This window comes from Ambystoma mexicanum, chromosome 3q (assembly GCF_040938575.1).
Source record: "Ambystoma mexicanum isolate Mex_15411 chromosome 3q, UKY_AmexF1_1, whole genome shotgun sequence".
In the NCBI taxonomy this organism is placed as follows: domain Eukaryota; kingdom Metazoa; phylum Chordata; class Amphibia; order Caudata; family Ambystomatidae; genus Ambystoma; species Ambystoma mexicanum.
The window spans coordinates 1,029,797,744-1,029,869,832 of record NC_090926.1 but is presented as its reverse complement, the minus strand read 5'-3'; positions in this window follow the sequence as shown (position 1 = coordinate 1,029,869,832).

The window sequence follows — 72,089 nt, the reverse complement described above, 5'->3', positions numbered from 1 at the left end:
GGCAAGAACAGTTGGAGGCAAACATCTGGGGGGACGTATTTGGGAGGAGCAGGGGGAGGTCTCAATTCCCCCCTTAACAGGAAGAAACTGGAACAATTCACGAAACAAGGAAAACCAGACTTCCTGGGGTTGCAGGAAACACACCTGCTGCATATGGACCAGTGCCGGCTTAAACTAAGGGGTTTTCGACCAAATATTCCAGGCATCGGGCCTATCGAAGACAGCAGGGGTCGCGCTAGCAGTGAGGAGCTCAGTTAACTTTCAAATTGAAGACACACTTAGGGATAAAGAGGGCAGATTTATAAAGGTGATGGGTAAAATCGCAGAGGAGACTTATACAATTCAGGACAAGACCCCTTCATCCGTGGGGTTCTAGGAAAAATAGGTGAATGGGCAAGGGGTCAGGTAATTATAATGGGCGATCTAAACATAGCTTGGGACAAGGCCAAAGATAGATTGGGGGCGATCAGGTGTTCAGTAGGGAGGGGGGGCAGTGGCCTCACCGGGGCTGAGGGATAGAATGGTGGACCTGGGCCTGAGGGACGTTTGGAGGGAACTAAAAGGGAACGCGGAGGGCTTCAGCTTCCTCTCTGAAGTACACGGGTCTCAATCCAGAATTGTTTACTTCTGGGTCTCAGCCGTCCTGGTGGGAAAAGTCAAGGAGATAGAGGTTGGCCCTGTGGGGATAGCTGACCATAAAATACTATCTATGGAGCTGGAATTAGCGGGTAAGAGAAGGGGGGTGTGGGGTTGGAGATACCCGGAGAATCTGTTGAGGGACCCCGTCATAAGGGAAGAAATGGAGGGAAAGCTGAGGGAGTTCTTCATTAACAATAGAAGAGGCGACACAGGAGAAGACACAAGATGGGATGCCTTTAAGGCTACTATGAAGGCGGAATTGATATCAGACAAGGCGCAGAGGGACAAACAGCTGCAGGCCCTGGAGATCCAGTTAGAGGCAGAGGTTGAGAGGGCTAAAACAAGGTAGCTGAGCTTCCCAGCAGACAAAACCAGAGGGAGTACATGCGGGTGGTAGGTCAACTTAGTATTCTACGCACAAAGAAAGCGGAAGGGGCTTTGCTCCTGGTTAGGCAAAAATTCGACATGAAAGGGAACAAAGCAGACGCCCTGCTGGCGCGCCTGCTTAGGGGAGTGTCCTCCCGAAACTCAATCACGGCTTTAAACTCAGACACGGGGACAGGCTTACACGGGCGGAAGACATCCAAGAATCCATGGCCCAATTTTATGAGAGTCTTTACACATCTCAAAACCCCTATCCACAGACCCAGGAGGACTTCCTGGACAATATAAGCCTTCAATCTATCGATGAGGACACCCAGATGGATCTGCAGCAAGAGATAACGGAGGAGGAAGTGAGGGGGTGATTAGGAATATGCCGGCAGGCAAAGCTCCTGGTCCAGATGGGTACTCTGCTTCCTTTTACAAGACTTTTGCCGGGGTGCTGGTACCACATTTGACTTGTCTCTTCAACTATTTTAGAAGCAGTGGGCACATAACACCCTCCATGAAGGAGGCCAAAATCTCTCTCATCCTGAAACCGGGCAAAGATCCCCTAGAGAGATCTTCGTATAGGCCCATTGTGCTTATTAATGTGGACGCTAAAATATATACTAAAGTACTGGCTAATAGACTCGAGGGGCTTCTACCAAGTCTGATACACCAAGACCAGGTGGGATTTATAAAGGGAAGGCAGACTGCGGATAATATTAGGAGGGTGGCACACCTGGTTGAGAAGGCGGAAAAGACACACACCCTGGCAGTACTTCTATCTCTTGACGCTGAAAAAGCGCTCGATCGGGTGGAGTGGTCTTTCCTCTTAAAAACTATGGAAAGGATGGGTCTAGGGGTGCATATTTACAAATGGTTAAGGCTAATTATGAGGGTCCTAGTGCACGGGTGGTGGTTAATGGTACGCCCTCGAGGTTGTTCTTACTCCAGAGAGGCACAAAGCAGGGTTGTCCCCTATCGCCCCTACTCTACGCGATCTACCTGGAGCCTCTGCTGCAAGCTATCCGGGAATCGGAAGGAATACAAGGAATCCCTTTCGGGGGTAGACAGCATAGGGTGGCGGCCTTTGCGGATGATATGCTGATATGCTGCTCGCCCTTACCGACCCATTGGAATCGAGCAGACACTGCAGGTTATTGCTAGAGAAATTTGTCAAAGCGTCGGGGCTACGCATAAATATGAATAAGTCCGAGCTGATGGACCTGTCCCTGGGGAGAGAGAGGAGAGAGAAGCATTAAAAGAGTCAACGCCCTTTGCATGGCGCCCGGGGGGTATCACGTATCTGGGGGTCAGAATTACTCCAAATCTCTCAGGGTGGTATGCGGCTAACTACCCCCCTCTCATGGAAAAAATCAAAAAAGATCTTAACAGATGGAGGAACCTACGGGTGTCCTGGCTTGGGAGGATGGCGGCAATAAAAATGGTCACCCTGCTGAGGTTACTCTACCTGTTCCAAGCGATCCCTCAGGCTGTTCCGGATGGCTTCTTTAGGGTGCTCCAGGCTATCACAAGCAAATTTATTTGGGAGGGGAAGAGAGCAAGGATATGCCGACAGCAACTCATGGCCCCAAGGAATGAAGGGGGATTAGGCCTGCCCAACTTCCGGCAGTATTACGAGGCGGTCCAGCTACGGGTAATCAGAGAGTGGATTCGGGAGTGGGAAGGAAAACACTGGGTCAAAATGGATTGGGCGGTAACGCAGCATGACCTGGGGGAGGTCCTGTGGCTGCCTAAACAACATCGGCCAAGGCATATGTATAAGAGCTCCATTACAAAACTGATGGCGGATAACTGGGACAGGCTAGTCAAACACAAGGCGATCACAACCTACCCGTCCCCTTTCACGCCATTATTCAACAACAGGGAATTTACTCCTGGGCTTGAGAGGGGGACATTTAAGTCATGGCAAGAAAAGGGGTGCCAGAGAATGCGAGACATGTTTATAGGGAGTGAAATTTGCTCCTTTTCGGATTGTAAAAGGGATTTCGCAGTTGGGGATGGGGGTAGACTGCGATACGCCCAGCTACGCCACTGGCTTTTATACCCCACGAACAGGGAGGCGGCCACTAGATCACCGACCACCATCGAGAAATTCCTCCTGAACAATAATGGCTCGAAAGGCCTAATCTCTCAGCTGTATAGGATACTGGACGAAGCAACTTTGAGGCCACAGTGGGCATATATGGGTCCATGGGAGCGTATTCTGGGCAGAGAGATGGAGAGGAGGGAATGGGAAAAACCTTGGAGGAAAATCCCTAAATTGGCAAGAGCCTCACAACTCAGGGAACTATGGTATAAAATACTGTTTGGGTGGTATTACACCCCGGCACGCCTACACAAGGTTTATCCAGACACTTCGGCTTTATGTTGGAGGGGTTGTGGACAAGAGGGCACAGCAGAGCATGTCTGGTGGAAATGCTCAAAAATAGTCCCTTTCTGGACGGACATTTCCCAGGCACTTGAACAGGCATTTGGGTGCAAAAGAAGTTTGCCCCGGGAATGGGTCTTGTTGGGAATGCGACCAAAAGACACGACAGGTGAACCTAAGGGCAGGGAAAGAGCGCAGGTGATGCTCGTACTAGCTGGTATGTCGCTTATTGCCCAGAGATGGAAGAGCCCAACCATTCCGTCGTTTCAGGACTGGCTGTTTCAGGACTGGCTGTTTCAGGACTGGCTGCGCAAAGTGTGGGAGTTGGTCGCAATGGAATGGGCCACATACACAATGAATAAGGCATTACATGCATTTGCGGGCGAGTGGGGCGTGGTTCTCACCTTCTTAAGAGACGATTTCAGAATCGGGTGGCGCCCTCAACGTTTGAGGCTCCTTGACCTGGAATGACTTCACAGAGACGCTATGCAGAGGCAGGGAACAATAGAAGAACAAAGGCAGTACCGAGGGAGGGCGGGAGGAGAGGGGGGATTGTTGGGGATTGTTTTGATTGTTGGAAAATTCAATAAAAAGAGTTTAAAAAAAAGAAGATACACGTTTACTTCTTCAAATCAGTCAAACGCAGTAAGCAGTAGTATCCCGACGCTTGGCGATCCCGCTGTGGGCCTCCCCACACATGGGAACGTGGACTATCTGCGCGTGGTTGTAAATGGGTATGACTGGGTTGGGGATGCTCAGTTGTTGGCAGAAGATTTCTCTCAGGGCTTTCAACTCTCGGTGAGGGGGTTTAACCCCCTCCGGTTATAGGGAATAAAAAATCAACAGGAAGGCAATCTGGAGCATTGATGAGTAAAATGGAAAAGGAAGTCAGGTTGGGAAGGGTCGTGGGACCGTTCTCGTGCCCCCCTTGGAAGGGTGGGTCTGTTCCCCACTGGGCATTGTCCCCAAGGAGGAACCAGGGAAGTGCTGTATGATCCATAATGTATTATTCCCCAAAGGATCCTCAGTGAATGGCGCAATCAATGAGGACTTGTGTTCTGTGCGTACTTCGATGGGGCACTGACACAGTTGAGAAAGCTGGGCAAGGGGAGTTCCTGGCAAAATCAGACATTGAGGCAGCATTTTGATTGCTCCCGGTGCACCCCGACGATTACCATTTGCTGGATTTCCAGGTGGGCGGGTGAGCACTATTACGACAAATGTATGCCTATGGGTTGTTCAATATCCTGTGAATACTTCAGCACATTATTAGAATGGTCAACAAAGAAGGAGTGTAAGGGAGTACAATTACTGCATTACCCGGATGACTTCCTGTTTCTTGCAAAAAAGGGCACTGATCAGTGTGGAAGAGCATTAAGAGCATTCCAGAAAGTGACAGACACCTTGGGGGTGTCCCTTGCGGGCGAAAAGACAGAGCGGCCCACAACATCACTGTGTTTCCTGGGGATTGAGATTGATTGTGAGATGGGGGAGTGCTGCCTTCCTGAGGGCAAAGTTTGGGAATTTAGGGAGGTAGTGGCCACCTGTCTTAATGTTAAGGAAGAACTTTGGGACAGCTTCAGAGCTTGGTTGGACAATTGAATTTTGCATTGAGGATTATCCCAATGGGGAGACCATTCTCTAGGGCTATTGCGGGAGCTATGTCAGGACCTGGGGCGACTAAGTATGGAGGGATTGTCTGGGGCGGTGGCCAGAGACAAGATAGCCGCCTTTGGGTTATTTTCAGGGTTACAGGGTAGATGACCACCCTCGGCTGACTTTGCAGTAAAAAAGCCATTGACAGGTTGGAAGAGGAAATCAGCTAGTCCAGGGGATAGAAGGTGCCTGCTGGAGCCAGAAAGATTGTCTGTGATCATTGGGGGACTAAAAGTGATCTGTATAGACGTGTGGGAGGTATCTCCATTTTGTGGCAGCATTATCTGCCGCATTTTGTGGGGCCTTCAGGATAGGGGAGTTAGTGGGGTCCTCCACTTCGGATCAGGTGGGGGGATTTTTCCGGGAAGACCTGTCATTCGGGGGGGATTCTATTGTTCGATTTTGGATAAAGAAGTTAAAAACAGATTAGGAGTGTAAGGAGGCCCGTGTTTCAGTATTAGTGCACGCAGGAGCAGAAATCCTGCCCGGTGAGCCTGTTGAGGGCATTCCTGGCACAAAGGGGGTGCAGGGGTGGGGGCGGCTGGTTGTACAGGCATAGGGATGGTTGCTCACTATCCAGGTTTCAGTTCAGGAAGATCTTTCAGAGGTCTTTGGAGGATGCAGGGGTCGGGGGGGGGTTGAGGTTTGCCCCACACTCGTTTCGAATAGGGGAAGCTACCACAGCAGCAGCATAAAGATGCATAGCAAGAGCGATCAAGGAGATCGGGCGATGGAAGTTCTGTGCAGATATAAAAGCTATATCAGACCGCACCTTCTATGCTGGAAGAGCTCAGCCAGGGACTGGAGGGGTGCAGGCGCACATAGGGACAATGTCATTGATAGCATGCATGGTGCAGACAGACCTATTGTGATGTCCCTTAAACATGATGTCTTTGTCATTTTGCACAGATAGAAGATGGCCAGACCGGTGGTATGGGCCTTGGGCCATTAATTTGTTTTGGAGAATGGAGCGCAGGGTCCTAGACCGCTTAGGCTTGTTATCCGACGTGGCAGGCTTCGACATACAATGGATTTGTGCAGCGGGTGTGCAAGTAGCACACACTGGTGGAGTCGCAAAAAAGGAAGAGAGGGTTGCCGGACCCCGAGTTGGTGATTTTACACGTGGGCGTCAATGACTTGGTAAAATGAGGGAGAAGGGACCTGATGGAATGTTTGCTATCCCTCTTCTCGTGGTTCGGACGGTGTTGCCCGGGGAAGATTCACGGCTGGTCTCAAATCATCCCAAGGTTGGCCTGGAGGTGTCCAGGATCGGCACGTCCATAGACCATTTCGGCTCGAAAACTGAACAATGAACTCGCCTGGCTGGCTGCGTGCCGCTGGTGGCTACGGATTGTGAGGATGGGGTTGCTGTGGGTCCCTGGGACTCAAGATGGGGTGCATTTATTCCAACAAGGAACCGAACTTTTGTTGCAGAATTTTTGGGCCATAATAAGGACAATGGTACAGGTGGGGGGTGTCACAGATCTGTGGGTCCGTGCCCCTGTGACAGGTGGCGTAGGAGCATGTGAATACTGAGATCCCCTTCCGGGGGACTCTAGAGCTGGAATAGTTTTAAGGGGAGGGCACGTAAGGGGTGTAGAGCCACTGTAGGGTCCCGGCGGAAGATGTGGAGGGGTCGGATCAGTGGGCAGCTATGGCCAGTAACGAAGCGGCTGCCTCCTGGTATCAACCCCCAAGGGCCTGGTGTGGAGACGATCGGGCCTCACCACCATGCGCCCCCTTGCGGGGTGGGAACCATGGTCCACCTGGACCACGTGATAGGATAGGAACTGTAAACATTTTGTTGTGGAATATGTTTGATGAGGAATGTCACATTTGTTTGGTTGCTTGATTTTACCTTATGATAAAAATGGGTCCAAGATAGCATGCAAAGATGGTCTGCACACGCCTCCCCTGGTACTGCCCTCTGCGCAGCCCATTGATTGTTGCTTCATTTTCTACATTTTTTATAGAAAACTATACAGTGCAGAATGCAAATGTGAGCCTGAATCCCACGCCACACAAACTTGTATTTTGCAAGATGCATGTAATTGAGAAAATCAAAACGTCCCCAAAAAAGGAAATCCTTTTTGGTGTGTCAAATTAGCATGAATATAAACCTGACAGTTTAAGAAGACTTTTATTTTGTGAGTCATGCTAATTGAATAAAGCACACATCTGGCAAGTGCCTGGAGCTGTTTGTGGGCTTTCAGACGTAATTGTGTCCATCACAGCTCTAATCACCCAATCGTTCACACGCATTAAGCACACTTGTCATAAACAAAGGACGTCCACTTGAGTGATCAATTCTCCACTTACTACTACGCCCGCCACCATCGACAGCCCACCAAGAGCTGCGCATGTTAACTGCGATGCTTACAATTTGCGTTGCTGCTAACAAAAAGGGGATTTAAAAAGAGTACTTTCCTCACCCTTCTTAAGTTCTCCGCTGGGGTAGCACTGCCACAGACACTGCCAATCAGCGCTATCCCTCTCCTCCACGACATCTCTACAGATGGTTGAGGAGCTTTGAGAGCTTGCTAGAATTTCAGCGGGTAGGGGTGGGGTGTAAGTCAAATTGCCCAATCATGTTTCACACCTGCCAAAAAGTTATAGTTCCTCATAAGACAGCAACATCGCAGAGTCAGGGGCGTTTAGGAATTGATCAATACATACATGGTATCAATTTAACATAACGAGGAACCACCTGCTGAACTGAAGCATGGGCTGCTTAACATCAGCGACTGATGAACTATGGGACTGCTCGCCCTATTTCACTTCAACCTCTATGCAAGCTTGGATCTTCTTTTGCTTTTCTAGAGGCAGACAAGTTCACTCATTCATATTTTTTTGTCATCACAACTTTTGTTATATTAGTACCCTGGGTGGTTGTGTCATCCAATCAGGTTGCTCCAAACCCAGGCTGAATCTCACGTTCAGAGCAACCTGTGCAGTGGACGCGCCTGCCAGCCTTTTCCCCTCACATTCCCAACCTGTTCCCTGCTCCCACTGTGTTTCCCCGTCCCACCCTGCCTACATTAATCGAGGTTGTGGCGCCGACCACGCCGTGCAGTTCCTCACCACCCAAACCTCTATGAAAATGCAGGTTGGTCTTGTGGTGCTAATAGCAAAAAACACCCGCTCTTGGTGCTGCACCGGGTGGTAACTGGGCCAGGTCCAAGTATTAAGGCCCTCGTGTCACTTGAGCCTATAACGTAAGCCCTGGACCATTACCACTGGGGGGCAGAACAGGTGTTTATGGCTTACATGGTTAAGTGGGAGAGGTAGTGGGATGTTCAAGGTGAGTTTCCTTTGAACTGTTTTGCATTAGAGAATGCAAAGGCAGGCCACAGGATATTCTGCAGGGTCCCTCATCAGAAGTCTGACTGCTGCTCCACTTTAGTTAGGCTCAGCAAATGAGGTTGCGGGCGGCTGCTTTGTTGGAACATGTCCACAGCATTGGCTGCATTTCCAGTGAGAGCATAAAATGGCTGTGTCCATTCAAGGTCAGACCTGGCCTTGGTTTTGCAGATTGTTTGTTGTTAACAGAAATGTGTCAGTTTCTTTTTGACATTGGGCAGCTGGCGGGTGTTTGGCTAGCCTTCGGTCCCTTTTTTTTATACGAACAATAGGGGTGCCCCTTTGTGCCAGCGTGAGAGAGGGCAACATATACTTATAAAGCAGAACCAACCAAGGTACCCACGCTCAGGACAGTCCTGATTTCTGTCAATTATTTCAACTATATCTCCAGAGTAATGCGAAAGGAATGTGCTTAAAAAAGTCACATGAAAGAAACCAAAGACGAAGTCATAGAGTACAGCATTTTAATCAACTAAATGCATTTTTGAGTCAGATCACTTTTAATAAAAGTTACATAAAGATATTGAAAAAAATGAAAAAGAATTGAAAAGAAGGGAGAACCGCATTCAACGAAGCATTCACAATATATACATAAATACACAAAACAAAGTATATTTATTAAAAGCAGTTAGGGTAAATTTCAACAACTTAATTGAGAAAAGGTGCTCGTAGGAAACAAATTGTTCCTACAGAGTCAGGAATACCAGGGTGTTTGAAAAATTACCCTGATAGGTACAGAAGGTCCCTGCATCCTGCAGTCAGGCATCTAGATTTGCGTACATTGGCCCTCATTACGACCCTGGCGGAGGTCCATGGTGCAATTTGCACCATGGACCATGGCGCAGAGCTGCCAACTCCGCCATGGGGGTTGGCGGACTTACCGCCCCATTCCGACCTTGGCGGAGCGGTTAGTCCCCAATCCCCATTTACCCTTCCCCATTCCCATTTTTGCCCCATAGGGTATAATGGGAGTGGGGAAGGCGTTAATTACGCCACCGTAGATTACGGTGGCGTAATTAACAAGAGGTCCCGTAGCGCCATGGATTTTTCCGCCCGGAAAATCCGGGCGGAAAAATCACCATGGCGCTACGGAAAGTCTTAATCTGGCGGAGAGGTACGCCATGCATTACGCTGGCGTATACCCCTCTCCGCCAGGGTCGTAATGAGGGCCATTGTCTTGTTTAAGGCTTCGCTCCTTTTTTTGGGGGCTTCAAGAGAATAATGGGAGCTGTAGCACTTGCCCCAAAGGAGCACTTTGAATAGGCTTAACCTGTATTGCATTTGCTCAGATTTTTCTTACAGGCACTTCTCCCTTCTTCAGCCAGAAAAATGTTATATGAGGAGAATGTTGGTTACAATGAAATTACATTGCATCAGAATGTCATTTTAGAATACTGGCAGTTTCAGATCATGGGGGGGCAACAAGCAGTCGCTTTAGCTCTGCTCGTGGGTGAAATCTCACAGATGATCAACGGGGCAGAGTTACAGCTCACGCCCTCCCCCACGACCCGTTACCCACAAGGTAAAGAGCGGCTGAACGGTGCATGACGCAGCCCATGGTGACGGTATAGTTACCATTCATGAGACGTTTATTGTGCGAGAACGAGCGGCTCAGCCGCGAGTTCGGGGATGCAGGCACCGTGGCTGGTGATTTTTCTTCGCTCTAATGGGACGTTAATGTTTCCCAGGAATGTGCGTGAGTGATCAAGCATAGCGAGGGCGATCCGAGCAGCCAGCAGGGGTTCAGGACAGGCTCGTTTTAAAAAAAAAAAAATAGTGCTTTGAAATTGTGCACTTTACACTCTACAGCACACTTTTCTTTGAATAATTAGATTTAAAAAATGTAATTACTGTCATTTTTGTAGTTTCCACAAGCAAAATCCGATAGTGCCATGGGCCAGATTCTCAAAACTTTTTGGGCGCAAGTGAGCTCATTTAGATTCCCTTATTCCCCCTTTGTGCATTTGTGCATATAAGGTGCTCTTTAGGGCATTTAAAAATGCATCCCGAATTTACAATTGGTATGCGCTTTTAAATGCCCTGAAACATAGCTCTCAACTCACCCGCTTTTGGCGGGTGTTACCCGCCAAAGCATCTACACACCCGCCCACCCGCCAGCTCATCTGTTTCACCCGCCTTGGCAAAGGTGGGAGCTACGATTCATATTTTTGCCGGGACCCGATTTCGAGATCCCGAAATCGGGTCCCGGCGCGACTCTTCCTGCGCGAATGGAGGCGTGAAAAGCAAGTGTCATGCTTTTCACGCCCCCATTTCCTCCCCCTTCCCCTCCCGGGCGCTCTCCTCCAATGAGAGGATTGTGCCTGGGAGCATTCCTCCCCACCCCCCTCCCGTAAGAGGTCAACGACATAGAAGTAGGACTGCGTTTCATGTTTTTACGGCAGTCCTACTTTTATGTTTAGGGCCTTTCTGGGTTTTCACCCGCCTTGGTATCAAAAAAGGTTGAGAGGTATGCCTGAAATGAGGGTCACCCGCATGCGCCATTTGAAACAGGTGTACGTTACAATAACGAGTCCACTAGCCCGCATTTTGTAATTAGGTCTTTTGGGATTTTGCCCGTTTGTCCCCTGCACTGCCTATATGCAGGGGACAGCCCCGCAGCCCCTGCAGTCCTTAATACCGAACTGGAGGTGCGGCGGACAGCCCCGCAACCCCATCACTCCTGTTCGGTGTTATGGGTTTAGATCTTATCTACTATGCCGAATGTGTACCAAACGTAAATTCGGCATTTTAGATACGATCTTTTCGTCCAAACCCATTTGAAACAGGTGCAAATCATCCCAGGGTCATTTCCGATCCTGATGTGATTTTATTTTGAAGTGTGGCAGCCACGGTTTAAAGCGCGGATGTCACACTTTTAATACCCCAAATAGGCATGCAAGTGCTTTTTTCAGGAATTTCACCTAGATGGGCCCTTTCACGGGCCATTTTGGTGAAATGCACTCCCAGCAATCACACGGTTGCTGGGAGTATATCATCCAATAGTGCACTGCTGCCCTAATGTATGCAAGGGGGTTGGCCAACACAGCTACTGTCCAGACTCAACTCAAAAAATGCTCAGGTCCCTTTTCAGAATAAGGTGACCTCAGCATTTCTGAAAGCAGCGCAAATGAAACAAGCGCATTCTCTATGCTCTTTCTATTTGTGCTGCCTTTTGAGAATCTGGCCCCATGTCACCCACAGTACACAGGAGCATTTTCCAACACATTTTCATGATGCCTCTGCCCAGAATATGTGGTCATCACTGTCAATAAAAAATAAATTTCACAATGTCTATGGCCACAATATATGACATTACTCTGCCAGGTTACAAGACATATTCATGCTAGCTGTGACAATTTATTTAATATATTGGAAAGTGGTCTTGCAGAGGACACTGGTGTTGTTTTGGCTGAATCGCTGCATGTGCCCTTGCAAGAAAAGGGGGCAGAGATTAGTTGTTACAGGGCCATGTAATTTGTCTTAAATACTGTATGCATACAGGAATAGTCAGGTGGGAATCCTGAGGTGCCTGCAGGATGGAAGTACCTGAGTCCTAGGTGTTGGCAGGAGGCAATGTAGTTAGTGCTGCAGACACTTGGGTGTGTGTTCTATCCAGGGAGGAGGGCCCAAAATCAATGAATTTGGAAGTCAGTGCTGCAAGACCCATCAAGCTGCTGGTATGTGGGGGTGGGGGTATGATGATAATGGGGGATTGAGCAGTGGTGCTGCTCCATTATTGTGGAATGAGTGTAGGCATCTAGGTACAAAGTGGGAGGGTTGATTGTATGTGTAGTGTAAGTTATTAAGAGAAGGAGTTGTGAGTGGGTTAGTGTGGGAAATGCAGAGGGATTGAGCTCCCAACAATTAACCTCTTGCTTTGAGATCACTGGTCATAATGCACAAAAAATGTTGAGCTGTTGACTCAGTGAATAGTTCTTACCAGCAGTATGCCATTATTGTGACTGTAAGAATAGACTCATGTTGGCTGTGCGAAATAAGGCCATTATTGCCACTGTAAGAACACACTCATGTTTACTATGCTCAATAATGGCAGTATTGTACACACTCATGTGGGTTGTGCCCAATAATTACAATATTGCCACTATCGGAACACAGTTACTTTGCTGTGTACAATAATGCTAGTATTTCTACTATAAGAAGACATTATTATACTGGCTGTGTCTTTACGGGCTAGGGTTGCCACAATAAGGACATGCCCATGTTGTCTGTGCCCAATAATGAAGTATTGTTGCACAAATGGCACAAGAATCACTATCAGTATCACAGGCAGTTCAAAAGATATTATTAAGTTCTTGTGGGCCCTAGGGCGTCCATTCTCTCCATCATCGTGTACCACACCTCAACCTTAACCCAGGAATCCCTGACCCCAGGTTAGTAGATATAGAAGAATGGCCCCTACTTTCTCATTCCTATTTTCTGCTGGTGGGGAAGACCTAAAGGCGGAACCTGTATCTTGGTAAACTCCCTCAGGGACTTCCTAACTTTCCCTACACCATCCAGTGGTTAGTGTTCTACTGGGAATTTGGGGATTGTGGCTTACAAATACCATTTTGGATTTAGGCATCCGTCTAACACACACACTTTCACCTTTCCATTTTCTACTCTTTCCTCTTATCCTTTATCTGCTTCGCCTCACTCCTCCCACCAATCATCTGGCCCTTTGATGTCTCTCACCCCTACTAGGTTTTGAGTCCACCCTTTGATTTCACTCTGCGCTACTACTCCTTCCTCCTCCTCTCTACTACTACTCTCTCCCCCAAATTAATGCTACTCCCTCCTCCACACTACAGCTACTCTGTCCTCCACCCTAGTACTCATACGCCCTCCTTTCACTCAGTATCATTCGCATTCCAGTCTCTCTTTACACTAATCTTTCTAAACACTGACAAACACTCACACAGCAGTACTACTTCCACTGTGCAAGCAATACCTCAACTTCTCTAGAAAACACCTCCACACTCCGCTGCATCTTCCTCCCGCTAGCTGGTCTCATGATCATTGTCCACCTCCACGTCTGACCTCACCCAAATAATACATACCTCCTACTTCCTGCTATATTCCCCTTTCTCTACTGAGATTGAAAGGCTCTCCTTGGCCAATCTGGCCCTGTTTTTCTCCCACCTGGGTTGAGTGTGTAAATCAAAAAGTCATAAGTAGCGGGCAGAAAAGTGTTCTTGTTCTGGGACCCTGTTTCGGATCACCCCAAACTAAATTCTCTGGGGAAGGGTGGATACCTCCACCATTTTTGGCCCTGATGGTCTAGAGGGCTTGTGGGCCGTAGCCCACACTTGCCAGTGGCGTTCAGCAGCTCTGCCAGGTACACTTGATTGCGATGTATGGAGGTGGCCTCTCCATGAATCTTTCTCTCTCTGCATCGCATTGTTTAGGCGTGTCCGGTGTGCGTCGCAGCTTCCCTGCTTCTTAGTAGTTTCTTGGCAGCGCTCTCTCTCTCCGCAGCCGTTCACTGCTGCAGGCTGCCAGTAACTCCATTCTTATTTCTGGGTTTTTGCTCAGATGGGTCTTCCTCGTTTCTGGCTTGGGTGGTGGGTTTCTGGAAGCATCAGAAAGACAGCAAGCATCTGATATTGGAAGCAAGGCTTGAAATGTACTGCACAGAAACATACTGGCACAACGTGTAAGAACAGGAATTGGGATCTTCTCAACAGATCCTGCTGTAACGGTGGGGGATGGCTGTGGCTTTCTTCCTGTACCCCCCACATCCTTTAGATAGGGGCTCTTGCTACTCCTTGACATGGCTAACGTATTGGCCTTGTCACAATTGCCCAGGTAAGAAGACATTGTCATGCTGGCTGTGACAATATGTGTCAGTAATGCCCCTTTTAGTACATATCCATATTGGCTGTCCATAATAATGCCAGTGTTGCAAGTGTAAGAACACACACATGTTGATGTGTCCAATTATTTCAATGTTGCTTGTGTAAGAAGAAATTGTCATGTATGTTCTGCCTATATATAACAGTATTCTCAATGTAAGAATATACAAACGCTGCCGTGCCCAATAATTCTAGTATTTCCACTGTAAGAAGACATTCTCGTGATTATTATGCCAACACGACAGTTTTGTCACTGTAAGAACACACTCATGTTGGCTGTTCCTAATAATGCCATTTTCCACGCTACTCTCCAGGCTCCATCAGCCTCATGCATTTCCATCACTCTGAGGAAGGACTCAGCAACAGCCTTGATTAATTGCACATCCGAGGCTAGATGCATACAGCGACCTGGGCTAGGGTGTTTGGGACCACAATGCCAAGGCCTCAGGAACAGTGCCAAGTCAAATCATTCAGGCAGAGGGAGCGGCCCTCTAAAGATCACACAGGGAGAAAGCCCAGTGGGCACGGCCTAAGATGCTTACGTAATGGCACTGTCAGAAGACATTTTTTTTATGCTGGCTGTGCCAAAGTAAGGCAGGTTTAACATCAAAAATTCCCGATGGCACCTCCCCTCCAATCACCTCACCCCTGGAAACAGCAGCCCGCTCCCCTGGCATGCACTCACATACACACTGCCTTCACATGCATGCCCAAATAAATACCCCCCCCACACACACACACACATACACACCCACCCCTCAACATACACCACCACGCCCCCCCACACACAGACACTCCTTTACATGCACACATACACAAATAGGTTGTCTGGCTTTTTTAATGATCTGTTCAGACAGCCACCGCAGGCCTCCACATTCCCATTGCCACCAGCTCTCCAGGATGAGCCTCACACTCTGCAGGCGGGGGAGGTGTGAAGCAGCACCTCTCGCTGAGTTTTTCTTTCTACGTGTGACCCTTACATTAAATACATACAGTTCCGCAGCCAGCATGCCCAAAAGGGCCTTGCATTTCTGGGGAAGCAAAATGCCCACAGCCTCGAACGAACAATTAGGCATACACACCTGGGTTACTAATTGCAATGGGGAAGCCAGGCATTCTCTGTTGAATTGGACCTGTGATTGATTGGAGATATTTTCTGGCTAGTGATTGGTTCCACGCGTCATGAATGATCGTGGTGTGGGCACGGTCCGCCACCACCACACTACGATTCAATCTTCTTTATGTCTACGTCCGGTAGATCACTCACCACTATCAGGCGTTAGCGTCCTCTTGAAAATGTAGATGTAGATGTGTATTGTCAGCATGCACATGGTGGTAGCCAGCTGTATAGGATTCATTGGTGGTAAGCAGTGCGGTTTGAGCCGATCCTTTAAGTACTCCGCAGGTGGTATTTGTTGTCTCCAAGAGAAAGATACTTAGCTCTGCCTTTTTGTCCCTCCACTTTAATTGGTACGTTCAACCACTATGCAAACTTGTGCATACCTCGGGAGTAGCATCTTCCACAACCTCTGAAGATGCAGAGAGTCTACTGGGTATCCACAGAGACAGTGAAAAAACAAGTCTCTTTTATCTCATACATAACAGCGGCAAACATAGAGGTTTAAATGTAAGTTGAATGCGGGCAGAACCAGAGATCCTGTTTTGTGGAGTGACTGCAACCCCAATAAGTCAAAACTAAAGGCCAAGTATCCAAGGCCTTAGTCCCACATCAGCTCACAAGGTAGTAACAGGGGGGTACTGATAACAGATCACTTCACTTTAACTCCTCACATTAAGAAGGTTCCTAGACTTGCAAGATTGTCTTCCTATTTTTAAATATTCGTACCAGGTAACATTGACGAATGTGTTCATGCCCCCACAGACCAGACTACTCCCTACCCTGAAAACCCTCAATATTCCATTAAAAACAGCAGAGAATCCAAGAGTTCCACCTCCAGAATTCTCTTAACATTTTCGTTGAGATCAGACCTCTCATCAGCTCTACCTCAACTCCCAGTCTGAAGTCCCATTATTTTTAAATCATCCCATATGCTGCACATAAAATATTATATAGGACCAGAACCAAGGCGACAAAAACCCTGGGTTAATTCTAATCCCTTGCAGCTAATGCTGCGATATTATTGCCAGTTGTAAACATGTGATCAAAATAGTGTATACCAGCAATACTCTGTATTTGTAAAAATACAATTCTTAGTTAGGAGACGAAATGCGAAGTGTCCAATGCATTTTGGACCAAACAAAGTCCTTCTTCAGGGACCACATCCTTCTCCTTTCTAACAACCTCAAATTCAAAAGAAGGACAGTACCTCCAACTCTGCAGGAAAACGCTACTCATAGGTCAATTGTTTCTACCGTGAGGGTGTAGAATCTGGCGGCTTCCAGAAGGGTATGTAATGTGCTGATTCAGCATCAGGTCAGTGCAACCTCTCTCAGAGGATCCTACACTTCAGGTCGTTCTGAAATCTTCACTCAGCCGATCTGCTCCTCTGCTCTCCTTTCTGACACTCCAAATGGTGTGGCGTCTCATTTTCTACCCATGCATCTGGCATCGAGAATATTTTCCAACCTGCCTTCAAGGAAAGAGTCCAATTGCTTTTGGTTTAGAAAGATACAGAAAACCTTTACTTGAATTCAAAAAAGGTTCAAACCTTGTAGTCCTTGGTATGTAAAATGTGGACACAAGTGAAACGGCTTCAAACTGTACTGGCATTGTAGCATACGGGGCACATCACGGAGCATTGGCCTCATGGCAGATATTGTCTTTGTAAATGTATGTAAAAACTCTATTTTTAGCAAAAACAATAACAAATGGAAGTTACCAATGCAGATACATTTTAAAATCAAAAATATGATTCACGTGATTTTATGCCCTTTCAACAAGGCTTATGCTGTCTTAACAACAAGGCAAGTACATTTTAGAATTACAGATCATTACTCTAGTGCATAAAACAAGTGCCCAAATAACCTTCTTGTTGAAAACTTTGCAAGTGAATCTCTCGGTCTAGAAGATTTTTACAGGGTTGCTCTTGAAAATGTCTACAAGTGTGCCAGTGGTGGTTCAATAGGCTGCACCACCTACCAGCACTTAAAAATGTCTAATCTTATTTGCCCTTAATCTATGTAGGTCCACCCATGTATTGTCCCCAGTGACTGTTCCATTTACTCCCCTCCACATTCTGGTCAGAATGTCCCTCAAACTCTCCCGAAGAAAGAAAGAAAATATGATTTCATATCTATTGTGCATTGTTCTGTGATCAAAAGAGCATTGTTCCTTCTTGTATATAAATATAATAAATGAACATACCATAAAATTGCACAAAGAGAGCAGGTTGGGATTTACAATGTATGCACATATGAAGAAGGGCTCAACGATCAGGTAGAGTGGCAGAAACTGGTTAGTGGCTAGGCGTCATGACTAAACCTCTGCTTTATTAACAATATGACAAGGATAATAACATAATACCATAGTCCTCATTGCTAGAAGGGTTATGGCTTTAGACATGCTGCGTGTAGTATGACCCTCATTTAGTATGGCAGCTTCTATTGTAGTGGATGGTCAAGATGACTTACTTTAGCCCATCAACAGAAAGGAGAGCAGGATTAGACATCATTTGTAACTTTACACCTGTGTGCAATCCTTTCTTTACCAAATATGACCATGTGTATTGCAATCAGAGGAGTAGATTTTTAGCTCTTCCCCCGTGTCAAAATACTGGGTTGTTGTTGCTTTCAGTCTCTGGTTTTAGTCCTCGGAATTTCTTCTGCTTGATATGACCGCTTGCCCATGAAGTTAAAGGAAGCATGCTATTCTTCTTTTTAACCACAATAGATTTCAGTGCTGATTTATTGTATATTTGTGCAAAAGGTAACAGGTGGTTTTCTCACTTTTTAAGAATAATGAAGCCACCACATTAAGCATAATCTAACATATGAAACACAATGGGGATCGGAAATGCTCCCCATTGCCACACCTTTTAGTGGAACAGCCGTACAGGTAAATGATAGAAAGCAAATGTACAAAGAAGCCCATTCTCCAATTAGAGGCAATGAGATAATATATTTTTGCTTTGCCAATTTATTTATTTGGAATTCTTTGAATAGACCAATTCTCAAGTCCAAATTGATGCTGACATTTTGGTCTTTGCCATCATCTATTCTCTTACCATGCAAGAACATCTTTAAAGGCTATGTCGTTAGTAGAGGAACATTAGAGCATGGTCATAGTTACCCAGCCAATCAGCTAAATTGAAATGCAGGCTCTGACCACCAGTAGAAGCCCATATCTCAAGCTGCTCACTTCATTTTGTTCCTGCTCACCTCTTATGATATGATATGATATGGCATTTGTAACACGCCTATACACAAGTGTTTCAAGTGTCACAAGTGTTTACAGTCAATGCCAGTGAAGAGCAGATGCACCAATGCTTTCCTTTCTTCAGTCGGGCAGTAGGTGAGGAGAGTGGATTCCGACACAGTGGCATGGGCACTGGCCTTAAACACACCTGATTCTATTCACTGTGGGGCGTTCTTCGTACCCCAGCTTAGCTTTCCTAGCATTGGCAATTCAAAGGTTGCGCATGTTGAGTGACTTTCATCCCACACTCTTACCATAATTGAGGCTGCATTCCTTAGATAACCTTTTTGTTTGTCAGCCTCATTTGCACATCTCTCGCTGAATTTAGTGTGCCGAGCCTGCTAGGTGCTCAAAGTGTTGTCCTGTGCTGGGTGAAGCAAGCAGCTCTTTGTCCATTCTAATTGCTGTGAAGGTAAATCACACTAGGTTTGCCATTGGCACTCCCGTCTTGCCCCTTCTCTTTATCTTTGGCAAGTTTTATCCTTGTCAATGTAACTCCTGTAGACGCGCCAGCTCATTAGCTCAGATAGTGTTAGATCCCTTATCCGCTCTAATGTGGTATGTGACTTGTGTCCTCTTTATAGTCCCTCGTCACGCAGGACTACTAACTTGGGAAGGTAGGTCAGCTACCACTTGTTTAGAGCCCTCTTGTCTGCGCTCCAACACTCTAGTGCTTCATAGGTGTTCATTCAAAGAGGGACTGTAATGTACTTTCAATCATGTTTTTTCTGGTATTATTAGTAACCATCTGGTATCAACCGAGAATACATTTCACATGATAACTATAAGTTTATGAAATTAAACTACCAAGTAAGTACATTGATTGTAAGTGTAAATAATGCTGTTGTCAAATTAAATTATTCTCTTTAATATTTTCAGTGTAGCACATTATTAGCCCTGATGATGACAAGGCCATACATCAACCCACTCTTTGTCTAAAGTCCCCACAATAAGTAATATGTAATATGTAAATTAATGATCTATTTCTATGTATGTACTATTTGTATTGTAATGTCTATACAACTTTTCGTGCAGGTTTTTTTTAATATAATGCTTATTATATAAGTGTTGTGCGTTAGATTCAGAAAGATTTGCACTGGAGTAAATCCAGAGCGGCCCTGAGCATCTCAGATTTGCTGCTGCTATCTGATCCCTAAATCACAAAGCCTAAAGTGCATCAGACCTGGAGCTGCCTGCAGCATCTCTGATGTGCTCTTGAGAAAATCTTAGTAAATCCCATTTGCACGTGAGCATCTCAAAGATGCTCAAGCAAGCATAATTATTTTCTCCAGTTTGAGGCTTTGTGAATAAGGCATAAGGAAGCAGCAGCAAATCTGAGATGCTTGCAGTTATCTCCTGATTTGCTGAAGTGAAGTTGCTCCCATATTCTTTTTTAATGTATGTTCTAACTTAAAGTGCATGTGTTAAATGCATTCCTATGAATTTAATATATTCTTTGTATCTACTCCTCAGGTGGAAATCAGTGATTAAGTTGTCTTGTTAATTCTTGATGATTCCTCCTCATTCAAAAAGTCAATTTTTGAAGTCCCTTTTCTGTTTTAAGTGACTTTGACGCCCAGTAGTACTTTGTAGGATTCCAGATTAGTAGTGATCTTGGTTGCATTGAGAATTCCCAATATTGGGTCATTATTAACGTTTATCGACCTGCATCGAGGACTGTACCGGAACGTGTAGGCTCTGAAGACCGAGTCAAAGGCCTGAACATGTCAAGTGCCATTGTCGAGGTATGAAACACAACCATAACCCACACCTCACATCCACCCACCATGATGGCCTTGTTGTATCGGTATGCAGTGTTAATAACAAAAAATAAATAACAACACACTTTTTCAGTGACACCTGAATAACAACAATAACTATAACTACTTTGTAGTAAAAGTATATATGGGTGGAGGGGTAAGGGATTAAAAGAGGTAGGGGTGTAGGGGGAGGGGCTAAATAGCTATAAAACAGAGGGTTTGGGGGGAACACCCCTACTGAAAAAAATCTACTTTTTTCGTTATTTAAGTGTCACTGAAAAAGTATGTCGTTATTTTTGTTGTCGTTATAAACACATGGAACCGTTGTATCCAGGCTGGGAAGCAGGCCCCAGTTCTCAATGCTGGCATGAAAATTGAGATGCACCACACCACCTAAAACCACCCTTCATTCAGGGCAAACATTATGATCCTGACCACAGGGGGGGCAATGCTGGATATTAATAATAATTTCGGCCTAGTAGGACAAGTGTGGGTTCATATAAAACTTCACCCAAAAAGTAAATAAGTGAACAAATCCCTGCGTCGACTGGTACTTCCAAATTAACATTCCACCTATATTTTCCAGCTGCCTCGATGACTATTTGCCAGAAATCAGGAGATGCCTTACTTTGGCAGGTTTCCTGATAAAATCTCCCATTTGAGTTTTCAAAATACCTGCTTCTAATGGATAATTCTTCCCACAAAGAAGTAGAAATATCCCTATCACTAACTACCAAACACATTTTTTTAGCAATACCCCAACCAGCCACCAGTCGCAGCCACACAGGAGGCCATCTAGAAGTTATGCTATGTCTCCGGTATTTTGTGGCATATTCTCCCACAAAGAACTCAAGAGTGCAAGCACAAAAAACAAGGAAGTCTTTACATGCCAGTATCAGAACCCCCACCCATAAGAGTGTATGACTGCTCCTGCAAATGTTGCCTTAGCATGCATAGCAGAAGCATCAAGCAGTGGAACCTGAAGTTATTCATCAGTGCCAGAAGGAGAGAAGGCAATTCTGTTTGCGCCATCAGATATGGATGAAGAAATGGCATGGAACAGCCAGGGAGGGAAGCAGAGGAAGAAAGGAGATGCCACAGAGTGCCAAGGAAGGGAATTCCTCTCCTGGGTTGGGAGAAAAATGCCAGAATTCAAGGAGGGTTTAACCATCAGGAGACATTGAGGAGTGAGGAGTTTTTGATCCCGGAACATAGGTTCCTCAAAATATGGATGGGTAGTAAATCTCAGAGGGTGATGAGCAGCCAGATTCGGAGTCCCAATCTCCAAAATAGTAGGCTCTGTACTATCCTTGGCTGTTTTAAAACTAGATTGAAGCAATATTGTATGACCTTGGATATCTTAAGTGAGACTTCCTCTTGTTTAGATATCTCTCAATATATTTGACTGGTTTTTGAGTTTTTATTTATTTGTTAATTTAATTTACTTTATGTATTTTATTTATGTTCATTATGTCTGTTACAGCACTCTGAAACTATTTATTTCTGGTAAAATGTGTGCTTAATAAAACCTTTCAGTCCTACTAGAAGCATATCGTTTAATTTTGGTATTTGTATTTTATTTTTATTAATGTAGTGGCTTACACCTAAGTGCTGGTACTGTAGCTTCCCAGATGCATTGGCGTGCTGGAGAACGAATGCAGCCTCATAAGCAGCAGTCACTTACAGGGAATGCCTCACTCCATAGGTGTGATCCTGCAGAAATCCTGCCGAGTCCCAATCTGGAATGGATCCTGACATGGCATGTGGACATAAGTTTCCACTTGTCTGTTGGCCACAGTTGTGTTCTCTTTTTCACGTGTGATTCCGAAAATACTCCAGCTTGCATTCCCCTGGGGGATAAGTTGGTAGGCGGGGTCAGGATCTATAAATACTCCAGTTTCTGCACTTCCTTGAATGCATGCAAAATAGGGCAGCCCTTCCCTGGCACCACAACGTTCCTCCTGGTCATCATACAGAACTTAACCAAGCACTCAAGTGGAAGAGCCACCACTGAGTGATGGGAAAGGAGGACGGATGGCAGGTCCCCACTGCTCCACGGGGAGGATCAGTAGCATTATTAAGGTTCCAGGCTTGGATGTAGGAAGTCTCAGGAAGTGTGACGACATAAGAACTGGAGTGACAATGTCCTCTTAAACATCAACCAATTAAAGAAGAGAAGGGCTAAATGAATTTTGACCCTTCCTTCAATCTAGGAATGGGGTGAATTAAATGGAAGAAAGTCTTGTCTACCTCTCTCTCCCTAAATACCTCCCTACTAGAGCTCTTCGCTCGTCTAGCTCTAACTCTCTGCAAATCAGACGTTTTTCTAAGCAGAGACTGGGGGGTAGATCTTAGTCTTCCGCAGGTGCCACCCTCTGGAATGGCCTCCCTGCCCCTCTCAGACTTGAGCCAGATCTCCTTAAATTCCAGAAGCTCCTCAAGACCTTTTCTCTTCTTCTTCTCCCTCCCCCTCCCCTGCTAATGTTCCCCATTGCCTGAGACTGGTGGCCTGGTTCCATCAGTCATACATGCCACCAGCCCTCCCCCAGTTTACCTCTGCACATCTCCCTTGACCCCACCCCTCCAAGCCCTCTTCCTGCACTTGCCCTCACAGTGCGCCCTGCCTACACTGGCTGGCTGGTCTTCACCCGTTGGAGCCTCTTCAGCTCCTTAACTTGCACTTACTTGTGGATCCCCTTCACTCTCTGCTCCCCCTGGCCCTGTCCCTCTGGCCTCCCTGGCACTCTCCTTCTCTTGGGCCCTCCCACCAAATTCCAGAACCTTACCACCTCCCCATCCCTTGCACTTCTCGCTACAGCACTTGCACAATCTGAATGTTGCATGGCCTATTAGGATCGCAACTTTCATTCTACTTATTCCCCCCACCCTCCTCCTGCCTTTCTGCACCTTGAAAGACTTGCGTATAGGCGCATTACAAATGACCAATACATAAATAAATGTTCCGCTCTCTTGTGGCCATCAGCACATCTGATCTGAAGTAGACCCGCATTCCTCACTCCAAGCCAACCTGCATTTCTTTTTTTTGTATTTTATTGTGCATTTGTAAGGCGCTTATACAACAAGTAAAATGTCTTTCAAAGCGCCCACAGAGCAACAGGGAGGGAACATGGGGGTACAATTAGATATAACACTGTAAGATAGAAGCGGACCTACTAGGCCTTGTGAGCATTCAGAACATGCAAGTGCAGAGAGAGAGTGAGAGAAGGGGTGGGGGAGTAGGGGGTAAGTGCTAGGTGTATAAAGTACCAAGTGCTAGGGAGTGAGCAGCTAAAAGAGGCTAGGTGGAATGGTATACCACCAATAGATATGTGAGTGCAAAGCTGTGGTGGCACATGCCATTGGGTACTAAGGCAAAGTGCTGGGATGGGCAGAGGCTGTAGGCGACTGGGTGTGGGAAGCCAGGACACAGTAGGACACAACAGGGACCTGGTCACCAATCTCAGCAGTTGTGAGGTTTAGCAGAAGAGGGAGGAGGAGAAGGAGGACGTGAAAAGGAAAGTCTTGAGGAGCTTCTGGAATTTGAGGAGGTCTGGCTCAAGACGAAGAGGGAGGCTGCTACATAGAAGAGAGCCTGCTGGGGCTGTCAGATTGCTCTTTAGCGAAGTGTTTAACAAAGAGAGAGAGTTGGCGCCAGAGGAATGTAAAGTTCTGGAGGGAGTATTTAGTGAGAGCAAGTTGCAGATAGCATGGTCCCCGGCCCCAGACAGCCTTGTGGATGATGCAAAGGGATTTGAATTAGATTCTTGCATCAACCGGGAGCCTGTGAAGAGTTTTTAGCGCTGGAGAGATGTGGTCCCTGGGATTGAGGCCAAGGATAAATCTTGCAGCCCTATTCTCGATTAGCTGGAGGGGTTGTAGAGAGGAAGAGGTTAGATTAAAGAATAGACTATTGCAGTAGTCTAGCCCAGGGAGAACCAGAGCTCTGGAGACATTGAGCTTCTGGGGGAAGGTGAAAAAAGGATGAATTCCATTGATGAAGTGGAGTTGAAACAGGGACTTCTTGGCAAGGTCCGGAATATGAGGGATGGAGGAGAGAGAAGAGTCAAAGATGACTCCAAGGTTTCTGGTTTTAGGTGAAGGAGAAGAGAGAGAGCCCATAGAGGATGGCCAGAGTGGGGGAAAGAAAGAGGGAGCAGGAGTCCCGATAGGAAGGATCTCAGTCTTGCTGGCTTTGAGGCAGAGATCATTTGAAGTAAACCAGTACTGGATGACAGATAGACAGTCAGGAATGATAGATGAAGTGAGAAGAGGATCAGAAGGCAGTTTGAAGAAGAGTTGAGTGTCATCTGCATACCACTGGAAGTGTGGGGAGAAGGAGGAAATGATGTGTGCAAGCTGGGCAAGATAGTTGTTAAAGAGCCAAGGAGAAAGGTTGGAGCCCTGGGAGATGCTGCAGGTGGAGATATAGGTGGGGAGGAGAAAGATCTCAGAATTACCTGGGATGGATGATCACTGAGGAAGGAGGTTAGCCAATCCAGTGCCCACTCCGAGATACCTAGGGTATTGTGGAGGTGTTTCATGAGAATGGAGTGGTTGACCGTGTGGGGTGCATTTAAAGGACCAAAACAGAAGTCCCTTTCACCTGAACAGCAGCATTTAAACACTGCAACCAAAAACGACCCTGCTTTGCTTTCCCTTTCACATGAACAGAAGAATTTTAACACTGCAACTAAAAACGGCCCTGCTTTGCTTTCCCTTTCACATGAACAGAAGAATTTTAACACAGCAACTAAAAACGGCCCTGCTTTTCTTTCCCTTTCATATGAACAGCAGCCCTTTAAACACTGCAACCAAAAATGGCTTGGCTTTTTCTTTTGTGCTCATGTAAACTTAAAGAACCATGGAGAAAATAGCCTACCCATCATTATCAATGGACAAGCAGCAATGTAAATTTACCCAATAAGGAGAGATCATAGACTCCTGTGACAAGCAAAACAGGATTTTTAAACATTAAAAGCAAAAACGGCCTGCACCGTGTATTTGCAAGTAAAAACGGCTTTAAAAAGCAACAATGAAAAAAGATAGCACTGCTCAAAGGAAATGTCAGAAAGCAAAACCTGATGTGGGTGGAGTGACCAAAGCAAATGTATATTATGTTTACCACACAAGACTCCAGTGACAGTTGGGGAGACACTTCAGGAAAAACCTGTTCTGGCTGGGGGCAGGAAACTTCAGAATTAAAAGCTCCACTTCCAGCTGGATGTAGCATGTACCAGTGAATAACCCTGCAATAAAATGTGATGCTGCGGGAGGCGTCATAATTCCCTGTTCTGCAGACATGATGGCCGGAATGCCGGGATTTCAAAGAAGGCAATCCGTGGCTAAAACATGCAAAAAAAGGTGCCAGTTCTTGTTGCACCCACTTCAAAGAGCAAACTGTCAATTACAAAGAGACTTATAAAAACCCTCTGGTCACAGGTTGATCCAGGAAGACAGATCGCTGTGGGGGATGAAGTGGCCCTCCTACATGTGGAACAGACACTCCCAATTGATATTAAAAGACTGATTTCATTTTAGGCACTTTGTGCAGCCATCAAACTGAGGATTAATTTCGATTTTATGCAATTTTTCTTGTAATTTCCCGGTGGCTTTGGGGCTATAAATTGCATTTACCTGGGACTCTGGGAACTGTAATGGACAGTTAAACTAGTTTTCTGGCTGATCTGAACATTTTACAAATGTGAGGGTTAGTGAAAAGGTGGAAAATGAAATTAGGAATATGCGTAATGACTTACATATTCCTAACTGTTGTACATTTGATGAAAATGAAAAAAACGGCCACAGGGCCATGCTACTTCGTACGGATTTGGCGATTGGCTTATATCATTCCCATGATTAACGAAAAACGAATATATATTCCATATGGCAGTGGCTAGCACGATTATGAAGTTATGATCCATAACTAGTTTTTGCCAAAAAAGGAGGATGACAAATGTAAAATGACAGATGGTGCTCTCCTCCCCATAACCAACCTTGGCTGGGGGCGGAGAGATGGATGGTAACTGTCCAATCCGAGCAGCAGGGATAATTTCATGGTACTCCCCCTAGATTGTAAAATTAGTGATGTCATTTCTGCTATATAAGGGGGACTGTACTAGGACTCAGGATAGACAGACAAACAAAATTCGGGGAGACAGGAGAAGGAGGACGGAGAGAAGTCAGCTGAACCTTACCATCTTTGAGAGTGTAGTGACCAGACCCTTGCCCTTTCTTTCCAGAGTGTCCTGAGACCCATCTGGCTTTTCCGAATCCTAAACCAAGGCTTGCTTTGTAAGTAAAATATAACCCCAGTCCTAAATTGCATAAGCCCTTCATTTATGTAGTAGTACATCCAATATTTCCCATTAAAACCCCCAATTGCCCATGTAGCCCAGTCAACTCCCCATAGAAGAATCTCTTGTTTGCCTGTGTAGGATAGCACATCTCCTTTGAAAAACCTCTCAGTTGTCTGTGTAAATCTTTAGTATTTTTGTAAGTAAATTAATGAATTCCCCCATTGAAATTCACGGTACAATTCAAAATCAACCATCTTGTTCCCGGTGTTTTTAATTAATTATTATAGTCATTAAAGTGTTGCCTCAAAAGAATTATTCTCCATGTAACTAAAAACACCTTCCCTGAGCTGCCTATCACTGTAAACCTCAGTATAAATGAATGTCTATTTGCCGCCGTATTTTCCCTTTGCATTTGAATTTTCTCAAAACCGATTTTCCTACTTTATTTCTTTTGCCCTGGTGTGCTGATTAGTATTCTCAAAAACCTTGCCTATCTCCTAAGGGTAAGCAATACACATTTTCTTCTATTCTGTCCCCTTGCAGTTGTGAGTAATAATCAAAATCGCATTCTGCTATTTTGCTCCAAAAATGGGTTTTCCTTTTCTTTTCTGGCTTCCCATCTTGTGATGGTGGGCTTTACCCCAAATCCGATTTTCACCCTACATTCCTACTGCTTGCCACTGCCTTCCATTCAAACTAATCAAGTTTAATACACGTTTTGGGGGTGAGTGCTGCAGGGGGAAGTGCTAAACTGTGGTGCTATCACTTTGTGTGGAATTGTTTAATTTTGGTGGCTGCTGTATTTTGATTATTTTCCTTTTTCATTAAATAATAAATTAATAAATATCTTATTGATCCACACTGGCCTAGTTCCTAGTCCATTGTGACACGGGGTGTTTGTGGAGGTTGGGTGCGAGACGGGTTGGAGGCCTACTGAAAAAGAATCCGTAGTATATTAAAGATAAAAAGCGTGTTGCTGTGCGCCATTGTAGGGGAAGGAGTTCCCTAGCTGGCGTGTGCCGTCCAATATACAGTGACAAAGTGGGGGATTGTGCCATGATTGAGAAAAGTGTTTTAACCCGTGTCACTATTGCACAGCAGACTAGCCCACTGAAGTATTTTTACATTTAGTGGATGGTAAGCTATGTTACACTGTAAAGGTGCCATCCTAAAACTTGTTCCCTAGGTATCAGGGCTGTGTCTCAAAATAAAATATTGTAAGCACAAACTAGGCAGGAACAGGGTGGAGATTTTGCTCTTGCATAGATAACCCACCAGCAGTAGAACACATTTCATAATAAGCACCTGCAGAAATTAATATGGCTAAACAGCACCTTCTGTGCAAATTGTTCATTAAAGGGGAATGGAAAGAACAGGGACATGATGCCTGGCTATCTAGTATGATGCAACAGGTGACCTCTATAAATATGGATGTGTGGCAGGACAGTGGCCTGTTACATCAAGCCCTGACTGACTTCTACATGACGCAGACCACTGAAGATGAGCAAATTAAGATGGTCCAACTCACTGCATACATGTACTTCCACATGATATTCATGGAAGAAAGGTACCAGGAGAGTGTAACCTCTGGGCAGAATCAATCTGAGTTATTATTTTATTTATTTATTTATTTGTTTATTTATTTATTATTTTGGCTTAAAAAAGAAACAAATCTTTTTACAGCCTTTCAACAATTTGCATATCAAAAAAAAATGTACATATCATAACAAGATAAAACATCATGTGACTACTCATTTGTCAGATAAAGATAAAACTAGTTTATCATTAAAGGTATAAAATTGTAAGAATATAAATCATTATTGAGTGATTTCAATAGCACCTGCATCAAGCTTTTCATAATCTTGTAACTTAAGCAAATTCAAGAAGTTGATAGTTGCATAATTAAGTGATTTTCTGTTTGTATAAAATAGAGTATGCCATAATTGATCATGGGTAACATTCACATGATCCTCGAAAAAGGGTTTAAAATAGTTACATCTTAATGATAACAATTCAACAAAATCAACCAGTAGATGCCTTAAAGTATCTTTTTCTGTGTGACAGAAACAACAAAGTATTCTGATCTTGGGTAATAAGTTACGTCTACACAAGACTACACAAGACTTCAGCTGTCAAATAATTGTGTAGTCTGAAGCGCAGAAATGCCAGCCGGTATAATGGACTTGGAAATACTAATAGATAGCGTGCTGTTTTCCCATGTCTCTTTAACTCGAATGGGTTTTCCTGAAACTTTTTGTACCGTAAACACTGAACGCGTGTTAAATTCCAGTCATGGTCCTACATTTTTTGCTTGGCCTTCTCAGGATTCTCAACTAACAGTTTTAGTGATATATCCGCATCGTGTAGCAACTTCTGCGCTCGCAGTCTCCATGATTTGATAAAATTGTCATTCAGATTTTGACACATATGTAAAGACAATAAGCATAACAGGCCATTCTTGTTGTCACCAATCATCAATTTGTGATAAAGTGCACACCATTTCCACTTGCATAGAAATAAGTCCCAATTTGTAACAAATCATGGGTAAGGGCTCCGATGTAGGTAATTGTAGCATTTTCCTCCAATAAGCGCCTTCTATTTTAGACCAATATGTATATGCGCGCCATCTTTTGGTCTCAGTACCATACAATATAATGGGCATTCATTTTTGCCTATAGAATATTATCAAGGGTTGGATTGAAAATTTGCAGAATCTGGCTTTGATTATCCTAGCTTGAGAAATAAGCATATGTTGCTTAGTTTGTTTGTTCTCTTCAAAAGGAATATCCATCGGGTGATTGCTTATTATCACACCCAAATTGACATAGCTTGTGACCACGGTCAGATTACTGTTCTGTAGAATCCAAGAGTGTGTACGGCATCTTTGCTTGGGGAGGCCGAACTGCATAACCTGTGCCTTGTTCACATTAATTGAGATGCAGTTTTTACCCGCATATTCATGTAGGGCCTTTAGCATGATTTTGAGACCTTGAGGTGTTTTTGATAGGAGGACCATATCATATGCATATAATAGCCACTTAATAGGAACACCCATGATTCTAGGCGCATCTGTAATTAAATCTTTGAAGCCACATCCAAAATCCGAAATAAAAAAGTTAAAGACGGCTGAGGCAAGCAAACAGCCCTGTTTTAGACCACGCTCTGTTTTTATGTCAGATTTATAATAACCCATCTCTTCCTAATCAGATCTGGATTGCGGTATTTGAATGAAACTGTATTATCCATTTTAGAAGTGGCCAGGGGCAACCTCGCTTCAACAGTTTCAAATATAGTAGCTCACGGGGCACAGCATCAAATGCCGTGCGAAAGTCCACAAAGGCCACATAGATTGCTTGTATTTTTTGTTTACTTGCTTGAATGACACCGTTAAGGGTGAGCAAATTAATTGCTGTACCTATGCCCGGAATAAATCCTGTTTGGAACTCATCCCTTAAGTTTTTTTCTGATAGCCAGGTGTTAAAGGCCATTAATATCATCCTTGCAAAAATCTTCCCCTGGCAGTCTAATAGGGCAATGGGCCTATAAGATATAGGGTCCGTCCTGTCTCCCTTTTTATAAATAGGACTAGAATCGATTTTGTCCAGGATTTAGGAATTTTACCTGTCTGGATTGAGATATTAAAGAGTTTAAGAAGGATAGCAGCCCAAGCTGACGGATTCTCTTTGAGCGTGACATTACAAAGACCATCTGGACCACATGCCCTAGATCGACTGAGTTTCGATATACAATACTCTATGTCCTCTTTATCGAAGGGAATGTCATGATTCATTTTTAACATTGACCAATCGAATTTTATTCCTGGAAAGGGGGATGAGTAAGCACCAGCATAAAAAAAAATCCACTTGTCTTGTGGAACTGGGTTGGTTTGTAAACCTATTTGACTCAATGAGTTATTTTCCTTTAGTAAGGACCAAATGCCACCTGATGATTTTGCTATCAGTTGATCCATCATTCTTTCTCCATCGAGTTGTTATTGTATAGATTTGTGACCTCTTTGCCAATTCTTGTAGATCATTTTCAGATGTTTTTTTAATGCAATGTTGTTAAAACATAGATTTTTGACTAGGAGGCGGATGTCTTTCCTCAATTGTACTTTCCTAAGTTTTAAATCCAAGCCAAACGCATGGGTGTGTTTGATTTTATGCTATTGATTACTTCTCCCGCTCTCTTTAAAAATGTGCATAGATTGCCCATAGCATGCTCCCTCCTTGAAGCTAGATCCACCCAAGTCAAGATCCAGAACATGTCCAAAACGCATTAGCTTTGCTTATTCCATCTTATGCGAGTTCCCGCTTGGTTTATTTCAATGAGGGCTAATTCTATCTGCATAGGTAAGACCTTGGAGTTACTCGGCCATTTCCACAGCATGCATAATTGGTCATGGTCACTCATAGTTGTTTCTTTCACCACTAATGAAACAATCATATTTAAGAGTGACCTATCGACATAAATATAGTCCAGGCAAGCAGATAAAATATTGCGATGCCAAGTTGTTTTCGGCGGAATATCGCCCTCAACGGAACTGTTTAGCATAACAAAATTCCTCTCTCTCATTAGCTCGGACCACCGGAATTCATCAGGCGAGAGTTCCATGGTCTTACGCAATAACATGTGCAGATTTAGATCACCCATAACAAGGGTGTGATCGACTGTTTTATCCAGTACCAAGGAATTAAGACCTCATTCATTTGCAAATTATTTTTTTAGACGTTAACTGCTATTTAGCCCAGTATATATTAATAATTGCAATCGAAAGGGAGGCTCTGAAGATTTTCACTACTTGAATATATGCTGAGGAAGAGAAAATCAAAGTTGTCTTACAGTTCAATGATTTTCTAACTGCTATGAGTAGACCCGCCATTGGCCGACCAAACAAGTTCTTGATTGCTGGGACTGTTACGATATAATGAGAGTCCCAAATCGGTTCATTCATGAGCCACGTTTCCTGGAGTACAATTATGTCCTAGGCAACTAAACCATCATTCAGTGCATTTATGAAGTGCCTATGACCTTCAGTATTCCATGAAAGGAGCCTCACATTGTCCTCACACTGCAGTTGTTATGAGTTATTTGAGTTTGGCTGCCAGTTCAATTGGAGATCTTTAGATGAGTGAGTATCATATTGAGCCTCTTTCATGTTTTGATAGATTCGGGGCTGGTTCTCTAGCGGGGCTGGGCTTTTATTCAGTGTTAAATCTTGGGTAATTAGAAAACCCAAATCAAAAAAGTCTGACCTTGCCTGCCAAAGAGCATTCAGAGTGATACCCGATCTCATGAACAATCTTACTTGCGATAGGTCAGTGTGGTCTATAAATTCAACCAGATCGATGTCAGAGCTAGATAGATCTTGTAGGGATGACATTTCTCCACATATGTTCAAGATGCTCATGCGATTCAAATCATATTTTGGAAAAGGATGCTCGCGGCACGTCATTAATAGACGATGGCATTGTCTGAATTCTCCATCAGTACAAACCTTTCCTTCAGGACCCAAAATATCTTTAGAGTTTATTATGTTTGTCACATGGGGAATCAAAGATGATTGAGAATGTCTATTGGTAATTCCCAAAGGGCCCTTCAATAATAGGGTTATGTTTGGAATTGATATGGGGATGTCTGAGACGTCCCAACATCTTTACTTTGTTCTTGGAACTGACCCATGTATTGAGCGATAGACTCCCTCATCTCATCACGAAGTTCCTGCACAGTCGGGCATAATTGATTCGCCATCTGGAGTTGCTCGTTCATTACCATTGGCAACTGAGGCTCTTTTTCCTCTGGGGTGATTGATGTTTTCACCATAGCGAAGCCTTGGGCAATAGAGCCCCTGATTTCATTTCGGATTTCATTTATGATAGGGTGAGTTAATTTATCATGTTGAATTTGGTCGGATGTTAGTTGTTTGGACTGCAGCCCTTTTTCCAGCACCTCTGTGGAGGTATTCGGTGGTGAGATCATAGCTATCAAGTTATTGAGGGGATCATGTTCCTGTGAGGGGGTGATTTCCAGCACCTGAGTCTTGTTTACTTGTTTTAAGTGGGTTTTATCCTTTTCTAGCTTCCTCGCCCTAGCTGCAAGAGTGTTAGAAGTTGTTAATTTTCTAACAGCTATTTTTTTTGTCTGGGTATTTTGACATTCTTCAACTTTGGGATACCAATCTGCTTATTGCTAGAAAGCGATTGGTCTGTTATCACCTTCCCCATAAACGAGAAAGGATTTGTCTTGGAGAATTGAAAAGATAAAGTAGGCCCAGCATCATTGTTAGTTCCAGCAGATTGACTCACCACATTTTTTGTTGCTGGGACGATTTCAGAAACTATATCTGCATTGACAATATTTGTATGGGCCTTATTTGGGGTTGAAGGGTGTGTTAATTCTGTGTTAACCCCACACTAAACTACAATAATGGCTTCATTTTTGCTAGTAGTAGGGATGAGGCGGGAGTCGAGCTCCAGCGACAGCTCAACAACAGCGACTTTAGGAGAAGTTACAGATGACATGGCCTGTTTGTCTGAGTGTTGACTGTTTTTTATCAATTGTATCAACATTTCAGATTGAGCATTTATCTTGCATTCAAGCACTTCATATAATTTGGCTATTGACATTAGTGTGGTGTTCATGGCACTCAAGTTATTATTTAGAGCCGGGGCTTCAGGGAAGGATGGTCGACCAGGGCGTTGACCATTTATAAAAAAATTATGCTCTTGTACCAGTTCCCTAAAGCGACTGCCTCTTGGAGTCGGGGCAATGAAGGAGACAGAATGGTTCAATAATTGCTCCTGGGATTTATCAAACAGTATAGTGGATTTGGAAAGATTATGACTAACAGTTTTCACCTCGTTATCTACAGACTTATGCCTAGGTTGAATGGTTTTTTCCATTGGAGAAGTCACACTTTCACACAATGATTGATTTAGGTCTCCAGTATTTGAGCATATATACATCACATCTGCAATATCGGTTCCCGTGTTGTTACTTACATTCATAAAAATTATCATATCTAAAAGATCATGAGCAGCTCTAAGTCTCTGTTGTGCCAAAACTGAACAAAGGGGAGGGGGAACCTCTGATGATGGGGACACATGGATTCTAAATGAATCAACCAGAATTGAAGTTGATTGCGTTCCCTGCAATTCGCCGCTATGAAATGCACTCAGGATTGTCAAATCAAAAGCTTCCGGCATCCGTATCATAGCCCTATTCATTTCAGAATGCCTTTCACCACCCCGACTCGGCCCAAGGGCCGTCGCACCTGTGGTGACCTTTCTCGGTGATGACTCAAGGAGCCTACTGGATAAGTCCGCCTGAGTTTGCTCCACATCAGACTGTATCTCCTTTGATGGCTCTATGTGTTTGGTGGACAAAACCTCGTTACTAACTGGGGTCACGAGGCTTTGAATCACCTGCGGGGCGCATTCAGAGGCATTTCCTTGTGTTATAGTTTGTTCGGCTGCCACCCCCCTCCCGGTTAAGGCATGTATCACAATGACTTCATCACATGGCTCAGCCACATTTGTATCATTGGTGCAAAATTGGCGTATGTCAGAAGCCAATGACACTGAATGTGGAATTTTGTTTTCAGGAGGGAGGACCCATTCTTACTAGTTTTGGGAGTTGCTGGCTTCTTCGTTAAAATAGGGGCCATCGGATTAGAGTCCACTGTGGCTAAATTACCGGGCATACCTGTTTTCAATGTGTACATAAACCTAAGAAAAGCTCACAAGAAACAAAAATATAAAGAAGAAATGAAACGTTTAATTCACCGCTGCCTGCTACACAATTAGACAGCAAGACAGCCCACTCAGCGATCACTCTCTCGAAGCAACACCCAGGCGGTGCTGGGCCGAGTGCACCGTAAGAACGGCATGTACCAGCTTAATATGTGTGACTAAATAAGCGACTGGGATCAAAGGGACTAGCCCCGCAGTCTCCCGCCGCTCGATATTGATAAGCACACCCAGATCTCTAGTAAAAATGTTATGAATTGCAAAGATGCTTCGTTTATGTTCTGATTCTCAATAGCGGTCTTTGCAAGAATGTGTGATCATACTCATAAACCAAGTTAAGTGCCCCTTGCCAATTGTATTTACGGGGATGACTTCACCTCTTGTGCCTTACCGCCTTCAAGATGGGCGCCTTCAGCGCCAAACAGCCGCACAACAGCCAGTGGCCTTGACCCCGATGGGCTTAACGCCGCGAGGGTGGATGGCTCGGCGTTTTAAAGATGTGGCAACTCACGTGATACGTCACGTGTACGGCACAAGCCCCGCCTCCTCCAGGAAGCGCACAGGCACCAGCAAGAGCCCCTTCACGGCTCGCAATGCTGGTTGGCAGGGTCAAACAACTTTCGTTTGGCAGCACAACAAGGATCAAATAATGCAGTTAACGCTGCAACGTTGGCCCCTCGGGCGGATGGCTCAGCGTTTTAAAGATGTGGCAACTCACGTGATATGTCACGTGTACGGCACAAGCCCCGCCTCCTCCAGGAAGCGCACAGGCACCAGCAAGAGCCCCTTCATGGCTCGCAATGCTGGTTCGCAGGGTCAAACAACGTTTGTTTGGCAGCACAACAAGGATCAAATAATGCAGTTAACGCTGCAACGTTCGCCCCTCGGGCGGATGGCTCGGCATTTTAAAGATGTGGCAACTCACGTGATACGTCACGTGTACGGGACAAGCCCCGCCTCCTCCAGGAAGCGCACAGGCACCAGCAAGAGCCCCTTCACGGCTCGCAATGCTGGTTGGCAGGGTCAAACAACGTTCGTTTGGCAGCACAACAAGGATCAAATAATGCAGTTAACGCTAAGTTATTGGAGCAAGTAAAAGGGGAGTTAAGGCAGGTAGAGGAGAAAGTGCGCGAGAGCCAAAACTCTCAGTTAGAATTAGGAAATACCATTCAGCATCTAAAGTGTCAGTTGGCAGTACAGCAACAAACCAATTCAGAGCGAGAATCCCAATTATCTGCACTAAAAGCGGAGTGCCAAGAAAGGGTTGATTCCCTGAAAGGGTTTCAACTCAAATTGAGCCAACACGTGAAATACAATAGTGTGCTTAGAGGACATGTGTGCATATGAAAAGCAGATTAAGAAATTGGAAGAAGAGATTAATCAGTGGGTTATAAAAGAGGCCCATTACCAAGCAAAGTTTGACCAGGAACACCAGAAGTTGGGCGCTATGAAACAGCAGAGAGATCACCTCAGTGAACAGATTAGTAGGCTGTGTCAGGAAAAAGATGCCCTGTGCCAGGAAGTGTGCTAGTTGAAGGCAGACCTGAAGAAAGAAGAGTCATGTCTTCAGGAACTGACTGAGATAAAAGTAGAGTATGAAAAATTAATGGGACATATGAGGCGAATAGAATTTGACCTAGAGCAGACAACACAGACCAAAACTGCACAGAGTGAGGAGATTAAACTCCTGCAAAAGAAGAGGTCTGAGTGTTCCGAGATCCTACAAGAGTTACAGAAAGAAAGTGAGGCCCTGAATGAAGAAAACAAGGGGCTCCAGAGCGAAGTAGTAGCACAAGGAAAGTTCATAGAAGTCAGTCAAGCCCTGATAGCAGAGCACAAGGCTCAGGTCTCTGCATACTATCAAGAAATAGGGGCTGAGAAAGAGAAATTCGAGAGGTTAGAAGAAGAATGGGCTAGTTTAATCAGGGCTTGAGGAACCCCGAACAATTAGAGAGTGGCATGGAAACCCCTGATCACAGTGTGACGCCCTCTGTACCAAGGGCCTCAAGCCAATTCACCACCTGGCATGCACAAAGCGCTGCTAACTTCATGTCTACCAGTTCACAAGAATCCAGGAACCATGAGGGAGCCAGACTCAATTAGGCCTAGCATGAATGAGCCGGCAGGCCAGCATCCATCAGAGATTGATGGACATCTTTCACTGCTTAGGCTCAAAAATATTTTGGCAAATGTATCTGACCAGGAGGACTCCTATGAAGAGAAGATCAGGGAGTTAGACTGGTGAAACCATCAGCTACAAAGGAACCACCTGGTCCACTTTGCAGATAAAATAGAGTCAAAAGAGCATCCTGAAAACCTCCAACCAATCAGAGAGGTGGGGGGAGTTCTCCAGCAACCCCTGAAGAAGAAGAGAGGACTCAGATGAGTTCTGTCGTAAAACGGCAGCATGCTAGACCAAAGAGGGGACAAACTGTGGCCAGTACTGTTATGGCGGCATATTTATCCAGCAGATGCCACCTCTGTCCCTCCTGTAGGATCATCAGGTGGGGGAAGTTGGCATTGCCTGGAAGGAAACCTGCATTCAAGCAACTAGAGGCCAGAGACTACATTGCACAGCATCCTGAGCGTCTCCAGCAGTCTCCGCGCTCCCAGAACAAGAGGATCAGGCACACAGAGACTGTAAACTTGCTTGGGAACACGGGGAGTTTGTTCGCGCTCAGATGTTCCTCCAGGCGGACGCACTTCCCAAGGCTCCAGTTGGGCAGAAAATCTATGCGGGGCCGCTCCTCGCCTAAAGACACCTTCCCAGGCCCCGCGATCAAAAAGATAAGTGAATCTTGTGTGAAAGCTGATCCGATGCGAGAGAAGCGTGCTTATGTTGACAGTATACTTGCAGCTGGGCCGTGAGATATCACGGGGGCATTGTTGTGAAAGTGCTCTGGAACCTAAACTCTCACAAAGAAGCTCACGACTTTAACCTTTTGTGGAGACTAATAACGTATGGCAGCGGTGATGCACTGCATGCAGGATAGACTAATCCCAGTGTATTAACCCTTCAGAACACGTTACGCTTTGAACGCGTACTAATTGTGTCTTCTCCTGACAGACGCTGTGTGCCTTCTTTTTCCCCCCGGACACTGCTGAAACCGGATTTGGGCACCGGACTTCAAAGCAACAACCAGAGCTAAGTGTTGCTTGTTTATTTAGCACGCAAGTGCATTTCATGGTGTGGGAATCACAAAAGGGGGTCTGTTAAAGGGCAAAAGTGTGTGTACAGTAGCTGGGGATCCAGCCCCACTCACTGTACTTGTAATTCTGAGTGTCATCCTGCTGGGTTCTTGTGAAGACATATGGTTATGCTTTGTGATTGGTTGGTAATCCTCCTTCTATTCCACCCACTTGTGTGACACCTTAGTAAGGTGCCTACTTGATAAGTGCTCTAGCTCCTGAATCAGTGTCAGTGGGCCAGAGCAATTCAAAACAGACTGAAAGCAACTCAGTGCATGCTAACTGAGTGCAAAGACTTCCAGGTGATGGATTCATAGTGCATAAGTGTAACTAGCGAGTACAAAGACATTGGGCCTCATTCCGAGGCTGGAGCTATCCATGGAGTAAAGAGCACCATGGTAAGCAACCATGGAGCTATTTACTCCATGGATATCCGGCATGGTGAATGGAGTAATTACCGGTCCATTCCAAGGTTGGAGGGACCGGTAAGTCCCCATTCACCATACCGGTTCCCCATCCCCATTCCTGCCCCCATAGGGCTCAATGGGAATGGGGAAGGAGTAAATTACGGCCCCGTAAATTACGGTGCCGTAATTTACTCCAAGGTCCCTTTGCGGGTTGGATTTTTAACGCCTGCTAAAAGCAGGCATTAAATGCCAACCCGCAAAAGGGAACTCGGAATATGGTGGTAAGTGTTAACGGTCACCGTTGCCATTAACGGTGACCGTTAACCTTTACCTCCAGCCTCGGAATGAGGCCCATTCAGTGAAAGTGTAACTGAACAAAGGTTCTAGGGATCAATCTCAAAGCAAAGGTGTGTTAAGAAGCTCCAAGGACAATGCAGCAAGAGCCAAGGAGCATGTTTCCCAGATTTCCCCTTCCCTGCCCATGACCTCTTCCTAACCCTCTTTCCGGTCTACCTTCAACCTTCTACCCATCCAATCCATAGACCCCAACCCTCTTTCCCCGTGGTGGTTGCGGAGGTCTGTGCACATTTGGTTCCAGACACCAACACCATTAAGGGGAGGTAGGAGTTTGTGCTGCTTCTGCGCTGGACCTGAGATCTACACGACAAGTACTCCCCTGTGCAAAAGAGGGAGTCCAAGGGAAGTGATCCAGAGACCCTACAATACAACATGAGAGAAGCGACTAGACCCCATCATTCTGGAAGAGACTCCCAATCGCAAAGAATCAGGGAGCGCCTAGAGGACAGGGACAGGACCTCAAATAGGAGCAGCTCTGAGTGTGAGGGCGGCAGAAAAAGAAGGCTGCCAAACAAAAGAGAGCTCTGGTAAAAGACCCCATTAGACAGATAAAAGCCATTAGAAACTTCATGATCCTTTACCACAAAATGGCAAGGATTCAGTCTCGGGGCATCTGGAGCTGTATGACCTGATGATGGCATCATTTGGCATCAAAAATGATCAGAATTCTATGGAGTTTGCCAAATGGACATTCTCCCCAGAATACTCCAGCTTCGTTGCTGGGCTGGAGGATCAGAATCATTCAATGTGGTCTACCTACAAGGTGGCCATCTTGAAGCACTTCTCTTTGCCCCGGAACCCCCAGTAGGCTCACAAGGCGGCCTACAACTGGCAGTGTGGAGAGGATCAGCCATGAGAGAGTTTGTCCAAGAGTTGAAAATTGCATTTGCCCAAACCACTCGACGGGTGCGCACCAACAGTAGGGAGTTCATTAACACCTATTTCCATGCCCTCCCTAAGTACATAATGACGCAACTGGTTAGGGACTTCCACCAAGAAAGGACCCTGGACTGGGTAATAGAGCAAGCTACCCTGATCTATGAGGTTCAAAAGCCTGTAGAAAATAAGAAATCGCCCAGAAATCCCAAACCAACCAACACCCCTGCTGCTGCCAAGGTGGCGAAGGTGAAGATTACGCCCATTTTGGACCTCAAAATGGGTGGGGGGCCCTAAAAATGCACCTCCCGCTAACCAACCAGACCAAGCAGGTGGTAGCCAGACAGGGTACCCCACAAATATGTCACCTGACTCTGCCACCTACATCATCCCGAGGTACAAGGGGAACAGACCGACCCATCTTGGGGTACGTATGGACTACCTCGGCTCAAGGGGGGGATCCAACCAGGTAACCCGGGAGGATAGCTCAGCGGCAGCGTGTGAGTCTTGGAAGCAAGACGACACAAAGCAACAACAGGTTCGATCCCCGGGTCCGCGCTTAGAAACCTCTGGGTGTTTAAGCGCGTTATAAATACGTAACTAAGACAACAAAAAAAACCAAAAAAACAAACACAATTATGCAACTAAGAAAAACAAACAATTCCTGTAACAGCGCCTCGATGCCTGCGGGCTGTGTGAGCGCTTTATAAATGTAAAATTAAATTAAAAAATTAAATTAAAAGTATGGCCCCAGGAAATTTTCCTCCCAACTTCCCTCCAAATTTCCCAAAAAACTACCCTCAGGAGGGCAGTAATGATCCACCCTCCAATAAAAGCTTCTTCCCTAAGTATCCTCCAAATCCCAACTTCCAGAATAACCCTTCTTGATCTCCCTGCTTTCATGAGTCTAGACCCCCAAATCACGGAGTAGGGAGGCCAAGGATGGAGGGCTACTAGGGAAACCCTCCATTCACAAGCTACTCTGGGAGAAGGGACAGTTACCCTTCCCGAGAGCAGCAACGATTTGACCCGAGACCCCCTTATCAGCCGGAGAGGGTATCACAACTGGAGCAGCAGGTCCAGAGCTTGACCCAAGATCTAAGTCGCATGTCGAGGGCTCAGCAGGGTCCTCAAATGAGCATAGCTGCCCAGAATAGCTCAAACCCAGGGTCTGGCACCACCGGACAATGACAGGGGGAGAACCCCGACAACCAACAGGTTCCAGAGGAGGAGGCTCGGGAGGAAGGGGGATGCAAAGCCCTAAAGGAAGCTTCCTTCCTCACCTGTGAAAAGCCCCTAGAAACCTCTCAACCTGAACCCAAATCTCCTACCCCCGAAAAACTGCAACCTAGGGAACAGAGGGTAAGTAGGAGAAACCAAGGGACAAAGAAGACCCATTTTGTGGAGGAAGTCAGCGTCCTCCAGTTTGAATGGGAAGAATCCCTGGAGAATTCTGGGAAGAAAGTTTTCCTTTCAAGGATGGGAGGATTCCTCCCAAATAAAAATGGATCCCAAAAGACCCTAACTTAGATAGGCTAAGTATGGGGACTGACCAAGAACCGCCTATCCCTGAACCCCAAAAATGTAACCCAGACGACTCTGAAATCGATGACCCAAAAGACCATAACTTAGACTGGGTCAGTATGGGGACTGAACCAGAACCACAAACCCCTGAACCCCAAAAATGTCACCCCGATGACTCTGAAATCCATGACCCAAAGAACCCTAACTTAGGCTGGTTAAGTATGGGGACTGACCCAGAACCACAAATCCCTGTACCTCAAAAATGTCATTGCAACGACTCAATAAATGAAAGATCCCCCCCAAACCGGTTTAAGTGACTGTCTCCAGGAAAAGGGGGACAGCACAGGATCAGGGGAAAAGGGAGATTCTCAAACACCCCAAATCTCAGAATGCCAAATTTTGGTTACAGATTCTCGAACTCCGACACAGAAAACTGCCCAAGATCCCACGGTGTCAGAGTCCAAAATAAAGAAATTAATTGCCCAGCTAGCCCAAAATGCGCATTTCCTTTGTTCCCTGGAGGAGAAAGAAGGCAGGTTTTATGCCTCCATCAAGGTACAAGGCCAGTGTGCATTTTCAGCACTGGTGGATATATGATCCCAAGCCACCCTTCTATCCAAAAAGACATTTGAGCAATTCAATTCAGGAAGGGGGGAGAGTCACCAAATTCCTCTCAAACCTCTTCCTGGACAACCCCAGAACATCGACGGGAATGGCATTCCTGTCGACGGGACTGCGGATCTGCAGATCAAAATTGGGTGACACAAGGTGAAACACCCGGTTATAGTTGTCACTCCAGAGGGAACTCCCTATCTCCTAGAGAATGACCTCCTTCAGAGGTTGTCACCTCTAACAGACTGTGTGAACAAGGTCCTCTGGACACAGACTAACCGGCCAATAAAATTAAAACAGAGCAATAACTATACAAGGTTAAATGGCACATGCCATATGGTTGAGCAGCGGTCTGAAGAAATTGAGTTCCACTTTAGGAACAATCAAGTCCCTGACATAACTGTAATTGCTGTAGGAGAACAATCTGGTGATTGTAACTCTTCTCCATACTTGCAAATCAACCTTCCTCACAGTTTTAAGTGGCATGCCACACTGGAAGGAAACACCCTGAAATGTTATACTGATCCACAATTTGAGGAAAACCCAAATCCCATGATGAAAAGTGATCATCAGCGAAGCGTTATTCAGGAAACTCCCAAAAGATCAGACCATTCCCATAATTGAGTTGATTTATAAGTGGGAAAGGGGCCTGCAAACTCCCAATTCCCAACATCGAAGGTGCATGCTGAAAAATGTCATTGGTGATAAAAGCATGGAGCATAATTGTTGGATCGTGCGAGGTGTACCCTCTGCCTTCTACTTAGGCAGTGACATTCTCAATCAATTCGCAATAAGTTGGGACCTCATTAATTACAAAGCCTGGTCCCAACTGGAGGGGTTACCCCATGGGCTTTGACAATCCTGAAAAGGCATTTTGGTGTTATCTGAATTGCTACCGTATGCAGTTCAAATTCAAACTGGAGAGGAAGTCACCATCCCAGGCCAGGCCCGACAATTCACCATCCCCCCAAAAATTAAGAGAGAAGGACTTGTGGCTGATTAAACCCATTGAGGGTAGAGGCCAGGAATTCTCTGAGGAGTACATGTAAGGAACTGTAAGAAGAAAATCATACATATATTACAGGGAGTAATTTACTTGGTGTTATTGTACAAATGGAAAAAAGAAAACAAAAGATACAAAATTGTTTATGAAGCTAGAAGGTATTGTAAATGTAGGTTATTATTGTGTACATTCTTTGTAAATCCTCCAGAAAAAATGTGTGTAAAAAGTGCTAAAACTTGTTTTTTTTATCTTCTATTAGAGAACTAACCTCCTTAAATTCCAGCCTGGTGAGGAGAAACCCGGGGACCTGTAAGGGAAGGAAGAAAGGGGGTGCTGAGCGCACCCTCCAACCCAAAGATGGAAGGGGAGGCTGGAGTGCCCACTCCCAAAAGAGGGAAGAAAAGGGCGTGCCATGCCATACCCCCCCAACCCAGAGACGGAAGGAGATCCTGGAGTGCCCACTCCCTGATGAAGGAAAATTTTGCCAAAGGAAACCCCACTCTGCCCTACTCTTCCCCAACAAAGTCATGGAAGAGAAGGGGGGATTTGTGGGGTGCATTTTAAGGCCCCAAACAGAAGTCCCTTTCACCTGAAAAGCAGCATTTAAACACTGCAACCAAAAATGGCCCTAATTTGCTTTGCCTTTCACATGAACAGAAGCATTTGAACACTGCAACCAAAGACGGCCCTGCTTTGCTTTCCTTTCACATGAACATCAGCCCTTTAAACACTGCAACCAAAAACGGCTTGGATTTTTCTTTTGTGCTCATGTAAAATTAAAGAACCATGGAGAAAAGAGCATACCCATCATTATCAATGGACAAGCAGCAATGTAAATGTAACCCAAGAAGGAGAGATCAAAGAATCTAGTGACAGGCAAAACAGGATATTTAAACATTAAAACCAAAAATGGCCTGCATATGCATTTTCAAGTAAAAATGGTGTCAAAAAGCCACAAAGGAAAAAGATAGCTATACTCACAGGAAATGTCAGAAAGCAAAACCTGATGTGGATGGGGTGACCAAAGCAAATGTATATTATGTTTCCCCCACAAGACTCCAGTGACAGTTGGAGAGACACTTCAGGAAAAACCTGTTCTGGATGGGGCAGGAAAATTCACAAAAGCTCCACTTCCATCTGGATATCGCTCCTACCAGCGAACAACCCCGCAATAAAATGTGGTGCTGCAGGAGGCGACATAATTCCCTGTTCTGCAGACATGATGGCAGGAATGCAGGGATTTCAAAGAAGGCAATCCTTGGCTAAAACATAATGAAAAGGTGGGAGTTCTTGTTGCACCCACTTCAAATAGCAAACTGTAAATTTCAAAGAGACTTATAAAAACCCTCTGGTCACAGGCTGACCCAGGAAGACTGATGGCTGTGGGGGATGAAGTGGCCCTCCCACATGTGAAACAGACACTCCCAATTGATAATAAAAGACTGATTTCATTTTAGGCACTTTACGCAGCCATCAAACTGAGGATTCATTTCCATTCTATGCCATTTGTCTTGTCATTTCCAGGCAGTTTTGGGGCTATAAATTGCATTTACCTGTGACTTTGGGAACTGTAATGTCCAGTTAGACTAGTTTTCTGGCTGATCTGAACATATTACAAATGTGAGGGTTAGTGAAAAGGTGGAAAATGAAATTAGAAATATGCATGATGTCTTACATATTCCTAAATGTTGTACATTTTATGAAAATGACGGAAATGTGCCACAGAGCCATGCTACTTCGTACGGATTTGGCGATTGGCTTTTATAATTCCCCATGATTAACGAAAACCGAATATATGTTTCATATGGCAGGGACTAGTACGATTAGGAATTTTTGATCCATAAATAGTTTATGCCAAAATGTTGTAAGGGGAACAAATGGAGGATGACAAATGTAAAACAACAGGTGGTGCGCTCCACCCCTGAACCAATCTAGGCTGGGGGCAGAGGGAGGGATGGTAACTGTCCAATCCGAGTGGCAGGGATAATTACAGGGTACTCCCCCTAGATAGTAAAATTAGTGATGTAATTTCTGCTATATAAGGGGGACTGTACTAGGACTCAGGATGGACAGACACACAAAAAACGCAGGAAGACATAGAGAAGGCTTCTGAACCTTACCATCGTTGAGAGTGCAGTGACCAGACCCCTGGCCTTTCTTTCCAGAGTGTCCCGAGACCCAGCTGGCTTTCCTGAATCCTAAACCAAGGCTTGCTTTGTAAGTAGCATATAAACCCAGTCGTAAATTGCATAAGCCCTTCATTGTTGTAGTAGTACATCCCATACTTCCCACTGAAAACCCCAATTGCCCATGTAGCCCAGTCACCTCCCCATAGAAGAATCTCTTGTTTGCCTGTGTAGGTTAGCACATCTCCTTTGAAAAACCTCTCAGTTTTCTGTGTAAATCCTTAGTATTTTTGTAAGTAAATTAATTAATTCCCCCATTGAAATTCACTGTACAAGATTGTTGAAATTCGAAATCAACCATCTTGTTCCTGGTGTTTTTATTTAATTATTATACTCATTAAAGTATTGCCTCAAAAGAATTATTCTCCCTGTAACTAAAAACCGAATTTGTCAGTGTATTGTGTGCATTACCAAACAAATTCCTATTTGCATCTGTCTGTTTAAACCCCAACTGGGTTCATTTGTGTGAGCAATCCCTTTGCCTAGAAGTCTACCTGTTATGTGCCTCTGTCCTTGTCACTGAAAACCGATTTTCTTATTGTAAGCTAAATCCATTCCCTAAGCTGCCTGTCATTGTAAACCTCAGTATAAATGAATGTCCATTTGCCACCGTATTTTACCTTTACATTTGAATTTTCTCAAAACCGATTTTCCTACTTTATTTCTTTTGCCCTGGTGTGTGGATTAGAATTCTCAAAACTTTGCCTATCTTCTAAGTGTAAGCAATACGATTTTTCTTCTATTCTATCCCCTAGCAGGTGTGAGTAATAATAAAATACCAATTCTGCCATTTTGCTCCAAAAACGGGTTTTCCTTTTCTTTTCTGGCTTCCCATCTAGTGGTGGTGGGCTTCACCCCAAATCCGATTTTCCCCCTATAATCCTACCCCTTACCACTGCCTTCCATTCAAAGGATTCAAGTTTAGTTGAGGTTTGGGGTTGAGTGTTGCAGGGGAAAGTGCTAAACTGTTGTGCTATCACTTTGTGTGGAATTGTTATGTTCCTGTTTTGTCATTAAAACAAAAGCAAGTGTACAGTCTATTTCAACTTGATTGTATCGTCCTGTTTGGCATTATAACAAAAACAAGTGTAACAGCCCATTTCCACTTGGTCGCTCTAGATAGGATATTGCATTTGTGTTGCCACAATTTTGGTGGCTGCTGTATTTTGATTATTTTCCTTTTTCATTAAATAATAAATTAATAAATATCTTATTGATCCACACCGACCTGGTTCCTAGTCCATTGTGACACGGGGTGTTTGTGGAGGTTGGGTGCGAGACGGCTTGGAGGCATTCTCAAAAACAATCAGTAGTATATTAAAGATAAAAAGGTGTTATTGTGCGCCACCTTCATTGTAGGGGAAGGAGTTCCCAAGCTGGTGTGTGCCGTGCAATATACCTTGACAACTTTATCAAATACAGAGGAGAGATCAAGAAGAATGAGAACAGCTCGAGAGTTTGAGTCAAGAGATGCGAGCAGTTCCTCACGGGGATCTGAAGAGCAGCTTCCGTGCTTCTGGAGACTCGGAATCCAGATTGATGGTCGTGGGTGCAACCAACGAGTTCAGTGTGCTGGGTAAGTTAGGGGAAGACCAGTTTTTCCAAGAGTTTCCCAAAGAAGGGAGTGATATATATGGGCGGTAATTTGCTGGACAAGATGGGTCTGCATAATGTTTTTCAAGGTGGGGGAGCGCACAAGGGAGTGCTTGAGGGAGGAGGTGGAAATCCAGTAGCAAAAGAGTGGTTGCAGAAATCAGCAAGTGCAAGGGCAAGAGAGCCAATGTTGTCCTTAATGTGTCTGGAGGAGCAGGGGGAGATGTGTTTGGAGTAATTACTGACCCAGGCACACCTGCATGGACATGCACAGTGCTCCGTTGCTTTCTAGCGTGGTGTGTGCTGTATAAAACCCTAAATACAACACTGTACATACAATGCATGGATTGCGTGGTCCCTTTGATCCAAGTGCTACGCTCACCCAAAAACATTTCCTGTTCAGTCTTGCTGACTACTTCCAATCAGTACAGACCACGTGAGGGGGAGCTTCTTACTTCACCACTGTAAGGGGAAGGCTTAAGATTTAGGGCCCGATTCTTGGAGTTTGTTGCACGGTTCAAAGTGACTTTGCAATGCTGAAAAGTGACTTTGCACTGCCAACACAAACCCTGATTCATGGAACTGCGCAAAGTGTATTTTTGCAGTGCAGTCATTTTGTACTGCAAAAATGACTTCATACTGATTTTGCACTGCAAAAATACACTTTACACAGTTCCATGAATCAGGCTTTGTGTCGGCAGTGCAAAGTCACTTTTCAGCAGTGCAAAGTGACCCGATTCATGGAATTTTTTGCATGGTTCAAAGTGACTTTGCACTGCTGAAAAGTGATTTTGCATTGCCGACCCAAACTTGATTCATGGAACTGTGCAAAGTGTATTTTTGCAGTGCAAAGTCAGTGCAAAGTGATTTTGTACTACTTCATACTGACTTTGCACTGACTTTGCACTACGCAAATACACTGTGCACAGTTCCATGAATCAGGGTTTGTGTCGGCAGTGCAAAGTCACTTTTCAGCAGTGCAAAGCCACTTTGAACTGTGCAAAGAATTCCATGAATCGGGCCCCAAATGTTCTATGCTCATAATAAAGAACCAGGGAAATGATTCTTTTATTAAGAATGTGGGAGATACTTCTCACAGGGGTTGCCTTCCTTAAAGGGATATTCTTTAATTCTTACAAAAGCTGTCCCGTGCACGCTACTCTAACAATACCTATATAGTGCTTTCATTTGCAGTTGTTTTATCAGGAGCCCTCTGTGAAACACAGTCACTTTGTGGCCTCGCAAGTGAATGGGGGAAGGGAGAAACAGAAACTGGTCTTGGCAGCATTGTCATATTCGGGACAGGCGCGTGCAAAGGGATTAAGGGAAGGGAGGTGGAAAAAGGCAGGACACACCCGTGTTATAGACAGAAACCAGTGCAAAAATACACACAGGTACTGCAAATAGCAGGGAACAAATGCAATCCATAGCCTCCCGGGAATGAGGTCATGCTGAGGGTGAGCGAAGTAGACAGTTAAGAACCAAAACACAGCACACATGCACCCAAGCAGTGCTGGGTGCATAGGCATGTACATAAGAGGAACACCCACCCCCATGAGAAACAAATGCAAGGTGGCAGGACTGCAGTGGCCATCATGGGGGCAGGAGGCGGTGCTACAGGTCTACGGGTCAGTCAAGGGGCTCTTTCAGGAGGGTAGCCTTCCGTCGCATCCTGTGGCAGGGATAGCTTTCTTCTTCACTCCGTTCATGGGAAGAGAATTCCAGAGATGGGCCCTCCGCTGCATCTCGGGCCTTGCCACCAAATGTTTTTCTCTCAGGCAACCAGACAACGAGGGTTCGAAAGAAGGTACATCTCAAGGCTCTTGCAGTGTTTCATCACCTTTCCCTGGTGGGAAACCTACCCTGACCTCAGTGCGCCGGGCGAATGAGGAAAAGGTCCTTGAGGGATGTCCTGTCATCCACTGGAAGCCATGGGACAGAGTTTAGGTCGTGGGGGATGTGGGGGGGAGTGTGGTCACTAGTGTCGTGCCTGGCGATGAGCCTGGATGACCTGCAGCATGTAAAGTCCGGTTTGAGGATGCCCAGATAGGGCCTATTGCAGTAATCCAGCCTTGAGAGGATGGCAGCCCTAGCCCCCTCAGCTTACCAGAGGAACTGAGGAAAGACAGCACCCGCCGCAAATGATGCTTCTTAGAAGGTTCAAGAGCCTGAGGAGCGAATGAGAGCTGTCTAAGATAATATGCAAGTTCCTTGCAGGGTAACTCAGGGGATGGGGGAGGCCCATAGAAGCAGGAAATGGAAAAGGCAGGGATGGAGGAATGGCAGGCCACATGCAAACGATTCCCGTCTTTGTGGCACAGGTTGTTTCATTCATGAGTAAGGGAGAAGCTGGACACAATCAGGCCAAGAGCTGAAGATGAGTTACTCCCCAACCTGAAAGCGAAAGGATAGAGCCTTGGGGTAACCCAGGGTTGGATGATTTAGTTTGAGCGAGGAATACTCTGTCCAAGAGGACGGGAGACAGCCCCCTGAGCCTCATGTCTGATACCAAAGCAGTTTTCTAGGCATTTGACCAGATTAGCGTGGTCGACAGTGTCTGAAGCAGAGGACAGGCCAAGGATGACAGGCTGCTATAGTTGAGACCAGCAGACTCAGTTTCTCTCAAGGTCCTTGAATTAGGCTCCTGATCATGCAACAGCCCCTCTTGATCAATAAAGCCAGGAGGTGTGCGAGAGCATTTCTTCTAGGTTCTTGCCAATATAAAGTATGATGGAAATGGACCAGTAGTTTGCCAGACTTAATGGGCCATCAGGCGGCTTCTTGAAAAGGGGGAGGACATGGCACTATTTAAGTTGATGTGGGAAGATCCTAGAGTTGAAGGAGCTGTTTGTCATGCATGCGCCATGGGCACATCCATTTTTGCTCCATTTGGACTTTGCTAATTAATGATTATTGTCATCTAACTACGCATACCATAATGCCGTTCCTATTGGATTTCTATGGAACTACACCCCCCAGAAGCCTTAGAGTCTGGTCCTGCTTCCACCAGCCCAGGAACAGAAAGGGAGGTGGCCGATTGCCTGCAGGTGTGATTCGCCAGGTGAAACCAATTGGCCTGCCTCTGTGCTGGGCTAGGCAGTATATAAGGCTGCTGTCTGCAGTGGCTCAGCCTCTTGCATTGAGAGTCCTTCCTCCACCTTTCGCGAGTGTCTTCGGATCCTTGTATGCTGTTTATCCTCACTCCTGCTTGGACCCTGCCTTACAGCTTGTTACACCCTGCTGCCTACAGCCCTAGCCTTTTGGGCTCCCTGCCTTGTTGCTTGCTCCACCCTGCTGCCTCCAGTCATTGCCTTCCAGGCTCCCTGCCTCTCAGCCCTGCTCCTCTGGGCTCTCCACACGGCAGCTGATCACGCTCTGCTACCTTCCAGTCTCCGCCCTTGCCCTGCCGGGCTCCCCACATTGCAGCGGATCACGCTCTGCTGCCTTCCAGTCTCCGCCCTTGCCCTGCCGGGCTCTCCACATTGCAGCGGATCACGCTCTGCTGCCTTCCAGTCTCCGCCCTTGCCCTGCCGGGCTCTCCACATTGCAGCGGATCACTCTCTGCTGTCTTCCAGTCTTCGCCCTTGCCCTGCCGGGCTCTCCACATTGCAGCGTATCACGCTCTGCTGCTTTCCAGCTCTGCAGCCCTCCTCTCTCCGGCTGCCTTTGCCCTTGTCCTCTGGGCTCCCAGCTCTGCAGCCTTCCTCTCTCCGGCTGCCTTTGCCCTTGTCCTCTGGGCTCCCTGCTTGCAGCCTATCTCACACCGGCTGCCTTAGCCCTTGTCCTCAGGGCTCCCTGCTCTGCAGCCTGCCTCTCTCCGGCTGCCTTAGCCCTTGTCCTCTGGGCTCCCTGCTTGCAGCCTATCTCACACCGGCTGCCTTAGCCCTTGTCCTCTGGGCTCCCTGCTCTGCAGCCTATCCCACACCGGCTGCCTTAGCCCTTGTCCTCAGGGCTCCCTGCTCTGCAGCCTGCCTCTCTCCGGCTGCCTTAGCCCTTGTCCTCTGGGCTCCCTGCTTGCTCTTTTCCTCTGATATTTCTACCTTACCGTCCCACTCTTGTGGGCTTACTCCTTGCCTTCCTGCTCCTCTGAGCGCTCCACCTACCTTTCTGTCCTCTGCTATCATATCCTGTTACTCGACTTTCCCTTCCTATCCTTCTGCTAGTTTGCTATCATCTCCTTTCCTGGATTTGTCTGTTGTATCTTCTCTTGTACTGTTTGTAGACCCTTTGTACAGAGCTTGTCTGCTGGTTCCCATCAGTCAACCTCTGCCCCTTCCCTTGTCTCGTTTCTATATCACAGACACCCATAGCTGCTGTTCCAAGTTATGAGCAAACAGCGTGGGACTCTGTTATAGCAAACTGTGCAGAAGGCTAGAGTATTTCCAAGGTTCGTGGAATACTCTTTTCCTATTCTGCATACACCCCAAGAGGGTATTCACTCTATACCTTTTCCCTTGCTACTCTTCCCTACTCTTCACTCCCTTTCCTTTCCGCGGTGTGTGTTCCTATCTGTCCACTTTATTTCAACACCCAAACTCGTCTGGGTGTCTTGTGCCACTCGTATTAGAGTGCCATCCTTGACACTGTTGCATAGGGCAGCCAGAGAAGGGGGTCATTGTGACTTTGTCATCTTTGACGGTTCTAGCTGGGCAGTGGAAAACCTGTTCAGGGAATCATCTGTGGTTTTCTGTTTTCTTGTATATTCTGGATGGCTCTTTACTAGATCTGGTGCATGTGTGCTTCAATATATATGTCTAAATGTTCCCTGTGCTGTGTTCCACCCCTTTGTACAGTTCCGTGCTCCCTTACATGTTTTGGAAGAATCTCACACATGTCTACTCCACCCCATCCTGCTACCTTACCTTCCCGACTATTCTAGAATAATCAGAGAACCTGTGGAATGTTTACCTCACCAGGAGGGAGATCACTTTTATGAGGATACGCTACTTTGCTGCTCCCTGATTTCCTGCTCCTCCCAGAGGGTACGCCACGTTGCTGCTCCCTGATTTCCTGCACCTCCCAGAGGATACGCTAGTTTGCTGCTCCCTGATTTCCTGCACTTCCCAGAGGGTACGCTACTTTGCTGATCCTTGATTTCGTGCACCTCCAAGACGGTACGCTACTTTGCTGCTCACTGACTTCTTGCACATCCAAGAGGGTACGCTACTTTGCTGCTCCCTGATTTCCTGCACCTCCCAAAGGGTACGCTACTTTTCTGCTCCCTGATTTCCTAAACCTCCCAGAGGGTACGCTACTTTTCTGCTTCCTGGTTTCCTGCACATCCCAGAGGGTACGCTACTTTGCTGATCCTTGATTTCCTGCACCTCCCAGAGGGTATGCTACTTTGTGCTACTTTGCTGCTCACTGACTTCTTGCACATCCAAGAGGGTACGCTACTTTTCTGCTCCCTGATTTCCTGCACCTCCCAGAGGGTACGCTAGTTTTCTGCTTCCTGATTTCCTGCACCTCCCTAAGGTTACGCTACTTTGCTGCTCCCTGATTTCCTGCACCTCCCAGAGGGTACGCTACTTTGCCTCTCCCTGATTTCCTATACCTCCCAGAGGGTACGCTACTTTGCTGCTTCTCTGCACCTCTTGCAGGCTTATCTGCAGCCCCCAGCAGAGGGTCTCGTCCATGGGCACATGTCCTGTAGTCACTATTACTGGCCATGTGGGGCTACCAACAGCCCATGTCAAAAGGATGAAGTCTTCAATTTAGCTTGGGTGAACGATGCCACGGCGCTGCATTTTAGTTGTCTTTTGGTCATGCAGCTATTTCATTTTCAATTGTGTGCTATAGCTGTAGTATAGCTGTCCAGGAGCTATAGTGTGTCCATCAAACCCAGCAAATATGCATATTTGAAGTCTATTTTATAGCTAAAAGACATCAGTCATATGCAAATGAGCAACAGCTTACTGACAGCCTCCAGCACCTAACCCCTACAGCTTTGGGACAGCTTTAATCGCTGCCTCCCACATTTCCTAAACATCAGCTACCCATACAGATCAACTGACAGCCTCTAGCATACCCTATAGAAAGTTTATTGCATAGCCTTGGTCTTTAAAAGAGACTTAACAGGTGTATAAATGGAGCACACGGTCACCCCACTGGGGCATCTTGGCAACAATAACTTTTTTGCTTTGTTAACCAACATCAATGGCACTCATTTTACAATCGAGAGGAGGATGAAGGACTGGGAGGATCTGCAGGGCTTTGACCCAGTGACAAGGGGTTCAAACATAGATGCCCGGACGTGGCTTTTGCAACAACACCTGACCAAGGACTAATCCCAATGGATGCACAGACAGATGCACAGACCGTAAACCACAGTACTATGATATGATATGATATTTTATTTATATCGCGCTCGTACGCAAGTGTTTCGCGACTGCGCTACTGTTGAAAGATACCCGCCCGTTTGCTGCCAGCGCACACCCTGTACGGTGCTCCGCTGCTCTCTAGCTAGGTCTGCGCTTTCAACAATAAAATAAAATTACAAAAAATGCAAAGGCCTGAAGAAGGTGCATTAGTCTACTGGGCTACAGACTCCCCCCACATAAACCAGGAATTCTATTATGTCCCCAAAGTGGCTCCCTGTATTGAATAGTATAAAGTGCATCATATAACAAAATATTCCTTTGTAAAAAGTGCATTTTAAAACTTTAAACCTATTGTACATTACAAAGATTAGTTTCCATTTGTGAAGTGCTGCTGTCTAAGCATTTTCTTCTGCAGAGTGTTTCGTTCAATGCAGAGACATACTTTGGTGGCCTAATACATATAGCAACATGTTTCTTTAAAATGGTGTTTGTCTAAAGACATAAATACTTTCACTTTTGTCATTTTAAGCACCCAAGCGCCTAATGGCTGCCTTCTTAAATCAAAGTCTTCTAAAGTCCATGTAAAAAAATCGAACCTCAACAGTTCTAGCGATGAAACTCTGAGAGTCTCCATACAAATCCATCGGGCCTTCACGCAAAATATTTCATGCTGACGCAAATGCCATAATTTCTCCGGCATTTTCCAGCAACAGTAAGAACATACAATTCTATCTAGCATAATCCTACCTTATCTGTATATGTGATATCCGGAAAAGCTGGTATTGCTGGGCTCGCCAACCTAAAAGAAAACTTAGCCTTTTTCTAGAGTTAAGAGCTTTGACGAGAAAGGAAAATAGGGTTTCCTGAGAAGTCATGGCTTTTAATTAAAGCTTGGAAAATATTCTACAGAGCAGAACCATCTCCTGGCTCAGACAGGACCACACAAGCCTCAGACACGACCTCTCCCCCATCAGCTGGTGACATACTTTCCCATTCCCCAGAGCATGGGAAGGCCCCTCTGGACCCATCACAGGCTCTCCCCGGCACACTGGCCCATATCCATACATACACACATCCATTCACACATACCACAGGCCCTCACTGCACACACGTGTTGCCAATATGTTTCCAGATGCCTTTGGGCCAGGTATATAAATAAATACAAATAAATAAATAAACGACAAATCATTGCACAGTCTAATGTTCACACAATGGTCCTCATTACGACATTGGAGGTAGCCATGCCGCTATTTGCGGCATGGCTACCCCCATTCCGGGTACCGGGTCCGGGCTCCATGAATGGGGAAATACCGGGCAAATCCGACCTTGGAGGGCCCGATATTTCCCCATTCGAGGAACCCGGACCCAGTCCATCCCCATTCTCATTTCAGCCCCCATAGGGCTCAATGGGAATGGGGAGGATGCAAACAACGGCCCGATAATACCAGGCCCGTTGTTTGCATCCTGGTCAGCTCACGGGACCCGCCAAGGACGCTTGGTTTTACCAGGCGTCCTTACTGGATCCCGCGAGCAGACCTCGTAATGAGGCGGTGGGGGTTTAACGGGGCCGGCAGCTCTTCCGGCCCGTTAACCCCCTACCGCCTTCCTCATAATGAGGCCCAATAGCTCAAAACGCTTTACAATGGTTTTGTGGTGACAACTGGAGCACGATGTATGGCCACTAAACATAGGCCAGGTAGTCAAGTACATGTGAGTAGTCGCTGCGTACTTCACAGAAATGGCCACTGACCTGCACTGACTTTGAGTCTGTGACGACTGAGGACGTGGCGTGAACATAGACAACACCCCCCACAGCACTTTATATTTGTTTTTCAGCCGGCAAAATCACATATTCTGTGGTCCACAAATCAGTGCTAACAGATCCTATATCCAGTTAGACAAGCTTTACCACATTTCAAATGCTGCCACATCCATCCAGCTCTGGTTAGGAGGCCAGGCCAGTGAGGGTTAGCACATGGTTCTGTGAGGGCTGACACAGGTAGACGCCGTCCACCTCTCTCCTCCCCGACACGCTGTACATCTGCACTTCTCCTCTGTGCCCTGCTGTATATCTGTTCTGTTGTTACCTCTGAAAAGCGCTCAGTTATGCATCTGTACTGTTGTGTTCCTCTGTAAAGCGCTCTGTTGCTCCTCGAAGCCAGGTCCACGCTCAATAAATACCATTATAATAATAATAACAGGTAGGGGTGGAAGATGCCACTGTTGGCTGAGCGTGGCAGCTCATTGGTTGAGTGCTGTCACGTGGGACTTCGAGTCACAGATAGAAGCGAGGGCAGCTGCAGAGAGGCTCATCCTTTTTCTTGTCAAATATTGTCATGTCTTTTTAACCCACTCTGGCTTTCATCTGCTTATGGACTATGTTGCCCTGAATACAACTGTGACTCACAGCCTATTACCAGCTTAACAAGACAATTCGTTTAAAAAATACAATTTGTAAAGCTGGGAAAAACCTTCCACGGACAGCTGTTATTAGGGGAAAGGCTGCATTGTAAAGGCCGTGGAAAAGAAAGGCCCTGCTATGAAAGCCATGTACAGCCCTGCACACATCACTGAAGAAGCATTCCCGCTGGCTGTGCCTTTAATATGGGAGCCCCCACCCACCACCATCCCCCCGCTGTTCTGTGATGTCCCTTTTCTGTGCTCCCTTCCCCTGCCGCATGCACCCCCCACCCCCCGTCCTTTTATCTGCCCGCTTCACAAGCTTCCGTGGACTCTGCAATAGAAGCCCCCCCCTCCTCTGGGAACAGACAGCCCCCATTACTGTCACGCGCGACCCTCCAGTTATTTATCCTCCGCTTCCCTCTGAACATGGCTGGTAGATAATTAAACACGATTAGCGCGCAGAGAGGCTGTTATGCTAAGTTAATAGCATATAAATGTATTTGATTCAATGAATCTCTGATTACAGCCCTCAGCTGCTGCCGAGCACGTGTCCTGGGCCCTAGTGCCCAGAGAGCTCCCTGCCTGAAGAGCTCGGTTTCTACAACGGGGGAAAGAGCTGGTGTGTGGCACACACTGAGAGGTATGGAGACGGTATTTACCTTACACAATCACGTGGGAACCGCAAAGGGGGGTTACGAAGTGAGGGTTTGGGCGGCCATGGCACCTAAGGTGGGAGGGGATTGGAGCGTAAGTAGAGAAAAGGACTAGCAGTCATGTATATGCCCAGCACCAGTTCTTCAACGGACTGGGTCACCCCTCTCAGCATCACTAGCTAACCGCAAAGTCAAATGATCACCAAGCTGTATATATGATTGCCATCTCAGTAAAGAAAATGCATGTAACCCTGACATCAAAACGAACATATATGTAAACTACGCCGTGATACCCAAGGGTTTGGGCGTAAAATCAAATGCAATAAATAAATTAAATAAATAAATTGGTGTACATGTATGTATAGATGGAGAACGGGCAAGCAGTATCTTCTAACCTGCTTCTAATACGCAGTGCACATCTATGGGCAATATGCTCGTTTAGCAGTCTCTCTCTCTCTCTCTCTCTCTCCCCCCCCTTTCTTTCTCTCTACCTCATTCTATGTCTCTGTGGATAACATCTGCCTAGTCACATGACTAGAGCCCACCCCGCTACTCCCGACAGCTGCGTGACCAGAGAAAATAACATTTTCTAGGAGCGACGGGTGAGTGTTTTTTGTAAAGGCAGCATTTAAAGAATGACCCTATTTTATTTGTCTTTTATTGTAAGCAGGCTCTTGTTTTTACTGTATTCATTTGAGAGATGTCATCCTGGACTCACTGAGCAAAGCCCTTTATCAAAACCTAGAGTAACCATGTACATTATTTTTTGATTAAAAGTTATCATTCCAAGATGGACAGTCGCTTATTCTTTCAAAATACCCCGGAATGAGAAAAATAACACAAATGAGGGTTGCATCCCGCTTAGCATATAATCAAAGAACATTTTGGGAACCTACGCATGACCACATATCTTACACTTGGACAAATACATTTCTGATAAAAGAGCTGCATGCTTAAATCGCTAAATATATAATTCACACTTGGTTTGGTGCTCTTTTAATTGTTCTCAACTCTCACCCTATCATTAAAATGTGTGCAACATAGAGCCATAGGCAATGATTCAGACAGCCTCAGAGCTTGGATCAGAGGAAGGAATAGCTACAACACCAGTCCCATGTGAAGGCTGTGCAGAATTTGGATCTGGCATATTCACAAAAGCAACCTGTGCATTTTTCGTGAAGCTTGTATCGGATTTTATGGCATATCACACGCCAGCCAGAGACGACTTCTACTGACACTGCAGGTGGAGCACAATAAAACACGTCTTTTATCTTTATCTGAACCATGGATTCTTTCTTGAAGAGGCACCCAACCCATCTCATACCCACCTTAACAAATACCCCGTGTCGTAGACCATGAACCAGGCCGGTGTGTAACAAAAAAATATTTATTTATTTTTAAAATTCAAAAGAAAAATCAAAGCGTAACAAATTTTAGGGCCGCAATAACCAGTGTAGTGACAATATAATGCAAAATTGTATAATACAAATAATTCAACTTTCTGACACTTCTACATAAACCTTAATTAGAAATGGAAGCAAAATCACTTTTTTCACAGTAATAGATGCCACTTATGTTATGCACTCCCCCTGCAACACTCCCCCAAACACCTGCTAACTAAATTCTGGGTGGATCGAAAGCAGTGGCAAGGAGTCAGCAAGAAGAGGGAAAAATTGTTTTTTAAATTCGACCCACCACCCCAAAATGGGAGGCCAAATATAAAAACCTTCAAATTGAGCAAAATAGCATACTCAGATTGCACTTGTTACTTAGAGATCAGATTACATTTGCGATAGGATAGATAGGACTGAATTTTGTGTGGCTGTGCTAAAGAGACAAGGAAGCTTGCAGGCTACTGCTCAGAACACTAAAGCAACGTGGGCACAGGTGAGAAGATCGATTTTGGGAGGAAAACTAAGCAACAAAAATCACACGTGGCAAAATTGCAATTTCTTATTTCACAGAGGCTTTAAACTGGCAAACAGCTAAGAATATGGGCTTAACAATCAAAATCGGAAATCATTTTTGGGGATGGGAAACAAAGACACAGAACAAATAGGATGCTAAAAGGAAGGGATGACTCTTATGGGATGGTTATTTGTTTTTTAATGAGAAATGCAAATCGAATGTTTAAAAGAAAGCAAAATACATGGGAAAAATCGTTTTTGTTAGCACAATGATTAGTTCTACTGAAACTATATTTTAAGGCTATAATTAGTAAAAACACTCGACAAAATAGTTACTTTCGAAGTGCAACAATAATGAACCTGTATTTCCAATGGAAAATTGATCACTTTGATCCAAATGATACAAATGATACTAGGGATTTACACAGGTAACTGAAGGAAATAGAAAATAAATATGCTAACATATATAGACGAAACAGATTCTTCTGAGGCAAGGATGAACTGAGGATACTGGCAGTTTGGAAAATGACTAGGGTTTTCTATGAGATTTTAATGGGTTTGAACAGGAGGCAAGGTAAAATAGAGGGATATGCAGTTTTTTGGGTACTGGTACTGGGTGATGGGATACTTACAAGGCAAACTTGGGTTTGGTCATTTGGACAGCCAGCAGGGTGAATTTTGAATGTTGAATATCAGGTCTCCCTGTCTACCCCTTATGTAGGCAGAGTGATATCACAGAATTTTACAATCTGGGTGTAAATACTCTGGACCTACCCCTTGCATGGGATAAGCCAGTCTCCGGGTGTCCCCTCCTCCCTGCGGGCTGATTGGTTAGGAGAAGGGACCTCACCTTAAGTGTCTGCACTTTTATGACTCCCTTTGTCTCACAAGCCTATTTTAAGTGGCTTATGGAGCAAGGCTTCATATTTACAATAGTCATCATCATAAAAATCAGATGGGCAGATCCTATATTATACAAGGAATATGCTGGTTCGAACGCCAATTCTGTGCGAGGTTGCCACATCCTTGGGCACAATTTCACCGTTTTCAGGAGAAACGTATTATCTAGAATTATGAAAATGACTACACATATTATATAATAGTATTTGTCATATTTTCATTAAGTTGAATATCTGTGACAATTACGCTTCCTCCAGAATTGCATTTTTCTGCTGGTTCATTTAGTTTGCCCATCAGTTTGAGGGAGATGGCTTGTGGACAACCGGAGATTGATTTTGGCAATCGTATAACACTTTTTTCAAATGGGCCATTTTGGAGAATAAATCCACAACGACTAATATGGTGTTGTGTCCATTGCAGGGTGGAAGATCCGTGATGAAGTCCATCGACAGGGTATGCCAAGGTGCTGGCGGTACTGTTAGGGGATGTAGTAAGCCAGCAGGGTTCTGTTTCTGAGACTTGTGTTGTGCACAGACCCTGCAGGTTTCAATAAATTGGGCAATGTCTTTTCGCCAGGTTGGCCACCAGTAGTTTTGTTTTACCTTACCCTGGGTGTTGGCTATTCCTGGGTGTCCTTCCACTAATGAATCGTGGTAATTTGTGATGATTTGCTTTTGCAGTTCTTGGTCTTGGGCATATAATCTTCCTTGGAAATATGGTAGATTGTCTTCGATGGTGTACTGGTCACCTTTTAACAGCCATTCCTGTTGTGTTGATTGATCCATCAGGGATTGCAAACTGGTTATTTGGTCATCCACACACGTGGTGGCAGCTATTCTGGTTTGAATCCTTTCCTCAGGAATTATGGCCACGGGGTGGGATGCTGTAAAAGCCTCTTTTTCTTCACTCATTCGTGATAGAGCGTCTGCTTTCCCATTGCGTACTCCAGGGCTATAAGTGATAATAAAATAGTATTCCGGCGAAAAAGAGAGCCCAACGAAATTGATGCAAGGATTGTGCTTTGGCGGTTTTCAAGTATTGCAAGTTATGGTGGTCTGCGATGACAGTGACCGTATGTCTCGCCCCAAGAAGGTAATGTCTCCAGGCCTTGAATGCCACTTTAATCGCGAGTAATTCCTTATCTGTGATTGCGTAGTTCAACTCGGGGGCTGAAAATTTGCGGGGCCAGAATGAGACAGGGTGTAGTCCTGTTTCAGGGTCTCGTTGTGACAATACTGCTCCCATGGCTATTTTTGAAGCAACTGTCTCAACAATGTAAGGTAGGTCTAGTCGTGAGTGTCGAAGGACTGGTGCTGTAGTGAATGCTAGTTTCAACTTCTGGAAGGCTTCTTTAGCTTCTGTCGACCAATGGAACTTTTGATTTTTGTTTAATAAGGAGGTAACTGAATGTACAATTTGTGAAAACACAGGTATAAACCAATGGTAAAAGTTAGCAAATCCGAGCACGCTTTGTACTCTTTTCGTGGATGTTGGTGAGGTCCATTGGAGGATTGCATCCACCTTTCGTGTATCTTCATATGTAGGCTTTGTGGTGTGAGCGTAAAACAGAGAAACTCGACCTCGGTTACATGGAAAAAACATTTTTCGAACATGGCATACAATTGGTGTTGTCAAAGCTTCTCTAAGACTGCCCGGACATGGCCTACATGTATTCCATGGAATTTGAGTAGATAAGAATGTCGTCAATGTAACCAAGAGCACAAACGTCCAGTAGTTCACGGAGTACATCATTCATAAAGAATTGGAACGCCGCAGGGGCATTACCTAGCCCGAAGAGCATGATCTGGTATTCAAGGAGACCGTACTCCGTGTGGAAGGCCGTTTTCCACTCGTCTCCCTCTTTTACTCTTACAAGATGGTATGCTCCTCTTAAATCCAGTTTTGTGTAGACTTGAGCATGTTTCACTTGGTCCAGGAACTCTGGTATAAGTGGTAAAGGATATCGTTTTTTCACTGTGATCTGATTGATAGCTCTATAGTCGATGCAAGTTTTTAAGTTCCCCTCCTTTTTAGGCATGAAGAATAAGGGCGAGGAGGCAGGTGACTTGGACGGGCGAATGAAACCGTTCAGCAGGTACTGATCCAGGTAAGTTCTAAGATGCTGATTTTCCTGTTCTGTCAGAGCGTAGTATTCGGCTACAAGGGATCTGGGCACCGGGTACACGATCTATTTGAAAATCGTAGGGTCTGTGCGGGGGCAGAATGTTGGCTTGCTCATTTTTGAAGACATTCTGGTAACCTTGGTATTCAAGCGGTAAGGAGCTGATGAGGCCCAACACGATTCCTTTCTTCTGTTTCAGATTCGTGTCATCTTTTTTGTAGCATGTGTCGGCACAATCATGAAGAAATGTCAGAACTCGTTTTCGCCAGTCGATCCTAGTATTGTGGGTCTCCAGCCAGGGAATTCCCAATATCATCTCGAACTGAGGAGCACAGAGAGATCGAAAGTAATGTCCTCTTGAGGCCCGTCCTGACACAGAAGCTTGATGTTCTCGGTTTATTGTGTCACCTTTCGGATGATAGCTGAGAACCACCCACAGCAGTGACGTTTTCCGATTTCTGCTTCTGTCCTAGAGGAAGGCCTATTTGAAGATTCAAATCTTGGTCAATGTAGTTACCCACAGCTCCACAATCAATATATGCCTCCAAGGCATGTATTTTTGATGGTTGCTTGTGATTCACCAAAAGCACTGGAAGGACTAGATGTGAGGTCTGTACGGATTCCTTTTTCATGCTCGACAAGCAGACCCCTATAATTGCCAGGCATTGGTGTTTCCCGAGTTCTGTTCTTCTTCTTCATCAGTTTTGTCTGTTGCCCCAAACGTTTTCTTGGGTGGTTTTACCGGACAGTCACGGAGGAAGTGACCTGCTTGTCCACAATATAAGCAAAGCTGTTGTTATCTTCTTTTTCCCTTTCTGATTTGGTAAGGGGACTTCGTAATCCACCAATTTGCATTGGCTCAGACTGTTCATGTGGTTTAGTCTGATTCTCACAAGTTCGTACGTAAACTGACTGTCATTCTGATCTGGCTCGATCCATTTTCCAATTCTGCAATCTATGATCGAGTTGCACCGTCAGGTCTATGTAGTCCGCACACCTCTCAGGGGGATTCACCACTTGCGCCAGCACATCCTTAAATTCTCCACGTAACCCTCGGTAAAAGAGTGTAATCCTCTTCTCTTCTGGCCAGTTGGTCTCGGCTATGAGACGATTGAAGGTTGCAATATAGGTTAATAGATCCTGACTCCCTTGTCTGAGTGACAACAACTCGTTGTCCAGAGCTTGTCCTTGAGTATGATGGGCAAACAATTTATCTGTCTCATGTTGGAAATTCCCAAAGTTCCGGAGTAAAGGGTCATCTTGATTTACCAAAGGTATAGACCAGTCCGCCGCACTACCTCCTAAATACGAGAGTACAAACGCCACTTTGGCTTGGTCAATAGGAAAGGCTCCTGGTCTGCACAAGAAATGAAGGCGACATTGGTTCATAAATACAGCAAACTTGTTTGGGTCGCGGATTAAGTGTTCGGGAGGGACTAGAGGCACTGCTCCTGGAAGAACCACCTGAACCGGTGTTGATTGTTGTGGTGTGGAAGAATAAGAAGAATGGGTCACTCCAGGCAGTGGAACCTGTCCTGCTTTGCTTGTAGCATTTGTCTTGCCAATTCGTCAGTTCTTTCTCGAGTTACTATAAGATCCCTCCATAATGCATTGGTTTGCTGTCTTGAAGCATGTACTTCAGCCCGTAATTCCCCTAGTAAGAGGGCTAACTGATCTGTTTCTGAAGTTTCCATAACGCCCAGGCAGAGAGTATTAGAGGCTTCTCGTTCTGTTACTCTCACCTGGTCTCTGCGGAGGCGTTGGGGCACGGTTACAGCCCTCCCTGAACTTGAATCACCCCCTTCAGGCCTCTCCCTCATTAAAAAAGCTGTGAGCAGTGGTACGTGGTGATATTGCTCCTGCATGGAGATATGAGTGTGTGAGTGTGCCAATCTGTGATTTTTGTACCTCTCGAACCCTTCACCCCAAAGTACGGTTTCTGTGAGCATACGCCGGCCTATAAAGCTCACCTGTGAATTATGGAAAATAAACTCTCCGTCCTGCTACTTCTGGCAGGGGCGTGTCGAATGGGATCTAGTTCCTTCATTGATCCTTGATAAGGATTAGTGCACTCCAGCTGCGACTATGCTTGTCCTTATGATTGGTAAGTCTTTCTTGAGCTCTTGTGATGCTGTTCGTTCTGTTTAATGTCTTTATATGTTGCTCCTATTTATGCCCACAATAATGTCTCTTTTCTGTTTTCTTCCCTTAGATGGAAATGCGGCCTCAATGCAGCTGGGAGACGCGAGGCGCGGCTGGATGGAAGATGGATGCTACCGCAATGTTCGACAGCAGTTAGGTGATGGTTTAAGGAAAGAGCAAAGTATGGTGAAGCGCAACCTTAAACTGACTGTTTTTTTGATGTCTAACCTTGTCTTCTATTTTTCCTTGCAGGCGCTGCTGTCGACGATGGAGCATGTTGTGCTGCAGTGCAAAGATGAAGATATCGGCGTTCCGGAAAGTGTAAAGATGAATACTTAGTTCGCCGAAGCAATGTACAGGTAAGAACAGTTTCCCCGAGTTGGTAAGTATGCTGGCAGGAAGCAGGATGTCCTGAAAGCAGGATCTTCAAAGGTAAGTCTGACCTCAGGCGATGGTGAGCGTTACGCTGCTTGCAAGTGCAGAATAACGCGAAGCGTCTGTCTTGAGGATCGGGGCAGCTTATATAGCTGAGATCGTGGGCACGCCAATTAGGGCCAGCTTACCAGCCACACCCTGCCACTCCTAGAGAGTGAGCACGTGCGAAGGCAATCCATTAGCAGCCACACCCAAGAATACACTTGGGGATGCTTAATCGATGGAATGTTCAAGGTTAATGCATCCTGCTTAAAGGATGGAATGTTCAAGGTTAATGCATCTGAAGTGCTATGTCCATAATAAAAGCTTTTTGGTGTTAAATGGATGTTCTTGTTTACTTTTGTTCATGAGCCTGGTGCCAAAGGCACCAGGACAGTGTACACCCAGGTCTCCTGTGCATGCGACCCCTGCATGCCTGTGCCCCTGACTTCATGACCATGACAATAACTCATTACTGCTTATTCAGGGCATTGGGAGAAATGTCTTAATATGAAAAGGTCTTTAAATCAAATGGGTTGGATTTGTCCCAAATGTGGGAGGTCTATCCAACCCCAACAGCAACTGTCTCTGTCAAGCTTGGCTGGCAACAAAGAGTTTTTTAGGCTGTCTTTTGCAGTTTTTGACAGTTCCCCCTTTCAGAGGGGTGCTTGAGGAAATCGCACCTTACTGTTATGCACAGCCCAACCTGGCCTCCTTTGTTAATTCTGGCAGACCAGCCAGTCAGTCTGACGAGGGTGCGAACTTCTGCACTTTGGGCCATTCATATGTTCATGGGGGCTGGTCCATTTGTGGAGGGAATTCTTTTCCCATGGGGGCAGAGCACGTTTGAATTGCCTGTCTAGGCTAAACTGTTCTGCTGGTTTCAAAAGTAATTTTTTCTTTCTTTCAATAGAAACCAAGAGCCTCATTACGAGGTTGGAGGTGGCCTTGCCTGTAAAACCGGCAAGGCTACCTCCAAACTTGCACCCAAGTCCGGCACCCGTGAATGGGCAATTACTGGGCTATTCTGGCCCAGCCGGGTCTGGGTAATTGCCCTTTCACGGGTGCCGGGCCCGGTACATCCCCATTCCCATTTGAGCCCCATAAGGCTCAAATGGGAATGGGCACGCTGAATCCACCAGCACCGTTTACAACGGTGCAGGTGCATCCAACATGCGGTGCTCGCGGGTGCCACACTGCCAGGCAGGTCAGACCTGGCGGGCTGCCAGACACCCGCGAGCACAGCTCCTAGTAACGCGGGATGGTTGCACCGGTGCCGGTAGTGCTACCGGCACCGTTGTTGCCTTACCGCCATACACATAATGAGGCCTCAAGTCTTTTTGGGAATACATATAATATACATTTCAGAGCCAACCCTATCCCCACATATATAATACTGTTTCTCTGTGAGTAATGGTATTATTTCACATTTAGTTTTCAAAATGTGTTTTTCCTGTGAAAGCAGATTTACATGTGTTCTTTTTCTCTCCTGTGAGAGAAAAAGAACACGTGTTGTTCACAAAATGCGTTCCCCCCCTCCCGCACACAGCTTCTTTGGCATTTACTTTCTGAAGTGCTTTTTATAGATCTCGTCAGTTTCTGGACACAGAGATATGCTTGAAAATGGTTTCTTGGTAATTGACACAGGCAAGAGAGAGCATATTTTCTTTGAAGTACTTTACATATGTTGATTTATTTCAAAATGTAAATCCAAGCCGTGTGGACTGGAAAGAGTAATCATTTGTTTTTCATGTACTTTACTAAAGAAACAATGCTGTTCTTGGAGGGATGGCCTTATTTGATGGTGTTCAAAATGAAATACACAGACAGGGCTGTGTTTTTAATAGAACCAAACTGCGTGATGTTAAAAATGAAAGTAGCACCAATGTGATGCCGTTTTAAATGCAAGTCATTTTCCTGTGCAGCCTTGAATACTTAAATGACAGAACAGCAATGCACAGCCATTCTGATTTTGAGTTGTTTTCTCTGGATTCACATGAATGACAACTAAATGCAGCTATTCTTGGGATGTCTGTGTTCATCTCTCACCCCATATGTGCTCAGCAGACCAAAGCACAGCCATTTTTTGGTAATTGCTGAAATGTCGTTTTTGTTGTAGGGGGTCTGCCTTAGGTCTTAAATGTACCCCACAGGCTGAGTTTACGCAAATAAGTTAGTGCTAAACCCACTGAGGTGATTCACTCACACGTTCCCCGACTCAACTACCAACTCTGTCAGTCAGCCAGCATGCAATCTACTGACTCCCATTCTTACCTACTGACACTCTGGGGCAGCAAGTCCCATAAATGGCCCTTTTATATCTAGGAGGTATTTGCCTTTGTAGTTTATAAGGATGATATATAGTCACAAAGGAAGTAGGCACCCCAGACCTAATCTATTCATTGGGATGAGCGACTCACTCGAGCTTATAGCTCAAGATACAAACCATCTTCTTCTCAAACAACAGACTATTGATTTCATCACACAATAATGTATTTTTACTTGTCTATAAAAAATTATACAAAATATACATTGCCTTTGCTCATCACATCTCTCTTCACTACATCAAACCAACTTCAACCAGCTAATTGGACATCATACATTTCAATAAAGTGTAAGAGGTGAGCAAAATATATACAGAATGACGATACATTTAGATACATTTTTATAGCAGAAAAACCTAGTAACCGCCACCACTTCTTTTCTCTTCACTACAACAGGCACTACTAAATGTACCACTAACCTTTCAACAATTTATAGACCTGGGTGGTATTTCTAACACCGCTCCTATTTCTGTCACATTGGTTCTTTCCTATTGGCGAAACAACTCCAATCTAAAGTATGTATTTTATAGTGGATTGTCAGCACACCTTGTTTCTGTCGGAAAACAGAAGGTATGCCAATCCCATGTGTCATCTCTCAACGGTCTATTTGCAGGCCTTTCACCTGAGGTACTTCCCCAAATGGTGCCATCTTGTCCATGAGGTGGCAACAGGGAGACTCCCCCTGTTGCCTCCCCATTCCCCACCTCCTTCCACCCCCAAAGTAATAGTAATCATCCCCACTCAGGGTGGGCGTACAGGGACAATAACAGACCTGAGCCCTCGCTGAGGCCTTCGCTTGATTCTGGTCTAACTAGGCTCAGGATGACAGCACGTTAACAGCCCTGCTCTACCCCCACCCCTGTGAGCAGGGGTGATTGCTGGATTTGTGCCTTCATGCCACTGGACAAGTGTCCTTTTGTAGTAGAATCCTTTGTGACTAGTGATCTGGGTTTCATAATACCTTAATGAAACTTATTAGCAGATCCAACATGGCTAACAATGGACTAGTTTCTGGACGGATGGAAAATAATCATGCCCAAACTGCTTGCTAGAACCCGCAGTGGCTTCCAGTAGAGTAGAGAATACACCTTAAAATTCTCTGCATCATCTTCAAATACATCCACGAGGCTGTTCTTACCTTAAGGATAGCATCACATGGTACATCCCAGAATGGGATCTTTGTTGGCTGGAGAATCATAGATTATTCTTCCACTGGACTCTGTCGGACCAGAGGAGATAAAGGTCTTTCATTCTTAGGTTCCAGGCTTTGGAATACATTATAAATCATAAAGGTCTGTTCATGACAGTGCACATTTTTGACTTCTGCCCCTGCCAGCCCCAAACATTGAGTGTACCCATTCCACAGGACCGCTTGTCTGCTGGGGCCAGAGTGGTCTGTGCAAAAGGGCACACAAGCAAACTTCTACGTGTACCTTTTCCACTCCCATCATCATCAATTACCTCCTAGTTCTCCTAGATCTCTCAGCAGCATTTGATACAGTAGACAACCAGACACTCACTGACAATCTCCATTGCGCACTGGGATCAGCGAAAAATCGTCCTCAGCTGGTTCAAAATCCTACCTTGAAAATTGGTAACTTTTGTACAAATAGATTCTTCCAACTACCAACTCTACCCATCGCCTGTGGAGTCCCGCAAGGATCCATCCTGTGCCCCGTGAATTTCTATCTTTATATGGAACCACTCAGAACCCTCCTCTCTGTACACAGCATCCACATTCACCAATATGCAGATGAAACACAGATCTACCTCAAGATATCCTCCATCTAAGACATCCACAGGCTCAAGGTCTACCTTACATTGATCCAGTCCTGGATGTCCAGTGTTTACCTGAAGCTCAACCCCCGTAGACTGAATTCCTACTGCTGATAAATAACACTGAACACCCTGACATCCAGACCTGGCTCTCTGCTATGAACCTTGAGGGATTCAAACCCCAGCTGGCTCCCTGTCCTTGGGTACAACATCAACAGACACATGACGTTCAAACAGCACATAGCAAGGAAGACACAAATGGCATGGTACAAACTTTCTCTCCTACGGGAAATCATGTCCTTCACCCCAGAAAACAACTTCGGATCCGCTGTCCAAACCTTGGTCCTCTCCCACCTGAATGGTGGCAATGCCCTTTTGGAAGGCCTTCTGGTGCCTATCCTGGCACAGGTGAAATATGGCCTGCATTCTGCAGCAAGACTCATTGAAAGACTCTGTAAATTCGACCACATTACCCTGACCTTTGTAAAAACGCTCCCAATAATCCTAACAAACCAAATAAGGGCACAAACTAAGGTGCATGAAGGAACCAGCTTTATGTATGCCATTCGGTCAGTAGAAGGTCCACAGATGTTCTCAATTACTTCCCAAATAGCCTAGTGGTATGAACTAAACACATTACATCAGCATATTCATAAAAAAGCAAATTTTCACACTCAATCATTGGTTGTTAAAATAAAATCACCCATAGTGCTACATAAATTACTTCTTCTAATTGGCTAATCATTATCTTTGAGCCTGCACAAGGTACCTCGCATTGTTCAAAACATCATATCCCAGACATCATCGGGCCGCACTCTAATCTGTTGGCAACACAACATGCTGATATTGTTACAATACTGGTGCTTGTGACTGATGTGGCCTTGGGTGTTACACTTATTACAACAGCCCAATTACCTTCTGGTGGTATAGGAGGAATTGAAACATTGCCTTGGCCAAAGAACTATCAAACTCACTCCCATCTGATCTTTCCATGCTAGGTCCAAATATCCCAGACAGCTTGTCTCATACTACCTTCTGAAACATCACATTCCCCCCATCTGGTCAATTTATTGACGAAAAGCCCTTTATCTTTCATCCTGTCACACTCATTCTTAGGAACCCACCAAGCTCTACAGACCCGCCCCCATACTACTTCCTCTTTTCACATATTCTTCTGGTCCACAGGTCATAAAACAGCAATCACCAACGCTCTCGCAATCTTCCCAGTGCAGGGTTTAGTTCTTGTGATCAAAAGGGGGTGACACTTAGTTCCAGGTGGCCAAATAGGACTCTATATCGAAACTATCTTAATTTCATCCGGGACAACTAGTGCATCTGTGTGTGTATCAGTGTGCACCGGGGCAGCAGTACCTTCTATTGTAGCAATAGTAAGGGACATCATGTTACTTTCTTACTTCCCTTTCTTTACTACTTTACAATATCCAATTATTATGTGCAAAGTGCACATACTTACTAGTAGAACCAACAAAAGAAGCACTTCTACTTTAAATATTTTATCATCCAGGGAGGCACCCATGAGAACATTCAATGATACCAGTACTCATCTACTACTTTAGTACTCTCCTTTTCCATAGCTGTGTGCAGGGTGTGCAAGGCAGATATAGTTTCTGTGAAACTGCCATTCTCTTCATCATTTGCAGGCATTAGGGTACAGCAACATGCACTATTTGTGCACAAACCATTCCCTCCATAGCAGTAAGGAGGTCCAGCACATAACTATTCTGGAGAGCAGTTAATCTGACAGCCCGTAATTCTCATGTAATGATCTCTCACGCCTCTCTCTGTGGCATTTGCCAATTGCAACAACTACCAACTTGTTATTTGCAGCCATTTTGCATTTGCTGCTTCCTGTAGCCCAGGGACCAAGAGGGATGCAAAAATACAGCTGCCTTACTAAACAGCCTGTATCTTGCCGGTATTGCTGCTAATCTGTCTGCAGAATCCTGTGAGAAATAATTACCATTATTACTCCTTTGTAAGCCAATACTCCTATGGGCCCCCTCTTGTTGGCTGCACTCATTACTGTGCGATATACATTAATAGGCACAACGAGGCTCTGGGGCACTAAAAGCGCTGGTGATTTTTTGCGCTACAAACAATTTGGGGGCACCTGTGGCGTGAGGTATGAGAGAGCAAACGAAGCAAACCTCATTCGATCTCTCTCTTCCCACTTCTTGCATATGGCCGTATAATGTGTTGTCGACCCGGATCGCAATCCCTCATATTTATCTCTCAGCGACAATTCTTCATTGTATATTTCTCTTTTTATTCTTATACTTCTCCGACTTCTATTCTCTACTTTACTTATATCTTCTAGTTATTCGTTTTTCATATTTTGCCTATATTCTAACCAAAGGAAAGAAAGAGAAAACAGGAAAATTACCATACACACCACTATCCATGACAGTTGTGTCCTAAAAAATAATTTAGCCCAAAACATGGAGCATAAATGTTAAAGTCTGTGCGGGTTGCCTGCCGCACAATATTCAAAAAATGAATACCCTATCACTGGGGTATAGTTGTAGGAGCAGTGGTATCTGGGCTGTTAGATCTTTATCGTCTCCCTCACTTCTGGTCGCTGTGGCCGGACCCCCCGTCACAGCTTCACGTAGTGGGATATAAACTTCAGGCGAAGTGTGGCAGAGGTGTTCTGCCGTGTACTTTGTCAATTGTAAGCTGTGTTGGAGCGCTGGAAAGGAGATTCTTCCTGTGATTTTCACTTTGTGTTGCCTGCTGGCCGGTGCTTACACAGCACCTTTGAGGGGGAAGGACTCAAATACCAACGAGCTATGCGATGCATAGCGGAGTGTGGCAGAAGTGGTCTGCCGTGTTCAACGGTCGAGGCTCGTCATTAGTAGTAAGTGCACAGCTCTTTCTTCCACCCTCATTTAACACCATTTGTTGGTTCATAACTGCTTATTGCCCGATTTGTAGACATTGGGCACGGCATTGCATTTATTTTTGATCTAATTCAAGACGCTGTGGTGACTGCTGGCCTAGTTGCCTTTGAGCCCCAGCTGTTCTGTAACCTGCCGTGCCCGTGATTCTCCCTATTCCAAAATAGATTTTTGCTACCAATATTTGACCAGCTGCAGTATTGCTGGCGCTTCTAATTTTTTTAGCCTATGTTCTTCTGTGTGGCTCCTAAGCTGAATCGCTTACCAACTTTTATTCCGGCTCTTGGATACAGGATCTCCAGTTTCTGCTAGTTTCTTAGCTGAATAAGCAATACACCTGGGGGTAATTTAAGCTTATCTAACTGGCTGATTCAACCCGGACCTTCGGGCAAACTTGGAAGGTGGTCCCATATTCCAGTGTTGGGCTTATTTAATAGTGCCCCATGTACAACTTGAGAAGTGCTGTTTACAGGGACGATAGACTGGCTATTGAGGTGGATCAGCTATGTTGGCAGATGTTCCACTTCCTACACAGGATTCCCTCAATCGCCAGCTGCTAGTCCTTCGACATCAAGCCTTCATAGCCTGTTTTTGTTGGAGCAAGGGGGCAAACATCAATTTGGGAACTCTTTAGATTATACATTGTCCTCTAAAGGATGGATAAATGACTGTTTATCCCTCAGTAAAAAACGGCTGCTGGTTGGAGACACGCCCTTGAAGAGCGGATATCTCAGTATTCAAACAATGAAGTTCCAGAGGGTCTGGCTTCAATTACCTCAGCAGTGAGGAAGTCTCTAGATTCTCTGCCTGCACATCAGGATGTTGGCAGGGTTTTGGGAATCGCCTCTTTAGACTTAAGTGCAGTACTGCAATTGAGTCCACCTTTTTTATTAAAGGAATTGACGGGCATGGTGGATACTTCTCCTGAAATCACAGTAGATTCCTTTGTACATTTGGACCCCGCTTTTCCTCCTCAATCAGTATTAGTGGCTCTTAATTTCGAACTAACTTCTATGGTAAAAGTTTTTAAGCTATTAAAAGGAGAAGTCCATGTGCAATCAGACACCTTATGGAACTTACGGAGGAAGTGGGGGGGTGCAAATCCACCATGGTTGGGTTAATGTCAGTGGTGAATACGGTATTTACAGAGAATCTTGCTGCAATCAAAATAGAGGCTCTCACGCAGTCTTCTTCTCTTGCTGCTTTTCTGGAAAACGGTACAGTCCTTGAACCTCCAAATTATAGAAACAAATGAGAAAATGGACAGAATGTTTGATTTAGTAAGCAGCTTGAAACAAATAGAACCGGCCTCCCTGCTGGTAACATATCCGGATGCGTTGGGTGACTCTACCGCTCTCTCTTTCCATAATGGAAGAATTCATCAGGCTTGCTCAGATTCCACCTGAAATAGATTCCCTGGAATTGGGATCTGAAGAAAAGAGTGCACTAAACGAAACTTAATTTCCAGCTCAATCCTTAATACCCTGCGTGGAACCTGTCCTAGATGAGATTCACCAAAATAAATCCAACTGGAATGAAATTAAGGAAAAAGTAGGTCACCGGCCTGTGCAGAAGAAACCTATGAATCAAAAATTGAAAATACTAGGAGAGCAGGGAATCGTCATTTCTTTAATGCCATGGATAAGGTTACTGAAACCCCAGAAGTACGGGATCGTCCCCTGCAAACAGCTTCGCCGAAGGCTCAAAAAAGAAAGGGGAAGTTAGATTTGAGGAAAGAACCAGCGCTTAACCATGAAACCAATATGCCTGAAATTCAGTCTGAGGAAATCCGTGTGGATTTTGCATCGTAAACAGATGATCTTCCTGTTTCTGCTTCGGCTGTGATTGTATCAATCCCTGAGATTCTGAAAAACATAATCAAGCTGGCTCTGATTTTTTGCAGGGGAAGGAATACAACTACGGGACCCATAGCTCCAGGTCCTCCCCCTGCCGTGATAACAATACCACTCATAGCAGACTCTTTGGTCACAGGCTCTCGTAGAGACGTTGGCCCGA